We start from the raw sequence: 71609 nt of genomic DNA on the forward strand, positions 1-71609 counted from the left end.
CATGCGTTGTAATTAATGCATCGGTAAACGCAAATTATTGAAATATATCGAGTGCAGTGCTTTGATGTGTCGTGTCAACTCGTACAACAATGAGAAGTTTGATTACTACAACGCCCTCTCCCTCGCGGACTGAGCTCCAGTGCCTTAACTGCACCTGCCTTTGGTTGTATGACAGGTGGGCCACCCACCCGTTGGGCCCACCTGTCATACACGCAAAGGCAGGAGCAGTAAGCCAATGAAGTTGCGTCCCTCCGTCGCCCATAAGCGTGGTGGCTGGCAGGACTAGGAGAAGCTTTCGCTACACGCTCTCCCTCCCGCACGCAGTGGACATGCAGCAGTTCATTCAGTGTCAAATGGCCAGAAGCATACTGTAGTACTCCACTACAGTAAAACTCCATCATTGTTCGACTTCTGGAGAGGCGAAGAGCCAAGCGTAGCCCGGACGCTCGTGTGGCAATTTCATGTGTTGAGTAGTCTAGGATAGTGTGTATCGTGCCTGTAAGATTAAAATCATTGTGGTCGACTCCATGCTATGAGGCCGTCTTGAAGCATTGTTTGATTAAAATAATCTTCTGGCCCAACCTGTCATCCTGGTGATTGTAGCTTGCACGCTCATCTGGTCAAGACAGGAATATATATTTTAATTTGTGGTGGGGTAAATGTTAGAGGTTGCAGCAAATATATTATACATTGTGGGTCTTTCAGCCAAGTTTAGAGGTAAGCATGTCGGGCCAGTGCTATGATGTGTCGCATCAACTCGTACAATGAGGAGAAACTTGATTTTACTACTACACGCCTTCTCCCTTGCCCATGTGCGCGGTGGCTCGTAGACGACGACAAGCTTTTGCTTATACTACAACAAGCTATCCCTCCCGCATGCGGTGGACGGACATGCAGCAGTGAATTCGATACTATAGAAGTAGTAGTAACATCATTGTTCGTCTTCTCGAATAGGCGAAGAGCCAAGCGCAACCCGAACGTGGCAATTGCGAACGCTCGCGTGGCAGTCTTTGTGTAGGGGTGGGGCGTGGTGCGGTGCCTTGGAGCACACATATAGCCAGGCTCTTGCATGAGACAAAATTGCTATTTGAGCCCACTATTATAGTACTTGCTAGTATAGCCCTGTAAACCAGAAAGGAGTATTTGCCTTTCTAGAGATTTCAACAAGTGACTAGACTACACCCTAAATGAGTAGTACATATGGAGCAAAATGAGTGAATCTACACCGTAAATAAGTACGTAGTTCTCTCGTTTTCCTCGCCACCTTGGTCGCGGTGCACAATATTGAGTATACTAGTACTGACTAGTCTCTTTTTGACACGCATTTATGTTTTTTTAACACAGTACAAACGCAAGCGCTCATATACACGCGCATACACTCATCCCTATGAACGCACACACACACCCTAACCCTTTGAGCATGTCCGAAAGACTGAGCCGACATATCATCTTGAAATTTATGAAGTCACCATAGGCACCTCATCATCGACGGGAACGTCTCCTGACACGCATTTATGTTGATACGGCTTGAATGCCAACGACGTAGAGGGTAGCGGTTCCCCAAACATTGAACGGTCAATGATGCCTCCGCATTCAAGTAGCATGCAGAGGCAGGAGTAAGTAATTGGAGAAGCAGAATGGAGCATGTCAATGCAACGCAGTTTGGACTGTCATATAAAGGCGCCACACCACTCCAATCCATCTGCTCCTAGTCTCTACGCAACACTGCCTACTCCAATCCAAGACCAAGACCACGTGACTAGAAGCCACAAGCACCCATGGCGTCAATGGACGCATGCAGCAGTCAGCTGTGCCAGGTCGTCCAAGACGCCGACCTGTGGCCCCGCATCGTGGAGCATTTCCAGACGGTGCTGGCGACCACTGGTGTCATAGCCCTCGTCGACGTCGGCTTCGCCTCTCGCATGCACCAGATGATGGTCGACTCCATCCGCAGGTTCACTGCCGTCAAGAAACGCAGGGACGACCTTGTCGTACTACTCCAGCCCGAGCGCCGAGGCTCCTCATTGCCTGCCACCCTCATCGGCCTCCAACGTCATGAACTATTTGAAGCATTGGTGGCCCTGCAACTGCTGGAGGTCATGACGAAGAATGTGGAATTCGAGGCCGCGCTCGCCGCACAGCGCCTTGCGATGCAAGAAATCGTCGATCTGCACATCCATGTCTACGAGGAAATTGTCTACATAGGCCACTACAAGGCCAGCAAGGACAGAAAGACATTGGCCTTCTTCCACCGGCTGGAATCTTTGGACGCCATTGTTCAGAAGCACGTCGACCTGGCCACGAAAGCCGCTGCTACTTAGCCTCCTTTCGGTGGGCCGGCGCCCTGAGCCGAGGAGGTGGACGTCGTCGATGGATGCATCTTTCTTCTTGCCTCCTTTAACCAGCACTGCATCGCCTTGTGGCCTTAATGTTTCATTAGTGTATGCATTTTTATTCCAGTCGTAAATGACATGTGTGATCCCTTGCTCTTATTTGGCGTTAATTATTTGTAGTATCTATGTCTTCGACCTGGTGTACTACTACCTAGGTCCTGGTTTATTAGTTCCTTTTGTAATTTGTGCTAAATTTTGACCAAAGATTTAACTGATAAAATGTTAGTGCATGTCAACAAAAATTATATCATTTGATTTGTATTTGAACATAGTTTTCAATGATATAATTTTGGTGACATGCATGAACCTTTTGTTAGTCAAATTTTGGCACAAATTACGATGGGGAGCAATAAACCAGGACGGAGGTAGACTGGTTCGTCACCATCGTGTTTTGTGTCTAATTTTGACTTCAGCGACCCAACCTACATGGAGGGAGTGCTGTATATATTGGCGCAACAACCAAACTTATAAAGTATATTCAAAACTGAGCGTTACTACAAGTCACGAGTTCAAAACGAGTAAGTGGAACAAGTACAGCACGCCTGTACCGTTTGCGTCGCACCCCCACACGGTCGCGGTGCACAATGTAGTAACTAGTCTCTTCTTGACCTTCATTTACATTGATACGGCTTGAATGCTAAGGAGGGAGAGGGTAGCGGTTCCCGAGACGTTGAACGGTCAATGATGCATCCTCAATTAGCATGTAGAGGGAATTAATTGTAGAAGCAAAATAGAGCCAACACGATGTGAATGCAATAGAGTTTGGACTCTCATATAAAGGCGCCCCACCACTCCAATCCATCTACTCCTAGTCTCTGCGCAACACTGCTCACTCCAATCCAAGACCAAGTGACCAGAAGCCACAAGCACCTATGGAGGCGATGGACGCGAGCGGCAGTCGGCTGTGCCAAATCATCCAAGAGGCCGGCCTGCGGCCCCGTACCGCACAGCGTTTCCAGACGGTGCTGGCGACTGCCGGCGTCGTAGCCCTCGTCGACGCCGGCTTCGCCTCTCGCATGGACGACATGATGGTCCACTCCATCTGCAAGTTCACCGCCGTAAAGAAGCGCGCAGACGACCTTGCGGTACTGGTCCAGCCTGCGCGCCCAGGCTCCTTATTGCCTGCCACCCTTATCGGCCTCCATGGTGACGAACTCTTTCAAGCCCTGGTGGCCCTGCAGGTGCCGGAGGTCGCGACGAAGAATGTGCACCTCGATGTCGCGCTCGCCACGCAGCGCCTCGCCATGCAAGAAACCGTTGACCTGCACATCCACGTCTACGAGGAAATCGTCTACATAGGCCACTACAAGGCCAGTGAGGACAGAAAGATGTTGGCCTTCTTCCAGCGGCTGGAGTCTTTGGACGCCATTTTTCAGAAGCACGTCGACATGGCCACGAAAGACGCTTCTACTTAGCCGCCGTTCGGTGGGCCGGCGCCCTAAGTCGAGGAGGTGGACGTCGTCGATGGATGCATCTCTTCTTCTTGCCTCCTGTAACCAGCACTGCATCGCCTCGTGGCCTTAATGTTTTATTAGTATAGTACTCCCTCCGTTCCCAAATACAAGTCTTTCTAGAGATTCCAGCAAGTGACTACATACGGAGCAAAATGAGTGAATCTACACTCTAAAATATGTCTACATACATCCGTATGTTGTATTCCATTTGAAATATCCAAAAAGACTTATATTTAGGAACGGAGGGAGTATATGGCATTTTTATTCCAGTCATAACGTTTTCACTGTGAGGTGGGGCCGCAGTTGAGCAAACCGACCATCGGCAAATCCCCACCCCGCCTGACGAAGACATGTACCTAGGGTAGGGTAATGGGCCTGACCTGGACACCCTTCCCAAGGACACTGCCCTAAAGCCAAAGACATTCAAAGCACAGCAGCATCAACCAACTGTAATCACCTCAGAGTGCAACCCACTCGACCAGAAGCATTTCACTCGGAAAACCCAATTCCATTCGACCATGATATACTCATTCGACCATATCAGAAACCACTCGGAGTATAGAAGATCTAAAGTCACTCAGGATGGCAACGGTCAGGCGTTCACTCCGTAGTCTTAATGATCATTTACACGACTTTATTGCTGGCGTTACTAGTAACGCCTTATCTTTATGTACATTGAACCCCTTGTAACGTGGGATGGCTGGGGTCCCGGTGCACTCTATATAAGCCACCCCCCTCCACTGGCACAAGGGTTTCCACCCCCTGTAACTTCACGCATAATCCAGTCGACCGCCTCAGGGCACTGAGACGTAGGGCTTTTACTTCCTCCGAGAAGGGCCTGAACTCGTAAATCTTGCGTGCACAACCTCACTGTAGCTAGGATCTTGCCTCCTCCTACGTACCCCCTATTTTACTGTCAGACTTAGAACCACTACAGTGGGCGCCCACCTTAGGGCGGGTGTTTTAGCGACTTCCGGTGAGCTTGCGATTTTCTTGATCTTCATCATCATGATTTCCGCGGTGGACTGGCTGAGGGCCGCGAGATCCGTCTCGGCGCGCTCGTCTTCGTCGCTGACGACTCCACCTGGCTCCAGGAGGCCCCCCTCGACGTCGAGGCGCTTCCCGTCTACGGGGCGACGCACTTTCGCGCATGCGTCCGTGGCGTCCTTCTGCGGCAGCCGTCAACTCAGTATCGATAGGCTCCCGCGGCAGCTTCGCTCCCCGTTGTTCGTCGTCGCAAGAGATCTGGTCGATCGCGGCTTCTGCAGTGGATGAAGCACGTGGTGGCTCGTCAGACGGCCACCCCCCAAGTCACGGCAATCGAGCCCGACGAATCTCTCTACGGGCTATTCGACCTATCGAGTGGTTCCGTTGAGACCCTGTCCGAGTGCGATAGCAGAAACCCTGCAACGGAAGTTCTGATGGTCGACATGCCGTGCAGCCCGCCTGGTTTCCTTCGCAACAACGGCGGTGATCCATCGCGTGTTCACGGGGAATACCACCCCGAAGCCCTCTCTTCGCAACAGAGGGAGGAACTGCACCACCGCAACGTGGAGGCGCTCCACACCCCCATCGCCGGAGAGACCTCCGAGGCTCGAGCCTTGGAGGCTGCGCACTTGGCCACTTTGGCTGAGCGCACTCGACTGGAGAACCTTCAGCATGCACTTGAAGAACGCGCTCGACGGCAGATCCCTGAGTCCAGTCAACGGCAACGACAACTGTTCCTGCCTGAACCTCAGGTATACCGCACTCCGATTCAGAATCTTACAGTTGCCGCCCGTATAGCAGAATCAATTTAGCCGTCCCAATCGGAGGCTGGCAAAGGTCTGATGAGGATCCGAGCACTGCTCCGGGCGGCAGGTGAACAGAACACATCAGTTTCTCAGTCCCGCAACAGGATCCATAGCAGATCTGTGGTGGCGGATACAGTCCAGTCAGCCCACAGCCTGAGATCGCCTCTGCGGCGTGAGGGACGTGGGCACCACCAGGAGCAGTATCTGGGTCGGAATCATGAGTAATATGATCATCGACTCGGCCGTGATGACCACCATCGAGTGCCTACGCCCCCCCCCCCGAGGGGCGGATCATTCGCGCCCTGGCAGTATGATGAAAGGCGTCCGTACAGTGATGAGCGGAGGGTCCTAGTCGACCCAAGAGAGCCAGGATTTGATGCGAGGTCGATCCTTGTTCAAGGTCTAGTCGACAGGAACAGAGCACACAGAGAAGGACTCGACAGAGATCGTCCGACTGGCAGCAGAGTTCATGTCTCCGGACCTGAGTGTTTCAATAGAGCTATTAGAGCCGCTGAGATTCCGCCCAATTTCAGGTTGGCAACGGGAGTGAGTAAGTTCACCGGTGAGTCGAAGCCTGACACTTGGCTGGAAGATTACCGAGTGGCCGTACAGATCGGTGGTGGTAATGATGAGGTAGCCATGAAGCATCTTCCCTTGATGTTAGAGGGTTCGGCCAGGGCATGGCTGAATCAGTTGACTCTAGGCAGTATATTCAGTTGGGAAGAGTTAGCCCGAGTGTTTGTCAGGACGTTCGAAGGCATGTGCAAACGACCTGCATGGTTGGCAGAATTGCAGCATTGTGTACAAAAACCGAATGAAACTTTGAGGGATTACATCCAGAAGTGGACCACTTTGCATCACACAGTGGAGAATGTGTCTCAGCATCAAGCAGTTTGCGCCTTGAAGGAGGGCTTCCGGTATCGAGAGCTTAACCTAAAGTTCGGTCGGACAGGTGACATGACCCTAACCCGAATGAAGGAAATAGCCACTCAGTACGCAAACGGCGAAGAAGAAGACCAACTCCGCAGCGGCAAGGGCAAACCGGTCGGCCAGGACACCGGAGGAGGAAATTCCAATCTAAAGCAGAAGCGCAAAGCCGAACCCGCGGGTCCTGGAGAGGTTGCAGTTGCGACCAAAGGAAAAATCAGGGGAAAGCCTAAGGGGCCCTGGATCCCCAAGAAATTAAAAGATCAAGCAGGAAATGATGTGTTGGATTTGCCATGTCACATTCACACCAAGAAAGATGAAGAGGGTAATCTGATTTACCGCAAGCATACCACTCGACAATGTCAACTCCTTATCCAGCAGTTCCGAGAGAAGCAACCCAGTGACAAAAAGAAGGAATCCGATAAGGATGAGGACAAGGAAGAGGATGATGGTTACCCCAATATCAATGCCACTTTAGTGATTTTTGCTGATGTTGAGAGCAAAAGTCGACTGAAGGTGATCAACAGAGAAGTAAACATGGTTGCTCTAGCAATAGCAACATATTTGAAGTGGTCAAAGACTCCTATCACATTTGAACAGTCTGACCATCCCGCGCACGTTGCAACCCCAGGGCGGCAAGCGTTGGTGGTCGACCCGGTCGTGGGAGGCACTCGACTGACCAAAGTTCTGATAGATGGCGGCAGTAGTTTGAACATTTTATATGCTAAGACTCTCAGATAGATGGGCGTTCCGATGTCCAAGCTTTGTGAAAACAATATGCGATTTCATGGTGTCAACCTAGGGAAGAAAGCTGATTCACTCGGCCAGATCACTCTTGACGTGGTTTTCGGTGATTCGAAGAATTACCGCAAGGAAAAGTTGACATTTGAAGTTGTGGATTTTCACAATGCTTATCATGCCATTTTGGGAAGACCTACATATGCCCGTTGCATGGCTCGACCGTGTTACGTGTACCTCAAGTTGAAGATGCCTGGTCCCAAGGGCGTGATCATGATCACTGGTAGTCGGCAGAGAGCGGAAGAACGCCTCCAAAAGGGCTCAAAGATTGCCGATGAGCAGATGGCGGCAGTGGAAATGCAAGAATATCAGAAGAATGCAGATCCGAGTGATTTTTTACGTGCCAAGAAGCCTGCTTCAGAGTCTGAATTTCAGTCGTCTGGTGAAACCAAGCAAGTTCACATTCACCCGACCGATCCTAATGCTGCTCCGACTCATATTTCAACATCACTCGATAGCAAATAGGAAGAAGCGCTCATCCAGTTCCTCCGTGAGAACTAGGACATCTTTGCATGGAAGCCTTCTGACATGCCAGGTGTACCCAGGGAACTGGGTGAGCACCGTTTGTGAGTCGACCCAAAAGTAAAACCTGTCAAAGAGCATCTCCGACGGTCCGCCGTGGAGAAGAGAAAGGCAATTTGTGAAGAGGTGGCTCGACTTCTAGCAGCTGAGTTCATCCACGAGATATACCACTCCGAGTGGCTCGCCAATGTTTTCATGGTCCCCAAGAAGGACGATTCACTTCGCATGTGCATTGACTTCAAACATATCAATCGGGCCTGCCTGAAAGATCAGTTTCCTCTGCCCCGCATCGACCAAATTGTCGACTCGGCTGCGGGATGTGAGCGTTTGTCCTTTTTGGACGCTTATTCCGGGTATCATCAGATCCAACTGTATGGACCCGACGAAATAAAACCAGCTTTCATCACCCCATTTGGGTGCTTTTGCTATGTTACTATGCCCTTTGGTCTCAAGAATGATGGTGCCACATTCATGCGCATGATACAGAAATGCCTGCTCACTCAAATCAGTCGGAATGTGGAGGCATACATGGATGACATCGTGGTTAAGTCGCGTAAAGGTTCCAACCTGCTGACTGACCTCGCTAAAACCTTTGCCAACCTAACAAGATATGATATCAAGCTTAATCCGTCGAAGTGTACATTCGGAGTTCCAGGTGGAAAGTTACTCGGTTTCCTTGTTTCCGAATGTGGGATCGATGCAAACCCAGAGAAAGTTGGTGCAATCCTCCGAATGAAATGCCCTGTGCGTGTACACGACGTTCAGAGGCTTACTGGTTTCTTGGCCGCTTTGAGTCGATTCATTTCTCGTCTCAGTGAAAAGGCATTGCCTCTTTACCGACTGATGAAGAAATCTGACAAATTCGAGTGGACTCCTGAAGCTGACACAGCGTTTGAAGAGCTCAAAGCCCTACTTTCCACCCAGCCGGTGCTCGATGCCCCAATCAACAAAGAGCCTTTACTACTTTCTATTGCAGCCACTGGACAAGTTGTCAGCACAGTAGTCACGGTTGAGCGGGAAGAAGAAGGTAAAGCCTACAAGGTTCAGCGCCCAGTGTACTATATTTCTGATGTCTTGACTCCATCCAAGCAGAGATATCCGCATTATCAGAAGCTTTTTTATGGGATTTACTTGACCACAAAGAAGGTTGCACATTATTTCTTAGATCATTCGATTACAGTCATCAGCGATGCTCCATTGTCAGAAATTCTGAACAACAGAGATGCAACTGGTCGAGTGGCAAAATGGGCGATTGAACTCCTTCCATTGAATATCAAGTTTGAGGCAAAGAAAGCAATCAAGTCCCGACAATAGCAGATTTCATCGCCGAGTGGATTGAGCAGCAACAACTGACCCAGATTCACTTGGAGCATTGGACTATGTTCTTTGATGGACCCAAAATATTGAATGGTTCTGGTGTTGGGGTAGTCCTGGTATCCCTGCGAGGTGACAAGCTCAGTTACATTCTCGAGATTCACTTTGATTCTTCCAACAATGAAGCCGAATATGAGGCACTTCAGTATGGGTTGCATATGGCCATTTCACTCGGTGTCCATCGCCTAATTGTTTATGGCGACTCAGATTTAGTAGTCAATCAAGTGATGAAGGAGTGGGACATCAGAAGCCCAGCTATGATGGGCTATTGCAATGCTGTGAGAAAGTTAGAAAAGAAGTTTGAAGGGTTAGAGCTCCACCATATACCCCGACTGAAGAATCAAGCAGCTGATGACCTGGCAAAGATAGGTTCCAAGCGGGAGCCCATTCCTAGTAATGTGTTCTTGGAGCATCTTCACACACCATGAGTTCAAGAGGATCCTTTCACAGAGGAGCCCCCGCAACCAAAAAGTTCTACCGAGCTGACTGAAGTCGGGATTCCGGCCGTGGTCGACCTGATCATGGAGGTTTTGGTCATCACTCCTGACTGGACAGTACCGTATATTGCATATCTGCTCAGGAAGGAACTCCGAGAAGATGCGGATGAGGCCCGTCAGATTGTTCGTCGATCCAAAGCCTTCACCATGATAGGTGGACAGCTTTACACAGAAAGTGTTACTGGAGTTGCTCAGCGGTGCATCACGCCTGAAGAAGGTTGAATGATCCTCATTGATATCCACTCGGGGACCTGTGGTCACCATGCATCCTCCCGGACCATTATGGCCAAGGCATACCGAGCGGGATTCTATTGGCCGTGAGCAAATGAAATGGCAAAAGATATAGTTGACAAGTGTGAAGGCTGTCAGTTCTACTCCAACATGTCTCACAAGCCTGCATCAGCCTTGCAGACCATTCCACTCGTCTGGACCTTTGCTGTTAGGGGATTGGATATGGTTGGACCTCTGAGGACCAGCAGGAGCGGTTTCACTCATCTGCTTGTTGCAGTCGACAAGTTCACTAAATGGATTGAAGGCAAACCCATCAAAAACCTCGACACAAGTACCGCCGTCAGCTTCATCAGGGAGTTAACATTCAAATATGGGGTCCCACACAGTATCATCATGGACAACGGTTCAAACTTTGATTTGGACGAGTTCAAAGCCTTCTGTGCTTCCCAAGGCACTCGGGTCGACTATGCTTCAGTCGCTCATCCGCGGTCGAATGGACAAGCAGAAAGAGCAAATGGTTTGATCCTCCAAGGGTTGAAACCCAGGTTGATGCGTGACCTAAAGCATGCGGCAGGCGCTTGGCTAGACGAGTTGCCATCAGTACTTTGGGGATTGAGAACAACACCAAATCGGTCGATTGGTCGACCTCCCTTCTTCATGGTCCATGGGGCTGAGGCCGTGCTGCCGAGTGATTTACTTCACAACACCCCTCGAGTAGAACTGTTCTCAGAAGCCAAAGCAGAACAAGCTCGACAAGATGTTGTTGATCTGCTAGAAGAGGAAAGAGAGATGGCCTTGATCAGGTCGACCATTTATCAGCAAGACCTCCGTCGATTCCATGCCAGAAACGTAAGGGTTGGAGCATTTCAGGAAGGAGACCTTGTGCTCCGAGTGGATCAGCAATGGCCTCGCAAGCTTGCACCTGCTTGGGAAGGTCCCTTCATCATCACCAAGGTGCTCCACAACGGAGCTTATCACCTCTTCAATGTGGAACACAAGAAAGACGAGCCACGGGCTTGGAATGCAGAGCTGCTCCGCCATTTTTATACTTAAGCATTCAGACTGATTGAGATGTAATAGGAAATACCTTCCATTTTGTTTATCAAAGATGCAGTTTTTCAGTCTCTTAAATGATTTTTATTACATACGCATGTGTTTAAAAAAAACAGCGGGTGGCTTAGCTGCGAACCCGATTCGCCTAAGTTTCAAAAACAAACTCCGAGTGAAGAGCAACCCTCTCACTCGGAGGCTTAGCCGCGAACCTGATTCGCCTAAGTTTCAAAAACAAACTCCCAGTGAAGGGAAACCATCTCATTCAGAGGCTTAGCCGCGAACCTGATTCACCTAAGTTTTAAAAATCTTACCGAGTGAAGAGCAATCCTCTCACTCGGGGGCTTAGCCGCGAACCGGATTCGCCTAAGTTTCAAAAACAAACTCCGAGTGAAGAGCAACCATCTCACTCGAAGGCTTAGCCGCGAACCTGATTCGCCTAAGTTTGAAAAATCCTACCGAGTGAAGAGCAATTCTCTCACTCGGGGGTTTAGCTGTAGTTCCGTACTCGCCTAAGTTTTAAAAATCCTACCGAGTGAAGAGCAATCCTCTCACTCGGGGGGCTTAGCTGCAGTTCTGTACTCGCCTAAGTTTTAAAAATCCTATTGAGTGAAGAGCAATCCTCTCACTCGAGGGCTTAGCCGCGAACCCAATTCGCCTAAGTTTCAAAAACAAACTCCGAGTGAAGAGCAACCATCTCACTCGGAGGCTTAGCCGCGAACCTGATTCGCCTAAGTTTGAAAAATCCTACCAAGTGAAGAGCAATCCTCTCACTCGGGGGCTTAGCTGCAGTTCCGTACTCGCCTAAGTTTTAAAAATCCTACCGAGTGAAGAGCAATCCTCTCACTCGAGGGCTTAGCTGCAGTTTCGTACTTGCCTAAGTTTTAAAAATCCTACCGAGTGAAGAGCAATCCTCTCACTCGGGGGCTTAGTTGCAGTCTCGTACTCGCCTAAGTTTTAAAAATCCTACCAAGTGAAGAGCAATCCTCTCAATCGGGGGCTTAGCTACAAACTCGTACTCGCCTAAGTTTTAAAAATCCTACCGAGTGAAGAGCAATCCTCTCACTCGGAGGCTTAGCCGCAATCTCGTACTCGCCTAAGTTTTAAAAATCCTACCGAATGAAGAGAAATCCTCTCACTCGGAGGCTTAGCTGCAGTCTCGTACTCGCCTAAGTTTAAAAATACTACCGAGTGAAGAGCAACCCTCTCACTCAGGGGCTTAGCTGCAGTTCCGTACTCACCTAAGTTTAGAAATCTCCGAGTAAAGAGCAATCCTCTTCCTGGGGACTTGGCCACACGCTCCATCTAGATCCGCAAGGACGACGAAGTGCAGGTCATCTGCGACCCTCTCCTCGGAGCTGCGCCATAAATACAACGTACGCACCATCTGGATCTGCAAGGACGATGAAGTGCAGGTCGTCTGCGACCCTCTCCTCGGAGCTGCGCCACAAATACAACGTGCGCTCCATCTCGATCTGCAACAACGACGAGGTGCAGGTCGTCTGTGACCTACTCTTCAGAGCTGCATCACAAATACAAGAGTCTGCTCCGAGTGAAGAAACAAGTCCGCTCAGAGACAAAGACAAACATATTCAAGGAAAAACCAAGTCTAGATAAATCCCTCAAGGTTCCAAACCGCAGATAAAAGTACTCGGGCATCAGGCCTGAAGAAGTTTAACGGATACAAAATCACTCGGCATATCGAGGCAAATTTTATTGGGGCTTAGAGTTTGTTCACTCCGCAGGAGGAGGGCTGGCAGGGTCGACGAACTCATCCAGGTCGATTCCGGCTGCAATACGAGTAGCAGCAGCAATAAAGGCCTCCATGAAGGACTGGAAGTCAAGCCTCTTGGTGTTGGCAACCTTGATCGCTGCTAGTTTCTCTTCTTTGGCTTCTTTGCAGTGGACACGAACCAGAGACAGAGCCACGTCAGCACCACACCGAGCATACAACTTCTTCCATTCCTGCACTCGACCGGGGATCTCATTAAGTGGAGTCATCAGAGACTCGAGGTCGTTTTGGAGCATCACCCTTGGACAGAGCATCGTGTCGATCCGTGACACCACAGCCTTCAGTCAAGCAAGGTAGTCCATGACGCTGGTAAGATGAGATTCCAGTCAGAGCACGTTCATGGCAGCTTCATCTTGAACAGGGGAGTTGATGGGGTCCAAGCTTGTTTTAATTCGCCCAGTCTCTTCCTCGAAGTTTTGACAGAATTCTGCACTCATAGAAAAATAATGAGTCAACGGTTTTATGACGAATCGATGATAGCAAATCAATCGGACAAGGAAAGATACCTTCAAGCATAAGGAACAACTTCTTGGCGAGTCCTCCCAGATAAACTTCCAGCTCGTTCCTCTTTCGGGTGAGATCTTCAACCTTGTCGGTCAAAGCTCCCTTGTCCCTTTTCAGCCAACTCACCTCCTTGTTGGCTTCATCAAGAGCAGTCTTCAGCTTGGCATTTTCTTCTTCTAACCCTTCGACTGAAGCTCGGCGAGTGTTGTTTTCTCTTCTGCCGTTTTCTGTGCAGCCGCCAGGTCAAGATCCTTCTTCTCCAAGGCCTACTTCAGTTTTTCTAAAAACAATAAACACCCAGGTCAGAAAAAGGAGAGAAAGGGTGGCAAGAGAATCAGTCAAAAAGTTTAAACCTCCCATACCAGCAGTTTCATCCTTAGCCTTCTGCAAGTTCTCCTTGGCCAACTATAGATCAAGATTGAGCTGGATCAGCTTCTGCTCCAAGTCAGCAAACCGAGCTCCAAGTTCACAAGATCTCTGTGGTCAGAGGGCAGTTAGTCGACAGAAACAAAATCGGGTTGCTTCCGAGCAATAAATTTCAAGTTCAAATAGTTCTAAGACTACTACCGAATCAAACATTCAACAGTAGTCTCGGGGACTACACCCAGTGGGTGCACTAAGCGTGCCCCCACTGGTTTGACTTTCCAATCGACTTGGTCCGTCTAGTCGAGAGAAAAAAAGAGCAACAATTATTCTCATACCACAGCCGACTACCCGCAGTCGACTGCGGTATCGGGGACTACACCCAGTGGGTGCACTCAGCGTGCCCCCACTGGTCCGGATTTCACTCGACCAGACCTGTCTAGACTGAGTGGAAGAACTGAAAAGAGATATTTTTATCAAGACCCCCGCCGAATCACACATTCGATGGTGGCCTCGGGGACTACACCCAGTGGGTGCACTCTGCGTGCCCCCACTAGTTCAAAGATACAATCGACACTACCTAGTCGACTCAAGTGGAAAAATTACTCAGCAAAAATTAAAACACCCAGTGGGTATACAGATGCAAGGTGTAGACTGACAAATAGATGCGCATTAAAGATTTTCAGGTAGCATATCCTAACAGAACAAGCGTTAAGCACAGTCGGTAATCAGCTAACCTGGACATTGGCTTGGAGTGCTAAGCTGGCGTCATAGGCAGCCTGACTGGCCTCATGCACCACTTTCATCTGTTCCATCATAAGGCATGCCTGGCGTATGGCTTCCTTGGCAGCGCTCACTTGGTCCTCTAGGACATGATGGGCGGTGAAAAGTGGAGAAGGTGGATCAACCGTGGAAGCTTGAGGATCTGAGGCATGGAGTCGCAAAGACGAAACAGGGGCTTGTGCAGTCGACGATGAAGGACGTTCACTCGACACAGGAACCACGAAAGTAAGAGAAGCTCGGTTCAGGTCTCCGGACTGCTGGATCACTGGTTCTAACGCTGGCGTCGTCTGGGGCGTCTGGCTAACTGGTACCCTCCTGCCTGAGGTCCTGCCCCTCCTTCCAGTGGGCTTTGGTGGGACATCTTCATCATCGTATGGAAGTTCAATAACATTCTGAAAAGCTACAAAAGAATCGACCGCAAGAGTTCAGTCGATCGTGAAAATAGTTGGCAAAATAAAGTCAAGATGGCAGGAGTCATACCCACTTTGGACGTAGCTGCGTCCTCCATCTCCCCGTCATGACCATCCTTGTAAATGGAAGTCCCAGAAGTAGCAGCACTGCAAATTTCAGAATTCACTCGGTCAAATGGGAGAGTGAATCGACTGAAAGTTAAACTATGCAAAAGCAAAGAGATAAAACACAATGATTACCCAAACGCGACGGGGACGACCACTATGATCTTAGGCAGGGCCTTCCGAGGCTTTGAGGGTGCTACCTTGAGCTGCTTGGAAGCCTTTTCAGTCGGAATGGGGGAAGAAGTCCGAGTGCGCTTTGAAGTATGCGTACTTGGCGCGACCGCTTTACCGCGCCCACCCGCTGGGTCGTGCGTCTGCTTGGAGCGTCATTCAGAACGAGGTGGTGATTCGACTTCCTCACCACTGCTCAAGTCATTGTCGTTGCTTTCATCTTCAGAACTATAGTCAGCACTCTCGCCTCTGCTCGCCTCCCCCTCATGGGCCTGCTCTCCATTCAGCATAGAGTACATCTCAGTATAGATCTGCAAGGAAAAGGAGTACACAAACATCAGTCAAGTCCAAGAATAATTACGAATCGAGACAAGAAGACACTCGACAATAAAGGTCAGACCTTGTCTGGTTCATTGGCGGCGTCGAGTGGTGGAACCCTTCTGGACCCCCTGGGGTTGTCTTTGTTTCCGGTTATGCCCTGCAACCACTGCGCCGCTGTCTCCTCAGTAACTTCCTCCGGGTGGATCCGAGTGGTGTCTTCAATGCCTGAGTACATCCACATAGGATGATCGCGGGCTTGGAGTGGCTGGATGCGTCGACTGAGAAACACCTCAAGCAAATCCATGCCAGTCACACCGTCATGGACTAGTTGGACTACCCGTTCGATTAACATATTCACCTCTACTTTCTTCGTTGGATTCAATTTCAAAGGAGAGGGCGATTGGACTCGGTCCATGGAGAAGTGAGGAAGTCCAGTCGACTGACCAGGAGTCGGTTGGTCTTTATAGTAAAACCAGGTCGACTGCCACCCCCTAACTGAATCGGGAAGCGTCATAGCTGGAAAAGTGCTCCTACCCCTCGTCTGAATTCCTAGGCCTCCGCACATCTGGATCACGTGTGTCCTCTCATCACTTGGATTAGCCATTTTTATGGACTGGGAGCGACAAGTAAAGATGTGTTTGAAGGGACCCCAATGCGGTCGACAACCCAGAAAATTCTCACACATGGAAACAAACGCAGCGAGGTATGTGATGGTGTTGGGGGAAAGTGGTGAAGTTGGGCTCCAAAGAAGTTCAGGAAACCCCGGAAAAAGGGATGAGGAGGTAGAGAAAAACCGCGGTCAACATGAGTCGCAAGGAGGACGCACTCACCCTCTTGTGGCTGCGGCTCGATCTCGTTTCCTGGCAACCGCCAAGACCCGTGGGCAATCAAGCCCCCTTCGACCAGATCCTCCATGTCCTCCTTCTGAATCGTGGATCGGATCTAGTCGCCCTGGATCCAGCCAGGCGGTAGGCCAGACCTCGATGACGATCCGCCCCGACTCGACTTCTTGCCCTTCGCCGCCGCCATCGCCTTCTTCGCGCGCTCTAGAGCCGCCGTCTTGTCTTTCCCCATCGCAGCAGGTTGCGTGCGTACGGGGCGGCGGCGTCGAGGGTGAGGGCGAATGCGGTGGAGAAGCAGAGGAGAAAGAAGGGGAACGAGGCGCACTGTGCAAAACACATCAGCCCGGAGACCTTATATGGGCCTATTTCCGAGTGGCTGACCAGTGGACCCAAGCAATCCTGTCAAATCCCGCAACAGTTGCGCGCTCAATACATGGCGAAAAAGGTGGCGCGAGGATCGACGCATCCCTGCCTAATCCATCTTGTTTACTATGGTGCCTTCCGTCCCGCGGGCTTCCCCAAATTTCGAATCCCGTGAGATCGGGGAACAACAGTGCAGACGATTGCGCTAAAGATTTCAAGCCGCTCCAGCACTCGAAACGTATCTGCATAAAGTTCACTCGACGAAATCTAAATGGATCAAGGCGAGTGAGGATGGAATCAAAAGTTTTAGCATGTTTCATCGACCCAGGTAAAGTGCCCCTGAGAGCGTAAAATTTGGGTCGGAACCATATTCAACCCCTTCTCCACTCAGACCCCGATCCATTCGGGGGCTAATGACGAAGACATGTACCTAGGGTAGGGTAATGGGCCTGACCTGGACACCCTTCCCAAGGACACTGCCCTAAAGCCAAAGACATTCAAAGCACAGCAGCATCAACCGACTATAATCACCTTAGAGTGCAACCCACTCGACCGGAAGCATTTCACTCGGAAAACCCAATTCCATTCGACCAGGATATACTCATTCGACTGTATCAGAAACCACTCGGAGTACAGAAGATCTAAAGTCACCCGGGATGGCAACGGTCAGGCGTTCACTCCATAGTCTTAATGATCATTTATACGACTTTATTGCTGGCGTTACCAGTAATGTCTTATCTTTATGTACATTGAACCCCTTGTAACGTTGGCTGGCTGGGGTCCTGGCGCACTCTATATAAGCCACCCCCTCCACTGGCACATGGGTTCGCACCGCCTGTAACTTCACGCATAATCCAGTCGGCCACCTTAGGGCACCGAGATGTAGGGCTTTTACTTCCTCCGAGAAGGGCCTGAACTCGTAAATCTTGCGTGCACAACCTCACTGTAGCTAGGATCTTGCCTCCTCCTACATACCCCCTATTCTACTATCAAACTTAGAACCACGACACCGCCCACTGGGCGTCGGCTAAGTTTAGAATTAGAAGAGAGAAACGAGGGAGAAGAGCTAGCTATAGCACGGACGCTGTTGTCAGATGGGACTCGTGTTGATAGAATAGGACTACTGAGCACTCGTACCTCTTTTTTTAGGGAAAAAGTAGTCATATGTCCAGTACCACTAGTTGGGTGCGTGCGACCTATACATGTCATCACTTTAGGTCTCCTTTCCGAACCGCAGCTAGGCCTCACTGTACATATTTTTTCATGCATTTATCCTCCTATATGTACTCCTAGGCTATTTCCACGTGCTTCCTTTCGCCGACATGTGGGACATAGAGCATCTGGGTTGTAGTGCATGCACGACTCGGAGCATGTGTCGGGGTACTTTACATGTCAGATCTCATGAATTACATGCAAACCCCCCGCAGAAGAATAAATAAATAAATGAATTACTACATGAAACCGAATTATTTTCAAAGAAACCGGAGCACGTTCATTAAATTTTGGACATAACACGTTTATAAAAAATGACCTGACCTAAACCAGTCTAAGGGCCTCTTTGATTTGCAGGATACTGAAAACACAGGAATGGGGAAAGTATGATGGCGATGAACGGAGATGAGGAGAACTCTAACTCAGTTAGAGGTTAGAGTTAGATTCTAACCCGGAACTAACTCTAACCAAAGAGGTGTATGGATGGGTTACATTGACAATAAATGCTCTTTCTCAATCATTTGACTACTTTGGACCATATTTCCTGCTAGATTTGGTGTGGACGGCTCTTGTGTGGCCACCTCCCGCTCACAATTGACATAAACGAACCATCTTTACAAATCAAGCATGCAAAATATGATAAATTTTACTTTGTCCATACAAATGAGATATCCCACTTAAACATACAAGTTGTCAATCAAGCTTCAAAAATAAATACACTCCACGAAACAAAGCATGAGCCGACTCATCACGGAAGTCATTCACGATAGGGAGGGAGCCCGGAGCCCCTCACGCACCCAGGGAGGAGCTCTTCATCGTCGCTCTGGAGGAAGGCTCTGTAGAGCTCAAGCCCCGGGAACCCTTCCGACGCCGGTGCTTGTGAGTTGAGGTCGACATCGGCATGGGTAGCAGGGCCGCTTGGCGATGACTGCGAACCGAATCTTTGGGCCTCTAGAAATAATGCTAGCCTGAAACTGAAATACCTAGAAAGGTGAACTGAATCTTTGGGCCTCTAGAAATAATGCAAGCCTGAAACTGAAATACCTAGAAAGGTGAACTGAATCTTTGAGCCTCTAGAAAGATTTATTACCCCCTCAAGCAGCATCAAACAATTCCATGCGTGCACCACAAATCTATACCAAGATTAATCAGGATCTACTTTTCCAAATCAGAATTAGCGCTAAAGAGAGCAAGATCAATGATATGGCTGTGAGACAGAGAAGGAACGAACAAACTCACCCCTCTCGCCCTCCCTGGTAGATGCTGTCGGATCACGGGTTCCAGCAAAACCCTTAAGGTCCGAACTCTGGGGTTCACGCGAAGTTCTCTCCCTCCTACGGATCCGCGTCCTAACTAGCTAAGATCTCAAGAACGAGCTCGACGAACTCACAATCACAAAGACACAAGGTTTATACTGGTTCGGGCCACCGTTGTGGTGTAATACCCTACTCCAGTGTGGTGGTGGTGGATTGCCTCTTGGGCTAATGATGAACAGTACAAGGGGAAGAACAGCCTCCTGAGGTTGAGGTGTTCTTGTGCTTGGTGTGTGGCTAAGGATCGGGCGAGATGCCCCTGGATCAGATGCCTCTACTGTGGTGGCTAGTTCTACTTATATAAGCCCTGGTCCTCTTCCCAAATATTGTGCGGGAAGGGAGCCAACAACGGCCAATTTGGAAGGGGACAACTAGTACAGCTTATCCTGACAAAAGCGGTCTTCGCCTGCAAAAGGCTCTGGCGGTGACGCCGCCTTGGGCTCCATGGTGACCTCCGTCTTGTCGTCCTGCTGGTCTTGGTCTCATTGCACCAATATGGAAACCTTTGCTTGATGCCTCGGTAGTCCGCGCCTGCGCCCGCTCCCTTAGCACCAAAGGGGAAACAAGGACACTGCGCGGGCTGGCGCCCGCCTGGTGCCAGCCTGATCTTGATCGTCATGGCTCACGTCACGAGAGCCTCGCGAGGTTTGCCCTGCCTTGATCTCTCCGCCCCTTGCGAGCCTGCCTGGTGAGGCCGCTCTTGAGGAGGTCTTGTGTCGTCCGCCTCGCGAGGCTTGGCCCCTCGCGAGGGTCTTGAATGCCTTGTTGGTGAAGATGGGCCGTACAGGCCTGCTAGCACAGCCACGCCGTGGGCCGCAGGTAGGCAAGTGTGGGGACCCCCATTCCCAGAACGCCGATAGTAGCCCCCGGGCCCAAGGCACGCTCGGGCTTGGCTTCGAGGCGAAGCCAAAGGTCAAGTACGGAGCACCGCAGGCTCCAAAAGCCTGCGGCCTTGGTCGACGCGTGGCGGTTGATTGGACGTGGGCGTCTCCGCTTCCCCACGTTGCCTCGGCAACTGCCTGACTTAACAAAAGGCTAGCGCGGATAGCGCTTGCCTTCATTGCTCCCATTCGCCTCGCTCCAGATCCCCTTTCTCTCTCCTCGCTGCCGAAACCTCCAGATCTGCTCCAACCTTGCTCCGCATCTGCGACCGATGGCGCCGCGCAAGGTTAAGGCCTCCTTGGCGCCGGCTTGGTACGAGCCAGCCTTAAAGCACCCAACGTCACGGAGAAGAGCCTAGCCGCCATGCGCTTGCTGACGGCGGGGGAGAGCAACGCGAGGGAGAAGACAGAGCTCCGGCTTGCCTCTGATGTGCCAGAGCCTGAGAGGAGCACCTTCTTCCCCTTCTTCACGAGCAGCATCGCCGCCGGGTTGGTTCCCCCCTTCTCTGACTTCTTCTATGAGGTCCTCGACCACTACGGGTTGCAGGTGCTGCATCTTCATCCCAAATCCATCCTCCTCCTGTCCATCTTCGCCTACTATTGCGAGGCGTATCTGGGCGTGATGTCGTCCATGGCTCTTCTGCGCCACTTCTTCTTACTTCGCGTCAGCGAGGTCCACGTCTCCGGGTGCGCCAATTTCGTCGCAGCCGGCAAGGCCAACTCGATCTCGAACACCGGGAAGAGAGCCGACAACATCCGGGCCAAATGGGTCATGATGGACGCCAAGGGCGTCCACCCGCACTTGGCATTACCGACGGAGGCGCCCCAGTCCAACAAGGGGTGGCCTCGTGCAAAGCTCACCGACGAGCGGGCATTGTTGTCGTTGGAGCAAATGAAGATTGACTTGAAGCCGGGCAACGCGAAGGCGGCCAAAGTGACTGGGGCTATGCTCCTGAGGGAATTCTTGACGCTATGTGTTGCCCCACTTCAGGCGCGCGTGCGCCCTTTGTGGAAGCTTGGAGATGAAGAAGACGAGATTCGCCTGAGGCCGGAGGCCCTGCCCGACGATGAGCGGGCTGCTGTCCTGCACCTCTTGGTTGGGGACAACCAGGAGTACCCGCCGAGCGCCTTTGTTCCCTTGTTCCACCGCAAGGACTGGGAGCCGATCGTGGCCTCCAGGCCGACCTTTGACGCGTGCGGGCTGGTGCCGCCCACGCCCCATGGAGGCCCTGCAGCGTCGAAGCCGGTGGAGCTGTCTTCTGACGAGTCCCGTGCGGAGGAAAAAGAGGAGGTGGACTCGGAGGCGACCCCCGAGGAAATGGGGGAAACTTCTCCCTTGAGCAAGGCCGACCTCCTCCGCACCCTGCCAGACGACGCCGAGATCAACGCCCGCCAGGAGGACGGGGGGCTGCCCCTCATCCCGACAAGGGGCAGATCATCACTGGTCTCTCGAGATGCCGCCCCCGTCTTGACGCCGCCTGGAGCTGCCTCCGGCCCTTCTGCTGCGCCGTCTTCTGTTCCCGGAGCCCGTGTGCCCACTTCTCAGGCTCCGAAGCTTTCGGGTTTCAGGCTCCCCAGGCGGAAGGTGGACTATGTCACGGTGGACCAGTAAGTGCTTCGAGCTTCATCTTGTTCCCGCCTGTGCTTGCTATTTTCTAACGTTCACCTTTGGTTGATCAGGCCGATGTCTTCAGCGAAGAAAAGGAAGGAGGATGCAGCGGCCGTGCCCCCTTCTGCGGAGAAAGGAGGCGATGACACTTGCACTTCCCCGGCCCGGTCGCCCTCACGAGGCCAAGAGGAGCATCGTCGGGAGGAGTCAGCCCCCGCGGCCCCGCTGGTTTCGGAAGCGCCGATGCCTGGCTCGGCTGGTGAGGTCCCAAAGGCCCTGGAGCCCTTGATCTCCCAGGCCCTGGTAACGACGTCGCCTCCTCCTCCTGCTGTGCCTCTGGCCCCAGGCTCTTCTACTTCCTCTGCCGCCTTGGAGCGCGTCCTTTCGGAGATGGCCCAGCTGCGGGAAGATCTCCTGGGCGCGGACCCGCGCTTGGTGGCCGGCGCCTGGAGCTGGCCTCCGACAGGCTTCATTCTGACGCGGCGGTCCGAGCGACACTGAACCAGGCCGTGACGTCCTCCGAGGAGGAGAAGTGGGCCACCGCACAAGCTGCATCCGATCGTGAGACGGCGCTGAAGGACGCCAAGGCCGCTCGTGACCGCTGCCGAGTGCTGGAGGACGAGTTGAAGAGTCTGTGTGACCAGCACGCCGAAGAAACCCGTGGCCGCCAGGCGAAGGAGGAGGAGATGAAGGCCCGGGAGGACGCCGTCAGGGACCGCGACGCCGAGCTGAGGGAGTTGGCGAGGGCGCAGGCCGCGGAGCGTGACCGGCTGGAAGAGCTGGAGCGGAAGGCGAAGGCGAGGGAGGCCGATCTCGACGCCAAGGCGAAGGTCCTGGCCGAAGACCGCGTGGCCTTCTTGCTTCTTGAGAAGAGGTCCAGCATGGCGCTGAAATCACTGTACGAGAAGGGCTTGGAGAAGCCGCTGACCACCGACGAGGATGGCCCTGCTTAGCTGCTTCCCCACTTGGTGAAGGCGCTTGCGGAAGTCATGGAGGGCATCGGTCCCATGGCTGAAGCAGAGGCTCGTGTCCTTTCTTCAGCTGCGCTGACGCGTGTCTTCAGCCATCTGTACCTTCGCGACCCCCACACTCGTCTCGACGAGCTGCTGGAGCCTGTAGCTGAGGAACACTGCACGGCTGCCGCCGCAGCCGTGAAAGGCCAAGTGGAGGCCCTGCTGAAAAAGTTCCGCGGTTTCGTCCTCGCGCCCTCGACCAGCGATGCCACCGATCCTGCAGCTGGCGGTCCAGGTGAAGGCGACGCTACCAAGGTAGGAGCACCTTCTGCGGGCGATGGCGGTGTCCGGGAGTGACCTGCGGCTGCTTTCCTATTTCGTTCCTGCCGCATGCATCAGGCCTTGTGGAGGCGTTAAACTTTCGTTTGATATTGTGAGAACAATATGCCTTGTAATGTTTGCTTTTGGGATTTTGCGATTTTCTTCCTATTTGCTTTGTGTTCTGCGTCGGCAGAGCCCGGCCCCGCGCATACCTTAACCGCCGTTGGACCGGCCGGAGACCAGGACAGACCAAGGAGTGAGGGGCTACGTGACCAGTTGGGCTCCTGAGTCGCGATGCTCAGGAGTCCCCCTTGACGCGCAAACAGCTAATAGGAAGAATAGGCGGGGATAGGTTAATGTTCTACATCGGCGGAGCCCGGCCCCGCGCATACCTCAACCGCCGTTGGGCCGGCCGGAGACCAGGACGGACCAAGGAGTGAGGGGCTACGTGACCATTTAGGCTCCTGAGTCGCGATGCTCAGGAGTCCCCCTTGACGTGCAAACAATCTCCATACCTTTGCCCTCGCCGAGGCCCGGCTCGGGAGGGGCACGCGATGACCAGGTCCGGGAGACCTGGTTGGGTGGCGTACGCTTGGGCGTGACCCGAGCGCAGCTCCCGTGCCTAGCCCCCTCGCGCCGCTCTCCCGAGGGGAGGCGTTGCAGTGAGGCCGGACACTAAGCTCTGAGTCTCCCTGAGGTTGGTACGACCGTGAGGCTGCCCTCAGTTGTTTATCACCAGCGCGGAGCATAGTGCTTCCGCTTGTGCATGGGCATAGCCGCTCCTCGGCAGTATCGACGGCCAGCGCGAAGCATGGTGCTTCCACTTGTGCGTGGGAGGGGGGCTCCCTCTGCGGAGAGCCCCCGAGGCGTGTACAGCCCCGCCCTGACACGTGGCTTGCATGGCAGGGCTAGATGAGGTGTATCTGGGCACTCGTGAGCCAGTGCGGGACTCACGAGGCCCTACCTCAAGGCGGGTTGTGCCTGATCTTGGCTCTTGTTTGCTGTGTTAGTCCTGCGAGGTGGTCAGACAACCTGCGCCGAACGAATCTCCTAAGGTTATCGCGTGAGAAAGCCAAGCACCAACGGCCCCAGGAGGGACGTGAACGGGGCCGGCCTGCCAGACAGAGCTCAGCTGCTGGATTTATCGACGCTGCAGGGATGGGCCCGAGCACAGACGTCGTGCTTAACTTACCCACGCGACGGGTCCTGAAGAAAGACGGTCGGCGCGTGGCTCCCATGGCGGGCGGTGATCAAGCAGGTAATAGTCATAGGTAGATTAAGCATGGAAAGCATACTGGCTTAGGTAAATGCAGGGAAGATACAGGCCAGTGAGTCAGGCCCGAGCGGCTTGGGGATGATGCAGCCCGAAGGGCGCCCCCAGCAAGGTAAGCTAAAGACATAAAAAAGGATACATGCCACAGGGACGGACCCACGTGGCCTGGGAATGATGCAGCCCGAGGGGCGCTCCCAGCTAAATGAACTTGGAAAATGCCACCTGGTTCTGTTGATGAAGGAGAGTTGGGGCAGCTGAAGGTACGCGGCGAAGCGGTCGCTCCTCATGAGCCACCGGGGTCCTGAGCCTCGGGAGGCTCTGGGGGTCCAGGTGGTTCCTTGAGGACCGTCTCCATCTCCTTCAGGACGGCCCGGTGCCTGGCCTCCTGAGCCGCCAGGGTGCGCTGCAAGTTGCGCTGGTAGACAAACGACACGCTCGGCAGGCCGAAAGGCATGCGAACGCAGCTGTGCGGTGGACCCTCGTAGCGTCCCACGCGTGAAGGCCAGAAGAGCTCCTGAGATGTGGCCCTTTGAGCCCTGGGACGTCGATGCAGACCCGCAGCCCGGCATCCTCGCCTGGATGGGGGCTGCGCCTCGTGAGAGGCGATCGCCGCGCATGGCCCTTGCGTCTTGCAGTTCCTGAGCGGTCTTGGTGATGAACTCCAGAGCGGTGGGCACTCCTCGCCCTGTGTTCCCCTGAGGGAAACGTGCCGTGAAGCATGCCTCCAAGTGGTGCCCAAGCGCCTCCCTCGTGATGTTGGCAAAGTTTGAGGCCCTCCAGAAGAGAGCCCCCGAGCCCTGCCCGAGGAGGGCGCCGGGCGCGCCTTCCTATGCGATGAAGGGAGGCGCCCCTGGCGCGCGTGCTGACCCTGACGAGGCACCGCTTTCCTGAGTCCCCACGCGGTGTTGCTGCTTCTTCTTCTTGGGGATGGCCTCAGGAGGGCCCTCGCCCTTGCTGTCGGGGTTGTCGATTGCTGCGGCTTGGAAGGCACGCTCGAGGGAGCACACCGCATCTCTTTCCTCGCACGGGACCGTGATGATTCCCCCGCGTCCTGGCATCTTGAGGACATTGTAGCTGTGATGAGTCACTGCCATGAACTTGGCCAGGGCTGGATACCCGAGGATGGCATTGTACGGCAGGTGGATGTGCACGACGTCGAAGTCGATGAGCTCGGTGCGGTAGTTCTTGCATTCTCCGAAGGTGACAGGGAGGCGGACCTGCCCTATCGGTGTGGTGGAGCCGTCGGTCACTCCTGAGAAAGGCTTGGTAGGCTGAAGCTGGTCATATGGCACCTGGAGGTTGTCGAACGTGTCGACGGATAGGACGTTGAGCCCTGCGCCACCGTCGATGAGAATCTTGGTAACTTGCACGTTGCTGATGACTGGTGAACAAAGCATGGGAGGGCGCAAGCGGTAGCTGCGCACTTGAGCTAATCTGCCGAATTGAACGTGATGGGGCATTGGGACCATCTGAGCGGGCGCGTGGCCTCGAGCTTGGGGAGGACTGCATTCACTTCACGAGAAAATTGTTTGAAGATACGCTGTGAGGCTGGGGCTTGAGCTCCACCCAAGTTGCAGGCGATAGCACGCGGCTCCTAGAAGCCCCCAGCCCCCTCGTCTTGATGGTGGTCGTCATTCCTTCTTGGCGGTGGCGGTAGTGGGGGAAGACCGGCGTTGCCCTGGGGGCGATCCTCACGAGGCTGGTCCCTCCAGGCGCCCTCGCGAGGCTGATCCTGCCAGCGGTCCTCACGAGGTCGGTCGCGCCACTCCTGGCACGGGCCACGGTCGTCCCAGCGTCCGCCACCACGTCCTCCTCCCCGGCCGTAGCCCCGGTCGTTGCGCTCGGGGCGTCGACCGAAGCGTCCTTCTCGAATGGCTCTGAGCTCTTGACAGTCGTTGGTGTTGTGGGTGTGCAGCTTGTGGAAGGCGCAGAACGGTCGGCTGCTCTTGGATGACTCGGGTTGGTCTCTGCCGCGCTTGGTGTCTGGTTCCACTACGAGCACGGCTGCTCCCTTGTGCTTCACGTCCTTGGCCTTGGCTTTCTTCTCCTTTGTGTCCGCAGCCGGGAGCTCAAGGAGGGAGATGCGCCCTTCCTCAGCTCTTGCGCACTTGGTCGCCAGGTTGAACAGCTCCTGAGATGTGCACAGCTCCTCGTGGATAGCGAGCTCCTCCTTCATCTTGACGTCACGGACGCCATCAGAGAACGCAGAGACGATGGCCTCGTCCGTCACCTTGGGGATCTTGAGCCGGACGTTGTTGAAGCGCTGGATGTACTTCTGGAGGGTCTCTCCTGGTTGTTGCCTGACACGACGCAGGTCTCCCGCGGCCAGTGGGCGATCACGAGTGCCCTGGAAGTTGGCAACGAAGCGGTCGCGCATCTCGTCCCAGCAGGAGATCGAGCCTGGTGGCAGGTTGAGGATCCTGGAGTGGGCACCATCCTTGAGAGCCATGGAAAACCAATTTGCCATGACCTTCTCGTCGCCGTTGGCCGCCTCGATGCTCAGCTCGTAGAGCTGCAGGAACTCCGCGGGGTCGGGGGTGCCGTCGTAGCAAGGAGGCAGATCCAGCTTGAACTTGCCCGACCAAGCGACGCTACGCAGCTCAGGGGTGACGGCGCGGCAGCCGGCTGTGGTCGCCGGGGCCCGCCTTGGAGGCGGAGCTTGGTCTTGACGCTCACGTGCCGCCACAGCAAGCGGCGTGGGGCCCTGCCATGGCAGACGATCCTGGCGTGGCGGGGCGAGGAGTGACGGAGCGTTCTCTTGCAACCGAGGAATTTCTTGGCAGCTTCTTTCTTCACGCGCGGGCGCCAGACGTGGTGTGTCGCGCCGTGGAGGTGCATGCCTTGGCGCCAGGGCGCCGTCTTGGGGCAGATGTGGCGGAGGTGCTCCGTGAGCTACGTCACCTGTAGTTGGCAGAGGGCGAGGTGGAGAGAGGGACGGCGCAGGGGAGCCCCCTGCAGCGTGGACAAGCTCGGCGATGCGGTCGAGCCAGTCCTCGTAGAGGTCGTCCACCGGGCGGTAGCGCAGGAGCTCGTGCGCCATGAGGAGCGCGGCCCGCGCGTCCATGGGAGCACGACGTGCATGGGACGACGAACCGACTGGGGTCAGCGATGGAGTGGCGGTGCGGTCGTCCCGCCGCACCGAGGGGTGCAGCGGGGATTCTTGCTGCTCGTTCCCCGCCGGGCCGGTGGCGGCGTTGGCGGCAGGCGATGGAGAATGGAGAGGTGGGCCGCTGATGGGAGCCGTCTGAGCGACGCGGGTGGCAAGGGCAGCCCGGCGCTCAGCACGAGCACGGCAAGCGTCCGCCATGGAGACGACCGAGCGATGGGGCGCAGATCGACGGAAGGGAGGCTACGGCGCAACCCAACCCGGCACGCCAAATGTCGGATCACGGGTTCCGGCAAAACCCTTAAGGTTCGAACTCTGGGGTGCGCGCGAAGTTCTCTCCCGCCTACCGATCCGCGTCCTAACTAGCTAAGATCTCAAGAACGAGCTCGACGAACTCACAATCACAAAGACACGAGGTATATACTTGTTCGGGCCACCGTTGTGGTGTAATACCCTACTCCAGTGTGGTGCTGGTGGATTGCCTCTTGGGCTAATGATGAACAGTACAAGGGGAAGAACAGCCTCCTGAGGTTGAGGTGTTCTTGTGCTTGGTGTGTGGCTAAGGATCAGGCGAGATGCCCCTGGATCAGATGCCTCTACTGTGGTGGCTAGTTCTACTTATATAGGCCCTGGTCCTCTTCCCAAATATTGAGCGGGAAGGGAGCCAACAACGGCCAATTTGGAAGGGGACAACTAGTACAACTTATCCTGACAAAAGCGGTCTTCGCCTGCAAAAGGCTTTGGCGGTGACGCCGCCTTGGGCTCCATGGTGACCTCCGTCTTGCCCTGCTGGTCTTGGTATCGTTGCACCGATATGAAAACCTTTGCTTGATGCCTCGGTACTCCGCGCCTGCACCCGCTCCCTTAGCACCAAAGGCGAAACCAGGACACTGCGTGGGCTGGGGCCCGCCTAGCACCAGCCTGATCTTGATCGTCATGGCTCACGTCACGAGAGCCTCGCGAGGTTTGCCCTGCCTTGATCTCTCTGCCCCTCGCGAGCCTGCGTGGTGAGGCCGCTCCTGTAACACCCCGCATGTAACTTGCCATATTTGTAACTCCGACTCTTGCCATTTTCGGCTATGTGTTATGATTTTCCCTCCGTTGTCGGGTTTTTGTTTTTCGTTTTGTTTTTTGTTCATGTCATGCATTTCATATCATGTCATCATGCGCATTGCATTTGCATACGTGTTCTTCTCATGCATCCGAGCATTTTCCCCGTTGTCCGTTTTGCAATCCGGCGCTCCTATCTCCTCCGGCGCATCCCTCTTGTTTTCTTTCGTGAGCGGGTGTCAAACTTTCTCGGACTGCACCGAGGCTTGTCAAGTGGCCTTATTATACCACCCGGAGATCACCGGTCAAGTTTCGTTCCATTTGGAAGTCATTTGGTACTCCATCGGTTAACCGGGCATCCGCAAAGTCCATTTGAGTGTCCAGCAAAAACCCCCTCAAAAACCAGCCCAAAACCCACCAAACTCTCTTCCATGCTCTAGGTCGTTCGATCACGATCGTGTGGGCGAAAACCGCACCTCATTTGGAGCCTCCTAGCTCCCTCTACCTATAAATATGTGAGCATCCCGAAATAACATTCGCAGTCCCCGAAACCCTAAAAATCTCCTCTCCGCGGGCGGACACGTCCAGCGCCGCCGGACGAAATCGCCACCGCGCCCGCAGCCAATCCGGGGCCGCCACGTGTCCCGCCGCCGCCCGTACCGCGCCGGCCCGTCGGGGCCCGACCGCGGCCCTCCCGGCCCGCAGCTCCGCCGCCCGATGCCCGCGCCCTCCCGCAGCTCGCCCCGCCGCCCGCCGGCTCCCTCGCCGCCGTGCTCGCCGGCCGGCCCCGCCGTCCTCGCCCCGCCGCCGGACCTCGCCGCCGTCGCCGCACCGCACCGCCGCCGCCGCGTCCTCCTCCTCCCGCCGGCCCGCCGTCTCCTTCCTCCGGCGAGTTCAGGAGTATTGCCATAACTTGTATAACGGATGCTTTTCGAAGGTTGAGGTAAACGATTTCCGCAGTTTTCTGGGTTATGTGTTGACGGATGGATACAGCTGGATCTAGGGATTGCTAGTTTGGGTGATATATTTTGTGTCCCCTGTATCCCCAACACCAGATTGCATAACCAGAAAGTTTCGGGAGTTTATAAGTGGGAATTCAAGTAGCCTTAGGATATCTTTCCGACAGACGCATGATATGAGATTGGGGTTCGACGTCTAGTGGTCCGCCTGTACACGGTTGGTTTTACAGTGGTCTCGTAGTGTCTTAAAGAGTCCATGGCTATGCCGACTCGGGGACGCTTTGTATGTCATGTGCACAGCCTTGTACATGATGGTGTTGTACGATTGAGCCCGTGTGGGCCCCACCACGAAAACTTCGGACGAAACCTCTATCATATGTTTGTTCCGGTTTATTCTGCAAGCTAATACTTTGTTTTGTATTGTATTGTGATATTCGAGTTGCTTCGAAGTCATATGTTGATTCCATATCTTTTTCTAAGTGGCTTCTCAACTTATGGAAGTGTGATGATTTACTACGGAATTCATTCGTTCATCTTCGTTCGAATGTTTATTGTGAAGACTATATGTTGCAATTTCTATCCGTTGATTCTACTTATCTAATTGTCTATCAAGATGCTAACGGATGTCACCCTCTTCAGGATGGCTCCGCCAACGCGTCAGAATCCGGATCGCAATGAAGGGAGTCAAGCGAACCCTCCGCCACCACCTCCACCTCCGGAGGCATGGCAAGCTATCATGGCAGCCACCAACGCCAATGCTCAGATGATTCTGCAACTCTTGCAAGAACGTACTCAAGGGCAAGGCAATCAAGGCAATCAAGGTCAAGGCAACAATCAGTTTCACTTCGCTACACTCAACCAGTTTCTCGCAAATCAGCCCAAGTCTTTCAGCTACTGTGCCGAGGCCACGGATGCCGATGATTGGCTTGTGGACATCAACAAGCATTTTGAATGTAGCAATGTCAGGCCTGAGGACTATGTCAAGTTCGCTTCTTTCCAGCTCAAGGACCAAGCTATTGATTGGTATCAACAATACAAAGATTCATGAGGAGGTCGTGTGATCACTTGGACTGACTTCTGTCGGGACTTCAAAGCGCACCACATTCCACAAAGTGTTGTCGAGAGCAAGCGTGAGGAGTTCCGCAATCTCAAGCAAGGCAACATGTCTGTGTATCAATACAACATCCAGTTTCAGAAACTTGCTTGCTTCGCTAAACAAGACGTTCCTGATGAAAAGAGCATGATCTATCACTTCAGAGGTGGCCTTAAAGAGGATCTGCAGTTAGCTCTCGTTCTTGTTGAGCCTACTCAGTTTGATCAATTCTACAATATGGCACTGAAGCAAGAGGCTGCTCAGCTCAAGTGTGAGGCTTCTAAGAAGAGAGTCAGAGACGCAGTTCAGTCTTCTTCTTCCTCACTTGTGACAGCTAAGCAACAGAAGTTCTGGTTGCCTCCTCCTCCTCCGTTTCGTCAGCCTTACCAGCAGAAGAACAAAGGTGGCCATGGTTCTTTCAACTCTTCCAACTCTGGCTATCAGAACAAGTCTCAGAATCAAGCTCCAAAGTCCAATGCTCCTTATCACCGTCCACTCTCAGAGGTGACTTGCAACAAATGTCAGCAGAAAGGTCACTATGCTAACAAGTGCTTCAACCAGAGGCGCCTTCCTCCTCCTCCTCCTGTCAGATCTTCCAGCAATGTAGTGGTCAAGCATAATCCAAAGTCTGCAAAGGTGAACATGATGAATGCAGCTCAAGCGGAGGAATCTACTGATGTGATAATGGGTAATCTTCCTGTTAATGATATTCCTGCAAAAGTTCTTTTTGATACTGGTGCATCTCTTTCTTTCATTTCAAGACCTTTTGTTGCCAAGCATGAATTTGTGACGGAAAAGATCCCTATCCCATTGAAGGTTGTGTCTCCGGGCAAGCAAATGACATCTAATAATTGTGTCCCGGATGTTTCCATCAAGATGGGCGACTATAAATTTCTGTCTAAACCAGTTGTTCTTGGTGACTCGGATATTGATCTAATTCTCGGGATGGACTGGCTTTCTAAGCACAAGGCTCAACTCGATTGTGCTGCCAGGGAAATTCAATTGACACACTCGTCTGAGGATGTGATTGTTTATGCCGCTCGTGATGAAACCATTCGGTTTTTCTCTCTCAATGAGAAGGGCGAATTGAATGCCATCTCTCAAATTCCAGTCGTTTGTGAGTATCAAGATGTCTTTCCAGAAGAGCTTCCGGGTATGCCTCCTCACCGGCCAGTCGAGTTCGTTATCGAACTAGAGCCTGGCACTGAACCCGTTTGCAAGCGTCCATACAAGCTTGGACCCAACAAGCTGAAGGAATTGAAGAAACAGCTTGATGAACAAGAGCGTCTGGGTTTGATCAGACCGAGTTCCTCTCCATGGGGTTGTGGTGTTCTTTTTGTCAAGAAGAAGGATGGCACGGACCGACTTTGTGTCGACTACCGTCCATTGAACAAGAAGACAATCAAGAACAAGTACCCACTTCCCAACATCAATGAGCTATTTGAGCAACTCAAAGGTGCTAAAGTATTCTCCAAGCTTGACCTTCGTATGGGTTATCATCAGATTCGCATTCGTGAAGAAGATATTCCTAAGACAGCATTCAGAACAAGCTTTGGTTCTTATGAATATACTGTCGTGTCTTTCGGCCTTGTCAATGCTCCTCCAGTTTTCTCTCGGATGATGAATTTCATCTTCAACCCCTATACCAATGAATTCGTTCTGGTGTATCTCGATGATATCTTGGTCTTCTCCAAGAATAAGCAGGATCATGCCAAACATTTGCGATTGGTGCTCGACAAGCTCAGAGAGTATCAATTCTATGCGAAGTTCTCTAAATGTGAGTTTTGGCTCGATGAAGTTCTTTTCCTTGGTCACATCATCTCTGCCAAGGGCATCGCTGTTAACCCCGAGAAGGTGTCCGCAATTGTGAATTGGGAACCTCCTCAGAATGTCAAGCAGCTCCACAGTTTTCTTGGTCTTGCAAGCTATTGCCGAAGATTCGTTGAGAATTTCTCCAAGATTGCAAAGCCTCTTTCCAACCTCCTATAGAAGCATGTGAAGTATGTCTGGTCTCCTGAGTGTGACGTTGCTTTCAACACTCTCAAAGAGAAACTAGTCACAGCTCCTGTCTTGACTCCTTCTGGTGAATCCAAGCCGTTTGAAGTTTTCTGTGATGCTTCTCTCCAAGGTCTCGGTGCTGTGTTAATGCAAGAGAAGAAAGTTGTGGCCTATACCTCTCGCCAGTTGAAGCCCAACAAGAAGAACTACCCCACTCACGATCTTGAGTTGGCGGCAGTTGTCCATGCATTAATAACGTGGAGACATCTCTTGTTGGGAAGACAAGTGGACATTTTCACCGATCACAAGAGTCTCAAGTACATCTTCACTCAGCCCAAACTCAACCTCAGGCAGACTCGATGGGTCGAAATGATTCAAGAGTACAATACGAGTATCGAATATACTCCAGGCAAAGCAAATGTCATTGCAGATGCTTTAAGCAGGAAGACTTATTGCAACAGCTTAATCCTCAAGCCATTCCAACTGGATATTTGTGAAGCTTTCCGCAAGCTGAATCTCCAAGTTGTTCCTCAAGGCTTTCTTGCCAACCTGATAGTCTCTCCTACTTTGGAAGATCAAATTCGTGAGGCACAACTCCTTGATGCCATGGTGAAGAAGGTGAAACGTGGTATCAACAAGGGTCTTTCCAAATACAAGTGCTATCTCATTGATGACAGAGACACTTTATTCTTCGAGGACCGGATTGTGGTTCCTAAAGGTGATCTAAGGAAAGTCATAATGAACGAGGTGCACAATTCTCTCCTGTCCATTCATCCTGGAAGTACGAAGATGTACCATGACCTCAAGCAGTCGTATTGGTGGACTCGAATGAAGCGAGAGATCGCTCAATTCGTGAATGAATGTGATGTGTGTCGAAGAGTGAAAGCAGAACACCAACGACCAGCTGGTCTCCTCCAACCTCTTGCTATCCTAGAATGGAAGTTTGATCATATCGAAATGGACTTCGTGACTGGTTTTCCAAAGTCCAAGCGCGGAAATGATGCTATCTTCGTTGTCATTGACAAGCTTTCTAAAGTGGCTCATTTCCTTCCAATCAAAGAATCCATCACAGCAGCTCAGTTGGCAGAGCTTTACACCTCTAGAATTGTCTCCTTGCACGGCATTCCACAATTGATTTCTTCAGATCGTGGAAGCATCTTCACCTCTAAGTTCTGGGACTCTTTCCAGAAGGCCATGGGCACAAACATTCGCTTCAGCACAGCTTTCCATCCTCAAACTAGTAGCCAAGTCGAGCGAGTCAATCAAATTCTTGAAGATATGCTCAGGGCTTGTGTCATTTCCTTTGGCATGAAATGGGAAGATTGTCTTCCATATGCTGAATTCTCCTACAACAACAGCTTCCAAGCAAGTTCGGGCAAGGCCCCATTCGAGATTCTCTATGGCAGAAAGTGTCGTACTCCTCTCAATTGGTCAGAGACTGGTGAACGCCAACTTCTTGGCAATGACTTAATCACTGAAGCTGAAGAAATGTGTAATGTCATCCGGGATAATCTCAAAGCCGCGCAATCGCGCCAGAAGAGTTACTATGATAGTAAGCACCGTGATGTGGCTTTCGAGATCGAAGACCATGTCTACCTCCGCGTCTCTCCAATGAAAGGCACTCGTCGCTTCAGTATCAAAGGGAAGCTTGCCACTAGATACGTGGGTCCTTTCAAGATCGTTGGCAAAAGAGGCGACCTCGCCTATCAACTTGAGCTTCCTTCCAACTTCGCGAACGTGCACGATGTGTTCCACGTGTCACAGCTCCGCAAGTGCTTCAAGACGCCTGAGCGCACTATCAACTTCGAAGAGATTGACCTCCAAGAAGATTTGTCATATCATGAGCACCCCGTTGCTATTCTTGAAGAAACTGAGCGCAAGACTCGCAACAAGTCAATCAAATTCCTGAAAGTGAAGTGGTCGCACCATTCCGACCGGGAAGCCACCTGGGAACGTGAGGACCATCTCCGTTCCGAATATCCGGAGTTCTTTCAGTCCTAGATCTCGGGACGAGATCCTCTCGTAGTGGTGGAGTGTTGTAACACCCCGCATGTAACTTGCCATATTTGTAACTCCGACTCTTGCCATTTATGGCTATGTGTTATGATTTTCCCTCCGTTGTCGGGTTTTTGTTTTTCGTTTTGTTTTTTGTTCATGTCATGCATTTCATATCATGTCATCATGTGCATTGCATTTGCATACGTGTTCGTCTCATGCATCCGAGCATTTTCCCCGTTATCCGTTTTGCAATCCGGCGCTCCTATCTCCTCCGGCGCATCCCTCTTGTTTTCTTTCGTGAGCGGGTGTCAAACTTTCTCGGACTACACCGAGGCTTGTCAAGTGGCCTTATTATACCACCCGGAGACCACCGCTCAAGTTTCGTTCCATTTGGAGGTCATTTGGTACTCCATCGGTTAACCGGGCATCCGCAAAGTCCATTTGAGTGTCCAGCAAAAACCCCCTCAAAAACCAGCCCAAAACCCACCAAACTCTCTTCCATGCTCTAGGTCGTTCGATCACGATCGTGTGGGCGAAAACCGCACCTCATTTGGAGCCTCCTAGCTCCCTCTACCTATAAATATGTGAGCATCCCGAAATAACATTCGCAGTCCCCGAAACCCTAAAAATCTCCTCTCCGCGGGCGGACGCGTCCAGTGCCGCCGGACGAAATGGCCACCGCGCCCGCAGCCAATCCGGGGCCGCCACGTGTCCCGCCGCCGCCCGTACCGCGCCGGCCCGTCGGGGCCCGACCGCGGCCCTCCCGGCCCGCAGCTCCGCCGCCCGACGCCCGCGCCCTCCCGCAGCTCGCCCCGCCGCCCGCCGGTCGCGCCGCCCGCCGGCTCCCTCACCGCCGCCGGCGCCGCCGTGCTCGCCGGCCGGCCCCGCCGTCCTCGCCCCGCCGCCGGACCTCGCCGCCGCCGCCGCCGCCGCGTCCTCCTCCTCCCGCCGGCCCGCCGTCTCCTTCCTCCGGCGAGGGCTCCGGCCACCGTGCGCCCGAACCCTAGCCTGCCTCGATCTGGATCTGTTCGGTACTGTAGCAGGTTGACCCGAGACCCTCCCCGTTTTTCTGCTAAGTCTTGGATTTTTGATGATATTTGCCCATGTTCCTCGTTGCATAACTCCTTGCATGTAGCTCCGATTCGCGCGTGTAATATGTCAAATTGTTCATCTCGTGATGCTCTACATTTTGTTCAATGGCACCATGTTCATTAGAGGTCATCTTGATGCCCAAATCTCTGTTCGAAGAGGCCTAGTTGCTGTTATCTGCTGGTTCTTATCAGAACTTGGAGATTTGTCATTTTTGTATCTTTAAATCTGTGCATCTTATGGGCATGAGCTTTACATGTGTTTTGAAGTATGCCATGGCATCTTTCCAAGGGTGTATGCCATGTATTTTTGTGATCTCTGTGGTGACTAGCACAAGCATGCAAAGTAGGCTCCGTAATGTTTCTGATTTCAGGGACAGTGATTTCTCTAAGTCCTTGCCTGCTGTTATTTTGTTGCCATGTATACTTGATGCTACAGAGAGATCCATGCATATTTTGGAGATTTTAAGTAAGGATGTTTTGTAGCTATAGTTGTCATTGATCCATTACGGCCCTTGTTTGCAATTATGGAGTGCCATAGCATTACTCAATCTTGCTCTACTTTTGCTATAAAATATTTCTGGCAGGTTCTTAACATGATATTCATTTTTGCCAAGCTTGTTGTAGTTGATCCATACATGCTATGTATTTTTTCTTGCCATGGTTAGCTTCATAAGCATGCCATCTTGCTGTAGGTATGCTTGGGTTGTCCTGAATTGCTCTGTAGTGAGTGCATCAAGCTCACAAAGAGGACTACATATTATTATTTCTGCCATGCTCTGTTTTCTGCCAAGTCTGAAACCTGATAACGGAATTTGCTATGTTTACATGCTTTCCATCATATCTTCTGGTCCTTTTTGGCTTATGGTCAGTAAGGGACTTTTGTCATATGCATTTAGTAGAACACTTCCATGTCAAGTTTTTCCATGTTAAGTTCCTGTAGCATGTTGATTTCGTGCTCTGAACATGGCTACCTGATGCTGTTTTCTGCCATGTCCAGTTTTTCACCAAGTCTGTGATCCTGTTGTCTTTTGCACTTTTGCCATGCTTGTTTGAGCTTGATATGTTGTGATCTAGCCATAGTTCAGTGTTCATCTTTTATCAAGCATCTCCTGTAGATTACTGTCATATGCTTTGTTGCTACGTTGGAGTGCCGTAGCATTGTTACTTGTTACATTTTAAGTGCTATCATGCTGTTAATCGCAGATTCGCGTCATTCTTGTTTTGCTTGCCATTTGCAAACCGTGCATCCGTTTCCGGTGATCTTTATATCGATTTCGACCGAAATCATCTCATCTTTCCAGTGGCTTGCTTGGTTTGCCAAGTTGCTGCCTTGTTCATCAATTTCCTTCCGGAGCACGCATATGCACCGCATATCAGATCTTGCATATCATACATGTTTTGCATCATGTTGCTTGTGCATTCCTCGTGATTGATTGTGGTTCCGTTGCTTGTGTTCTTGTCTTGGGTAGAGCCGGGAGACGAGTTCGTGAACGAGGAACCTGTTGAGTACGCTTACGAGGATCAAGCGTTCGACAACTCTGAGAACCTTGCAGGCAAGATGACCACCCCTCGAAATCACTTCTATCTTTGCTTTGCTAGTTGTTCGCTCTATTGCCATGCTGCGCTACCTATTACTTGCTATATCATGTCTCCCATTTTCCATGTCAGCCCCTAACCATCCTTTCCTAGCAAACCATTGTTTGGCTATGTTACCGCTTTTGCTCAGCCCCTCTTATAGCGTTGCTAGTTGCAGGTGAAGTTGAAGTTGGTTCCATGTTGGAACATGGATATGTTGGGACATCACAATATCTCTTATTTAATTAATGCATCTATATATTTGGTAAAGGGTGGAAGGCTCGGCCTTATGCCTGGTGTTTTGTTCCACTCTTGCCGCCCTAGTTACTGATATACCGGGATTATGTTCCTTGAGTTTGCGTTCCTTACGCGGTCGGGTGATTTATGGGACCCCCTTGACAGTTCGCCTTGAATAAAACTCCTCCAGCAAGGCCCAACTTTGGTTTTACCATTTGCCGCCTAAGCTTTTTTCCCCCGGGTTTTCGCGAGCCCGAGGGTCATCTTTATTTAAACCCCCGGGCCAGTGTTCCTCTGAGTGCTGGTCCAAACTAGAGCCACTTGCAGCGCCACCTTGGGGAAACTCGAGGATTGGTTTTAGCTGTACGTAGTGTTCATCCGGTGTGCCCTGAGAACGAGATATGTGCAGCTCCTATCGGGATTTGTCGGCACATTCGGGCGGCTTTGCTGGTCTTGTTTTACCATTCTCGAAATGTCTTGTAAACCGGGATTCCGAGACTGATCGGGTCTTTCCGGGAGAAGGTTAATCCTTCGTTGACCGTGAGAGCTTATGATGGGCTAAGTTGGGACACCCCTGCAGGGTATTATCTTTCGAAAGCCGTGCCCGCGGTTATGAGGCAGATGGGAATTTGTTAATGTCCGGTTGTAGAGAACTTGTCACTTGACCCAATTAAAATACATCAACTGCGTGTGTAGCCGTGATGGTCTCTTCTCGGTGGAGTCCGGGAAGTGAACACGGTCTGAGTTATGTATGACGTAAGTAGGTGTTCAGGATCACTTCTTGGTCATTGCTAGAAGACGACCGTTTCATTGCTTCTCTTCTCGCTCTCTTTTGCGTATGTTAGCCACCATATATGCTTATTGCCGCTGCAGCTCCACCTCATTACACCATCCTTTCCTATAAGCTTAAATAGTCTTGATCTCGCGGGTGTGAGATTGCTGAGTCCCCGTGACTCACAGATTCTACCAAAACAGTTGCAGGTGCCGACGATGCCAGTGCAGACGATGGGGTCGATCTCAAGTGGGAGCTCGACGAGGAACGTGGTCGTTACTATGTGTCTTTTCCTGATGATCAGTAGTGGTGCCCAGTTGGGACGATCGGGGATCTAGCATTTGGGGTTGTCTTATTTTCATCTGGATTTTGACCGTAGTCGGTCTATATGTTTGTATTTTGGATGATGTTTGAATAATATTTATGTATTGTGTGAAGTGGCGATTGTAAGCCAACTCTTTATCCCATTCTTGTTCATTACATGGGATTGTGTGAAGATGACCCTTCTTGCGACAAAACCACTATGCGGTTATGCCTCTAAGTCGTGCCTCGACACGTGGGAGATATAGCCGCATCGTGGGCGTTACAGCTCCTGAGGAGGTCTTGTGTCGTCCGCCTCGCGAGGCGTGGCCCCTCGCGAGGGTCTTGAATGCCTTGTTGGTGAAGATGGGCCATACAGGCCTGCTAGCACAGCCACCCCGTGGGCCACAGGCAGGCAAATCTGGGGACCCCCGTTCCTAGAACACCGACAGATGCGCCGCCGCCGCGCACGACACAGGGAGAAAAACGACCGGTGAAGGGGAGCGGGGCGAGCTTCGGAGGCCGGAAGGAGAGGGCAGCCAGAGGAGGGCGGCGGAGGCCGGAGCGAGAGGGCGGCCGAAGGAGAGAGAGGGCAAGCGGCGGAGCGGCGCTTGGGCGGGCGGCCCGATGGGGAACAGAGTGGAGTCGTGCAGGGGGGGAGGAAGCGATCTGGTGCGGGTAGGGAAGATTTTTTTAGTTCTCTTTTAGTGGGCCCGAGGAGAACTAACCCAATTAGAACCTCTCCACCGGGCTAGTTTTTTTAGCTGGGTTAGAGCAAACTAGCTCAAACTAACCCCTCCCATTTGGATACTTTGAGGCTATTTCAACCCAAACTAGCTCTAACTCAGGGATCCAAACAGTCTGGACCGTAGCACATTGTTTTTTATGGCCATATCACCACATTGTTTTCTACTGCTGGTTCACTGGGCTGCCGTGGTTCGCACTGCTAGTTCATTGGGTTGCCGTGGTTCGCACTCCTCCGACGTGAGTAGTAGTACTAGTACTTCGCCGACATGTGAGAGAGCCAGCATCCGGGTCGACGTGTCATGCACCAGATTAGAGTGCGGAACGGAAGGGGGGCATCACCCCGGTCGTAGCGCCAGTAATTCATGACTATAGTGAGTAGTCATATCACAAGTCTTTCCAGCAGTAACGCATCGTCAAATCACACAGCTCGACCTTTCTAGCAGTAAGTAAGTTGAATTCGCTACTCCCTCATCCTCCTCGCCTCTCTGTCAAACCGCCTACGTGAAAACTGCCGCGCGTACTGCCCGGGAAAAGCCCCACCCTCAACTTTTAACTACGCGAAAATAGTTCGAGCTTGTTCGTTCTATATAAATACTACTCCCTCCGTTCCTAAATATAAGTCTTCCTAGAGATCTCACTAAGGACTACATATGGAGCAAAATGAGTGAATCTACACTCTATAATGTGTCTATATACATCTGAATGTAGTCCGCAATGAAATCTCTAAAAAGACTTACATTTAGGAATGGAGGGAGTAGTACTGTATGTTTATTCACCTGTATGAATGCAGGGCCGGGGAGCACAAGTGAACAATACTACTACTAGTAAGTAGGAGTCATACAGTTAGTCACCTTAAATAGAGAGTTTCTTTTCGTTAATGCCACATACACAAATTGAAACGCTTGTTGTGGAGAGAAAAAGATAATCACACCACTATATATGTACGCAGGGGCCTGAGCGCTTGCTTTAGTAGGATTGCTCTCTTCATTCCCTCATCCTCTTCAGATCTAAACAAGACAACGGTAGCGACATTTTCTCTCTGCTCACCGCTGGTCACAGACCCAGCCGGATCCCTTCGGCCGGTGTGTGTACAGGACTAAGGTGCATCGTTCACGCTGTCAACGCCGGCAAGGGAGGAAACCCACAGCTGCCGGCGGGGACTGATCCTCTGCCCGTGCCGTTCTCTCCGACACAGCGCTGGCTCGGGAGGTCCTCTGACCCTTCTTCCTCCCTGCCGTATTGTGCACAGATCCGACCTGCCACCGCCGACATCCCGACGACCCTCAGGTATAAGTTCTTCGAAAGTGGCCTTGCTCTACAGCCCTAGCTCCCCGCGTGTCTGCATGTGCATCTTTTTCTACTTCCATCGGCTCTTCCAAATCCACCTAAATTTTTAGTATTATTAGAGGTAAAGCTACTTCATGCATTCGAATCTAGGACTTGGTTCAAACAACGAAGAAAGGCGGGAAAGTCGTAGCATGAATCTAGGACTTGATTCAAAGAGGGAATAAGGGGGGAAGTAGTAGAGACCGGATACCCAACTGGTCTCTTGGTTGAGAAGGGAAATAATGGGAAAACGTAGTACAAACTGGATAAGGAACAAATCAATTATTGGTTGAAAAAAGGATAGAAAGTGGCGGCTAGTGGACAAGTCAACAGAGTATGTCCAGGATTAGATTTGCTGCCCTCACATAGTAAAAGGTCTCCAGTATTATATTTGCTACCCTCGCATAGTAAAAGGTCTCCAGGATTAGATTTGCTACCCTCACATAGTAAAAGGTCTCCAGGATTAGATTTGCTGCCCTCACAGAGCATGAACAAACTTGGCATCACCACTTTATGCCTCCTTGTAGGTACATTGTGCTGATGCGTCCACTTTCGCATGTCCTTATACCAACTTTTTGCTATTGTTAATGTAAGGGCACATGTAAAATGAAGCGGTCACACTATTACCTTAAGGACATGTTGATGAGGACACCACAACCATCGACAAGTCTCCAACAATTATAGGTCCAATCACAAGAAGTCGCGCCAAATAAATAAGTGACCAGGTGAACGCTAACTTAAGTTTACCTTGTAACCTTGATGACACAACTATGCTTTCATCCCCATTGTTGTTGGTTGAAACTTAGGTATCACATGGAAGAAATCCAACAACCTATGAGCTCTTGAAGCAACCGGTCTGAAGGAACAAGTTTGGAGAAAACAAGTTTCAAGTGAAGCTGATGCTGTCAGTTTTTACCTCTGATGTTTCGTTGTGCCACACCCATGTGGTGGAGATAAGGGGCCATAGGGGTACATCAACATAAGCTAAATCAAGTTATCTTTCCAATGCAAAAAACCTCACATCATTTGGAGTTGTGAGTCAGAAGTACTAGTCATTCTCGTGGAAGGTGTCCAGGTTGTCAAGGCTTCGTGAATTTCCGAGGAGCTCTGCAACAACTCCCAAAGTTGACTGCTTATTCACCCAACGAGGCCATGCAAACCTGCTTACTTTTGAAACCATTTTCACACCTAGCCAAGGGGGGTTGTCCCTGCTATAAAACCCCATCTCCCCCATCCTCTAGAAAACCTTTGTCAAACCATTCAGCTACAAGCTTATGCAGCAAGACTGCTAGAGAGATCCGAGAGATCTTGCTACCTTTGCTCTTGTGAGTTCATTCGGATTCGTGAGAAGGAGCCTCTGGTTCCCCCTAGTTCATGCTCTACGATTCCGGCCGTTTTATGTGGATTAGTCCCGGTTTGTGGTTCCGTGATTGTTCGGACAGCGGGTTGGAGTTCTTGTAGGTTCGGTCAGCCATCCCCAACGTACGGGTTGCATCCAACCTTGGAAGGTACAAAGCTAGTTATCCTGGCTGCTTGCAGCTAGTTATCCCTTCCGATTCGATCCTACGACGTGAAGATCGGGCCACCCTCGGGTGTGAACTCCATCGGGTTCCCACCTATCATCTGGCATCAGAGCTTTCGTTGACATCTGTTATCTGAGTTTATCTTGCTATCATCCCTTTATATCAAGTGTTTTTCATGCTATATTTTCTGTCCCAAAAGTCCAAAGCCCCACCAAAAATAAATCCAAGCCTTGTTGGTGATGTGATCTTGTTGTTGCATACCTTGCATGTTCTTCATCTTTGAGATATGCACCAAGTTCATCTTGATAGTTGCTTCCAGAATTGGTTGTTGTGCTTTGGAAAAGGAGAGAAAAGATTGGCAAAAAAAAGAATCAAAGAGAGAAAAAAGTGGCAAAATAATTAAAGAGAGAAAGAAAAGAGTGGCAGAAAAAAAAGTCAAGAGACAAAAGGAAAGTGTTGTGTAAGATCCAAAAGTTTCAGCTTGATAGAAAAATTTCAGAAGCTTGTGTGTTGTGTTTTTCAATCTTGGTGCAAAGGTGCAGCAGATCCATCCACATATTTTTCTTGGTTTGCATCAACTTGATTTCAGCACAAGCCCCCTTTTTGTTTACCCCACCGAGCTCCACCAAAACCGAAGCTAGTTCTTTGATCCATGTCTTTCAATCGCTTTAACACATCTGGGAGAAGCACAATCTGATGTGAACTCATAAGAACTTTGGTGAGTAAGAGGTGAGGTTGTGTGATTCCACAAAATTATCCTATTCCACTTTTGGCCTTACTAACATGGCAGGATTTAGATCGAGTGTTCATGGAGAAAACCATGGGGAAGAAGATGCCCCGGTCACACGTGCTGACTTTCAGGAATTACGGGGCATTGTTCGAGATCTTGGAAGGATGTTTCACGAGCGACCTCCAGCAGGTGGCGATAGGATTCGACACCGACAACACCCTATTGACCCACTTGAGGAAGTTGGGGATGAGAATTCCGTGCATGCTGCTGTTGACGGTGCCTTGGAGGATGATAACAACAGCTATGGTGGACATGTGGCTGCTGCTCGTGGGCGTGGTGCTACTGCTCATGGAGGGCAGCGAGGAGGACAACTCCGAGGGCGAGGCCATGGTCCTCGTGGGCACTACTATGACCCTCATGAGCGTGTTGCTCGTGGTCATGGAGATGATTATGATGGTGTCCCATACTATCGTGCTACTGAAGATGGGCGTCATGCAGAACATCGTGACTGAGTTGGTCGAGATGACATAGCAAGAATCAAGTTGCACGTCCCCAAGTTCACAGGAAGGGAAGACCCCGATGCATATTTCGATAGGGAAGAGCAGTGTGATCAAATTTTTTGTATCCATAACCTTGCTGATCCAAAGAGAGTAAACCTTGCTTGTGTTGAGTTTTCTGGTTATGCACTCTCTTGGTGGAATCAACTACAAGAAAATCAGCTGCTGCTAGGCCGTGACCACATTGACACTTGGGAAGAGATGAAACAAGCCATGAGGCAAAGGTTTGTTCCTTCACAATATCAAAGAGATCTCCGAAACAGATTGCAATGCCTCAGCCAAGGTACGCGCATGGTGGATGAGTACTATAAAGAGATGGAACTACTGCTCATTCATGCTCATATTCATGAAGACGAGGAGTCAAAGATGGTAGGATTTCTGCATGGTCTCAACACTGAAATTTCTGATTTTGTGGAGATGCTTCCCTATAACATTCTACAAGATATTCTAGAGCAAGCAAAGCGCACAGAGAGGAAGGTGCAGCAGAGTGGTCATGGACGGATATCTCATAGCTGCACCACCACACCATGGCAAAGGTCGCAGCCAAGTGCCTCTCATGGTGGTTCTCAGTTTCAGCATACTTCACACCCTACCGCCACCCGGCGAACAGCGGCTTCATCGGCATCATCACCGGCTCCTAGGAATGTTGACAAGCGTGCTCCTTCTGCTACTGGAAGTACTTCTAACCCCATGGATGTACCATCATCTCGAAGCCGAGATATTGAGTGTTGGAAGTGCAAAGGGCATGGTCACATTTCTTCTGAATATCAAAACAAAAGAGTTACCTTTGTGAATGAACAAGGTGAATGGGAATCTGAGAGTGAGCATGAAGATAATGGAGCATCGGATGATCATGAGGATGAAGAGGGCGAGAAGAGTGGTTGTGATATTCAGGCCGACATGGGAGATTGCTTTGTTTCCCATCGTGTTCTTAGTGTTAATGCAGCTAGAGAAGAGAAAGGGCAGCGACATAATATATTTCACACCCGTGGCACCATCAAGGACAAGGTTTGCAGAATTATTGTTGACAATGGCAGCTACAACAACATTGCAAGTTCAGATTTGATAGAGAAATTGGGACTGAAACAAAGAAGGCACCCAAGTCCATATAAGATGCAATGGCTCAATGATTGTGGTACACTTCAAGTAAGCAACATAGTCACCGTTCAGTTTTCCATTGGGAAGTATCGAGATCAAGTGGAATGTGATGTGGTGTGCAAGCATGCCAATTGTTGTTGGGAAGACCTTGGTTGTATGATCGTGATGTGCAAATCAGTGGCCGTACTAATCGTCTCTCGTTCCAATACGAGGGAGAGCACATATCTTTACTCCCTTTGACACCCGAAGAAATATTGATGGATTATCTGAAAAGGAAAGAGAGAGTGAGTGAGAAACACTTGAGTGTCATCCACCAACATAGTGAGCGAGAGAATCCAAAGCCAAACAAAACCCCACAGCTTAAATTGACCAAGACATGGGAAAACGGGGATTAGTTATGATGGCTGGGAAAAGGGATATGAGAGAGTTGAGAGAACCCAATTCTGTGTTCTTTGTACTTTTGTACAAGGACAACTTCCTTTCTACTAACGAATTATCCTCTACCACTCCTATTGTTGTTGCTGAAATTTTGCAGGGGTATGAAGATGTGTTCCCCGAGGAGATACCACCAAGGCTGCCACCACAAAGAGGCACTGAACACCAAAATGATTTGGTTCCAGGAGCCTCATTGCCGAACCGACCACCATACCGCACAAATCCGGAGGAAACCAAGGAGATTTAGCGACAAGTTGAAGGTCTACTAAACAAAGGTTATGTAAGGGAAAGTCTCTCTCCTTGTTCTGTACCCGTTCTTTTAGTACCCAAAAAACATGGATCTTCTCGAATGTGTTGTGATTGTAGGCCTATTAACAACATCACCGTGAGGTATAAGCACCCCATACCTGTGCTTGATGAACTTAGTGGCGCCACCATCTTTTCTAAAATTGACTTGCGAAGTGGCTACCACCAAATTAGAATGGGAGAGGGTGATGAATGGAAAACTGCTTTCAAAAGAAAATTTGGTTTGTATGAGTGGTTAGTTATGCCGTTTGGATTGACAAATGCACCTAATACCTTCATGAGATTAATGAATCATGTGCTTAGAATGTTCATTGGCAAGTTTGTGGTTGTTTACTTTGATGACATCCTGATTTATAGCAAAACTTTGGATGAACATGTTGAACACATCTGGTGTGTGCTTGCTGTCCTAAGAGAGGAGAAATTATATGCTAACAAGGAAAAGTGCACATTTTGCATAGAAAAAGTTGTGTTTCTCTACTTTGTTGTTTCAGGTCAAGGTGTGGAGGTAGATGAGGAGAAGGCCAAGGCCATCCGTGAGTGGATGCCTCCACAAAATGTAAGCCAAGTACGAAGCTTTCTGGGCCTTGCTGGTTTCTACCGTCAGTTTGTGAAGGACTTCAGCACCATTGCTGCCTCAATGAATGAGCTAACCAAGAAAGATGTTCCCTTCAAGTGGGCAAACGCACAAGAGAAGGCCTTCCGGGAGCTGAAAGAAAAATTGACATCTGCACCATTGCTTGCGCTACCCAACTTTGGTAAGACTTTTGAAATTGAATGTGATACAAGTGGTGTTGGTATTGGAGGCGTACTAATGCAAGAAGGTAGGCCTATTGCATATTTTAGTGAGAAGCTAAGTGGTCCAACTCTAAATTACCCAGTTTATGACAAAGAATTATATGCACTTGTGAGATCTTTGGAAACATGGCAACATTATTTGTGGCCTAAAGAATTTGTGATACATTTCGACCATGAATCTTTAAAGCACCTTAGGGGTCAACAGAACTGAATCATAGACATGCAAAATGGAGTGAATTCATAGAATCTTTTCCCTATATTGTCAAGTACAAGAAAGGAAAAGATAATGTTGTTGCCGATGCTTTGTCTAGACGCCATATTTTACTCTCACAACTTGATACTAAAATTCTTGGGTTACAAAGCATCAATGAATTGTATGCCAATGACCCATATTTTGTTGATCCACACTCAAAGTGTAGTGAGGGGAAAGGTTGGGAAAAGTTTCACTTGCATGATGGATTCTTGTTTTGAGCTAACAAATTGTGCATCCCAGATTGCTCTGTTCGTCTATTGCTTTTGCAGGAGGCTTATGCTAGTAGTCTCATGGGACATTTTGGAGCAAAGAAAACTGAGAGTGTGTTGATCGACCATTTCTTTTGGCCAAGGATGAGGCGTGATGTTGAGCGCTACGTGCTACATTGTGAGATCTGCCGCAAAGCTAAGTCACGTTTAAACCCTCATGGACTTTATACGCCTTTATCAATTCCTAGTACACCTTGGCAAGATATTTCCATGGATTTTGTTCTTGGATTACCACGCACTAAGAGGGGGAGTGATTCAGTGTTTGTGGTGGTTGATAGCTTTAGCAAAATGGCTCATTTTATCTCGTGTCATAAGAGCGATGATGCTTCACACATTGTTGATTTGTTTTTCAGGGAAGTCCTGCGGCTACATGGAGTACCACGCACTATTGTTTCAGATCATGACACCAAGTTTTAGAACTATTTTTGGAAAACATTGTGGGCAAAGCTAGGAACAAAGCTTCTCTTTTCCACTACATGCCACCCACAAACGGATGGACAAACAGAAGTTGTCAACCGCACACTATCCATGATGCTGAGAGTAGTTTTAAAGAAAAATTTGAAGATGTGGGAAGAGTGTCTCCCCCGTGTGGAGTTTGCATACAACAGGGCAGTACATTCGACCACTAAATGTTGTCCTTTTGAAATTGTTTATGGTTTCAAACCTGATACTCGCATAGATCTTTTGCCTTTACCATTGCAGGAGCAAACCAATCTTGATGCAAGTAAGCGTGCTGACTTCGTGAAGAAAATTCATGAGAAGACCAAGGAAAATATTGAGAAGATGACTGAACAATATGCAAAACGAGCAAACAAGGGAAGAAAGAAGGTGTTGTTTGAAGAAGGTGATCTTGTGTGGGTACACCTGCGGAAGGATCATTTCCCGGATTAACGCAAATGCAAGTTGCAGCCACATGGAGATGGTCTATACAAAGTGCTTGCGAAGATCAATGACAATGCCTACAAGATTGACCTTCCGATGGATTATGGTGTTAGTCCAACTTTCAATGTGTCCGACCTCTCTCCATACTTTGGACCATCAGAGTCGAGGACGACTCCTTTTCAAGAGGGGGAGGATGATGAGTACACCACAACCATAGACAAGTCTCCAACAATTATAGGTCCAATCACAAGAAGTCGCACCAAACAAATAAGTGACCAGGTGAACGCTAACTTAAGTTTACCTTGTAACCTTGATGACACAACTATGCTTTCATCCCCATAGTTGTTGGTTGAACTTAGGTATCACATGGAAGAAATCCAACAACCTATGAGCTCTTGAAGCAACCGGTCTGGAGGAACAAGTTTGGAGAAAACAAGTTTCAAGTGAAGCTGATGCTGTCAGTTTTTACCTCTGATGTCTCGTTGTGCCACACCCGTGTGGTGGAGAGACGGGGCCATAGGGGTACATCAACATAAGCTAAATCAAATTATCTTTCCAATGCAAAAAGACCTCACATCATTTGTAGTTGTGAATCAAAAGTACTAGTCATTCTCGTGGAAGGTGTCCAGGCTATCAAGGCTTCGCGAATTTCCAAGGAGCTCTGCAACAACTCCCAAAGCTTATTCACCCAACGAAGCCATGCAAACCTACTTACTTTTGAAACCATTTTCACACCTAGCCAAGGGGGGTTGTCCCTGCTATAAAACCCCATCTCCCCCATCCTCTAGAAAACCTTTGTCAAACCATTCAGCTACAAGCTTATGCAGCAAGACTGCTAGAGAGATCCGAGAGATCTTGCTACCTTTGCTCTTGTGAGTTCATTTGGATTCGCGAGAAGGAGCCACTGGTTCCCCCTAGTTAGTGCTTGTCGGCGTTCTGGGAACGGGGGTCCCCAGACTTGCCTGCCTGCGGCCCACGGCGTGGCTCCACTCATGGCCCAGTACGGCCCGTCTTCACCAACAAACGCTCAAGACCCTCGCGAGGGGCCAAGCCTCGCGAGGCGGCCGACACAAGACCTCCTCGGGAGCGGCCTCACCAGGCTGGCTCGCGAGGGGCAGAGAGATCAAGGCAAGGCCAACCTCGCGAGGTTCCAATGACGTAAGCCATGAAGACCAAGACCAGGCAGGCGCCAGGCGGGCGCCAGCGCGCACAGTGTCCTCGTTTCCTCTTTGGTGCTAAGGAGGCAAGCGCGGGAGAGGAGTACTGAGGCGTCGGGCAAAGGTTTCCATATCGGTGCAACGACATAAAGACCAGCAGGATGGAGGTCACCGTGGAGCCCAAGACGGCGTCATCACCAGAGCGTTTGGCAGGCGAAAACCACCTTTAGTCAGGATAGCTTGTACTAGATGTCCCCCTTCAAATTGGCCGTTGTGGCATCCCTTCCCGCTCAATATTTGGGAAGAGGACCAGGCCTCTATAAATAGGACTAGCCACCACAGTAGGAGGCAACTCATCTTGGACTGGATCCACTCCATCCTCACACCCACCAAGCACAAGAACACCTCTCCTCAGGATGCTGCTCTTCCCCTTGTATTGTTCATCCTCAGCCCAAGAGGCAATCCACCAAACCACGCTGGAGTAGGGTATTACACCACAACGGTGGCCCGAACCAGTATAAATCTCGTGTCTCTTGTGTTGCAGGTTCGTCGGGCTAAGCTTTGAGATTGGGGTGAGCCTGAGGGCGTGATTAGGTAGGGGGAAATCTTCATGCACACCCCAGTGTTCGAACCTCAAGGGTTTTGCCGGAACCCGAAATCCGACATTTGGCGGCCAGGTAGGGGTGCGCCGGAGCTTTCCTTCCGCCAGTTGATCCGCCGTGTCACATCCTAGTTAGTTCATGCATTAGAGTGTTGCATCATGTCTACATTTCACAGAAACCTGAAATGGGGATGCCAGAAACCCCCAGCACCCCCCTGGAACAACTAGGGTTTACTAAAATTCTTTTCAATGAACCTGAAATGCCCTCCATAAATGTTCACCACCTTTGGTCTTGGCTAAAACCTCTGCCAAAAATGGTTTCATATTTTTGGAGGCCATCTTGGATTTTTGCACAAGCCATAAGTATTTGCATTTGGGCATTTTAAATGCTATAAATATTTTCAAATGCCCAAATAATCTTGAAGGTATTTTTAGGCTGTTGGGAATAATCTCAAAGGTGCCCCAGAATATTTTCAGGATTTTTCCAAATGAAATAGTATTTTTACTATTTCAAAACACAGTACAGAAATAAATAAAAAGAGAAAAGAATAGAAGGCAGAGAAACTTACCTGGCAGCCCACCTGGCGGCCCAGCACTGTGCTGGCCCGCGCCAGTCAGCTGCCTGCTCTCGCCAGAGCAGGCAGAGAGGTGACGCCGGCGAGCGTGAGCTCGCCACGGCGCCAGCTGCTTGCCGCCCTCGCCGCGGATGCGCTGGCCGACCTCCCTCGACGCGCCCCGAGCCTCTGGACACCGTCATTCTCCCCCGTTGCCTCTCCCTCGCCTTCTCCCCACCATGGCCGACGCCGCCGCAGACACCTCACCGGAGTAACCGCGCCCACCGTCGACCTCGCGCCACTCCACCGTGTCCTACAGCACCGCCGTCGCCCACTCCTTCGAGCAAGCCGAGCCCCGAGCGCCCGGTTGCCCTGAAGCTCCGTCACCGACCTCGCCTTCGCCGCTCACCGTCGGAGATCCCCTCCGCCGTCGCCACTGCAACAGCTCGCCTCCGACCTCGCCGCCTGCTCCGTCGCAACCGCCGTGAGCATGGCCACCTTCCCATCCTCTCCTCTCTCTCTCTCGAGCTCTGTAGCTACCGCACGAAGCTCACCCGTACGCGCCGCCGCACGAGCTCGTCGCCGACGAGGCTCCGGCCATCCAACGGCCGCACCACCGTAGCCATTAGCTTCACCGCAACGCCAGGAACCCGTAGCACCCTCACACGTTCCTCGCCGTGCTCTCTAGCTACGGTTTCAACCACGCCCGTACCCCGGCAGCCGCCCGGCTCGTCGCCGGCGTCGATTCCGGCGACCCCGAGCTCCACTACCACCACCAGTCGACGCGGTTCGCCCCCAGCTACACGTAGGTACTCTCCGCCGTCCTTTTGGTCGCCGGAGGAGCAATCCCGCACACCACCGCCGCGTCTGGACGTCGCCGGCGGCTAAACGCCGGCGAGTCAACGTGGTTAGACCACGGTTTGACCCCCCAGGGTCACTGACAAGTGGGGCCCGCCTGCTGATTAACCTAAGTTAGAGATTAAAACTAATCCTAAATAACTAATTATCTAACAGTGACACTGACACAGGGGACCCACACGTCAGGTTTGACCTGGACGACCCCGTTGACCTGCTGACGTCACACTGACGTCAGGCTGACGCAGTAAAGCATTTACTGGAATTATTCTTATATTGGAAATTCCAGAAATTATCACAAACTTCAAAAAATCATAGAAAATAATCTATAGCTCAGAATGAAAAGATTTATATATGAAAAATGATCAGAAAAATCCATTCTATCCATCTGTACTGGTTTCATGCATGATTAAGCAAGTTAACCTACTGTTTTATACAGAACAAGATAAAGCATTAATATGGGCCATTTATGAACTTGGAATTTGAATCTTTGATTCAAATTAGTCCAAACCCATCTGGTCTTAGTTGCATTAGCCCAACACATCCATCTTGCCATGTCTCATGCATGCATCATATTGTTGCACTTGCTTGGTGTTGATTGTGCTTCGGTATGCTCATCGTGGTAGGTCCTGCCTCCGAGGATATTCACGAGTATCCAACTGAAGGGCAGTATCCCACCACCACTCCGTCAGGCAAGCAACCCATTGATCATTTCGATACAAACCCATCTTCTCGCTTCTGCTCTCGTTTACTGCATTAAGACAACGCGATTCAAACTGCTGTGTGTTGCGGTAGTTGAACCCACTTCCTTTGCATGACCTGTCATTGCCACAGTAACTAGATGAAACCCACTAGCATGTGTAGGAGTTGATTGAGCCATGTTGTGTTCCTACAATGCTATGCTTGCTATGCTTAGAGTTGTGTCAGGTCTGGCTCATCAGGGTGATGAACTAGAGTGAAAGTGTGTGTGTCGGTAAAGAGAGTGAAGTGTTGAACACGATTTGGTAAAGGTATCGATGGGAGGCCATGTAGGAGTACATGGTGGGTTGTTTCATTGAGACCGTCCCTAAGAACTGAGATCTGTATGCGTGATTTAAGATTCAGCTACTACCACACATTAGGCCCGAAACCAATGGACCCCCTCGGCTTCTTATTCACCCTTGTCCTCTGTCCAGGAGTTGCACGTAGTTTCTGGTGTTTGTAGTAAGCTGGAGGCCGTGGACAGCGCTGACCAAGGGGTGGGTTGTGATGCGGTAGGCTCGTGGCCCGGTGTACCGAGTCGCCCGTTTGGTGACCGGGAACCCTGCACACATCGTTCGGGGCCGTATGTGGAAACCTCGGCCGGACTCCCTGCGGATGGAACCTGAATAGGCGATAAACCTGGACTAGAGACTCGAGTGTTTAGGTAGGCTGTGGCCGACACCCACGTTGGGCTTCCGCTTGAAGGTTGCCGAGTACACGTCGTGTAGCGACGATAAGTGGTGAGAGCGTGTGTGACGAAGTACACCCCTGCAGGGTATGAAACTATTCGAATAGCCGCGTCCGCGGTAAAGGACTACTTGGTCGCTTATGCAGTTCATAGACAAGTAAAAGGATACTACTAAAAGCCTCAAGATAAGTGTGAGTACCGCGGATGGCCCTCTCGTGGATGACGAGGGAGGATCCACGGTGGAGTATTGAATTGGTGATTAGTGGACTCGTGTGCGAAAACTATTTCACAAGTGGTGTATCGTAGGATAGCTTAGCCAAGAGTCAAAGCTGGCTTGCTGCAATAACCCCACTACCTTCTTGAGAATGAACATGTATAGTAGGATCTGTTGTAAGACTTGCTGAGTACCTTTGTACTCATGTTGCTTTAATTACTGTTTTCAGACGACAACACCGCCCCTTCTGACGGGTTCTACGTAGAACTCGATGACGACGAGTGACTTGCCACCCAGGTGGTAATCTAGGCTTGTGAAGGGCCTATGTAGATAGACAGGCTTCGTCAAGCCTTCTTTCTTTCTAGAGTCTGTACCCAGACAGTTTGCTTCCGCATGTGCTTGTATGATTGTATGACTTGAGTGTCGGGTCATGTGACCCCTATCTGTATGAACAAGTTATGTAAGGCTCTCCGGAGCCCTTTAAATAAAGTACTTGAGTTGTAGAGTTTTGTTGTGATGCCATGTTGTATTTGCACATATCAAGCATATTGTGTGTATGTTTGAAATGCTTGGTATGTGTGGGATCCGACAATCTAGTTGTTTATCTTTAGCAGCCTCTCTTATGGGGAAATGTAGTATGGTGCCTCCTTGAGCCATAGTAGTCCGCTACAGCCCGGTTCCCGGAGTCCTGTTAGCCCAGTGCTACAGGCCGGATTCACACGCTGCTGACCGACACGTTCGATGTGGACTCATGTATGCCTGTCCCCATACGTTAGTGCCGCTTTGGGTTCACGACTAGCCATGTCGGCCCGGGTTCTCTGTGATATGGATGCTAGCGACATTGTCATATACGTGAGCCAAAAGGCGCAAACGGTCCCGGGCCATGGTAAGGCGACACCCGTGGGAGTACCGTGCGTGAGGCCGCAATGTGATATGAGGTGTTACAGGCTAGATCGGTGTGACTTGGAATCAGGGTCCTGACAGCGTTGGCATCAGAGCCGGACTGCCTGTAGGTGCGATAAGCCAAACTGGTCGATGTCGAGTCTAGAAATGCTTTAGTTATATGTAGGGGAATTGATTGTGGGAGGGAACGTAAGGTGCTTTTACTCCTTTACCTCATGCCCTCTGATCTGAGTCGTACTCTTCTCATTCTACGCGGGTTAAGGACTAGGCTCTCTCCTCTCTATCAGGTTCACGTGTTACTAATCCGTAGTAACTTATAGGATTGTTGGTTCCATGCTTCGGTTCAGTTTCTACTACCCTAGTATGTTGTCGGTTGAACCAGAACCCTGACATGATGTTGTTGAGTGGTACTGCAAACTGTTGCGAATGTCTCAATTCCTTTTTCGAGCATTTACAGCCGTTATGTTGTCCAAATTCTCCTAGAAATACTAATGCCTTGCATTATTTCGTGCTTTCAGATGGCCACCCGTTCCCAGAACCAAGTGGTTCGTCTGACCCGGTGCATCGGCGTACCTGGTCACACGGCCATGTTGGTCCGAGTGATGGTTGAGACAGGCTATCGTTGGTATCCCGAGTATACCGTCGAGGAGCAGTTCCGAGACTTTAATCAAAGTCAATATCTTTGCACCGTCAGGATTTACCCATCCTACCCTGGAGCCACTGAACCCCTCCATTGCTCTTATGGACTTGGGGTTACTATCGAGATGTCCGTGCAGGACGCAGCTTACTCAATGATGACTATCATGCGAGCCAGGACTGCCTTGCTTCAGAACACCGACTTCTGCTATATGCCAGCAGCACTCCCTGGGGCACAGGGGTACTATCAGGCCACTTACTGTGATTCTACCCATGAGGGATCACTACTCCGTACCACCACCGAGATGCTTGAGGACAAGGACCGTGAGAATCGTGCCTTGCGAATGGAGCTCTTTAATGCTCGTGCTGATCACTGGGCCACCCTGACACGGTTTGCACCTGCCGTGCAAGCTGGGTTTATGGACATGAGGGACATATACCCCGTGCGATCTGGTCTGCCAGAATGTATGGAATGGCGTGATGTAGGAGGCATCACCCCTCCTCGTGGACCCCGTCTGCCACCGTTTGTTGGACCAAGGCCACACCCGAGTCCCTATGGACCGCAAGCTCCACAGGACCGACTGTTTCCGGATGATCATGTTCAGCTCCCAGGACATGGTGGTGACTTCTATGAGGATTACTACGGAGACGTCTGAGTTGGTAGTAGTTCTACTAGTATTGTAACAGTTGTAATCTCCACAGCCCTGCGTGTCTTGTGGGATACGACTTGGTGTGTATCACGTTCCGGAGGTGTAGAAAAATAATGTATAGGAGCTTGGAATGCCTCTGATGAGATGTATCGTCCTTCATCGTAGTTGTACCTTGGCCTGGGCTTGTACTAAACTATGTATGGCGTGTATGACCGTTGGTATATGTATGTTGCCATGTTACCATGTCATACTGATGGTCATCTCTGCATTCCGTGTTATCCATTACATTCCGCATTTCCCTATCAAGATTTAGCCATCCCCGTCTAAACCGTTGCTTTGTTTCTCCTAGGATGGTTAACACCCGCAACAACCCTGCTGTCCAGGCGCAGGGTGAAGCCAATGCAGCCAGGGCGGAGGATCTGCCCCAACCGCCTTCACTGGCCGAAGTTATGCTGGAGGCAGAAAGAAACAAGCATGAGACTAACCGCTTGCTAGAGCGAATTGAGCAGAATACTGCACGTCACCAGAGGAACGACCTGGTGTCCATCAATGACTTTATCAAGCTGTACCCACCGAAGTTCAACCACTCCGTCGAGCCCCTTGATGCGGATGATTGGCTTCGCAGCATCACCCATAAGCTGCGTTCTGCCAACGTAGCCGAAGCTGATAAGGTTACCTACGCTGCCTATCACCTCGAAGGCCCTGCTAGCCTTTGGTGGGAGAACTTTGAGGCTATGCGCCCAGCTGGCCAAATCACTACTTGGGCTGAATTCAGTGAGGCTTTCCGTGAGCATCACATTCCGGAGGGTCTCATGGATCGTAAGCGGGAAGAATTCTGCAACTTCACCCAAGGCAGACTGACCGTGGATGCTTACAGCCGTGAGTTTGGAAATCTAGCACGCTATGCTCCTGAAGAGGTATCCACCGACGCCAAGAAGCAGGCAAGGTTCCGCAAGGGACTTAGCCCCGAGCTTCGCCGTGATCTCCGTCTGCATGAGTGCACCTCTTTCCAGAAGTTGGTCAATAAGGCCATCAGTGCCGAGACAGGACAAACTGACTATGACGCTACACGCAAGCACTCTCGTGACTTTGGCTCCTCATCTGGCTCCGGATCCCAGAAGCGCCGGGTCTGGATTCCAAATACTGCTCTGCCACCCAGGTTCACTCCGAGGCCATCCTTCGAGGCGCCTCGCCCCAACCAGCAGCATGCACCGCCCAAGGTTTATGGTGGCCCCGCTGCTAATGCTGCTCCACGCCCCAATATTGTGACATGCTTCAAGTGTGGAGAAACGGGTCACTATTTGCGCGAGTGCCCCCGAAACAACCTCAATCAACCTGGACAGTCCGTTGGCCGTGGTAAGCCAGCAGGAAAGACCTACTACGCCAAGCCAGCCACCACAGCACGTGGCCATGTCAACTATGTCTCAGCTGAAGGAACTCATGAGGATCCCAACGTCGTCCTTGGTACGCTCCTTGTTAATTTCCATCCGGCAACTGTTCTTTTCGATACTAGAGCATCTCATTCATTTATCTCTGAGAGCTATGCTCGATTACACAACACCACATTTAGTGACATGCCTACTTCCATGGAAATTCAAACTCCTGGTTCTAGATGGCAAACCTCTAAGATAAGCCATGGAAATGAAATTCTTGTTGACAGACTAGTCTTCCTTGCATCACTAATAGCTCTCAAGTCCTCGGACATAAACATCATCTTGGGTATGGACTGGATGTCAGCCCATTATGCTAAGATTGATTGCTCTACTAGAACTGTTCAAATCACCCATCCGTCGGGCAAGACAGTCAATGTTTTGACCCGAGTGTCTAAATGTCAGCTTTACTCATTAAATGCCAACCCCCTTCCAGACCTCGAAGATGTGCCGGTAGTCCGTGACTTCCCGGATGTCTTCCCTGAAGAACTGCCAGGTATTCCACCTGACAGGGATGTTGAGTTCGTGATAGACCTTGTTCCAGGAACCGTCCCAATCTCTAGAAGACCCTATAAGATGGCAAACCCTAGAGCTAGCCGAGCTTAAGAAACAACTGATGAGTCCTTGAAAAAAGGTTTCATCCGTCCTAGTTCTTCTCCGTGGGCTTGCCCCGTCCTCTTCGTCAAGAAGAAGGATGGTACGGATCGGATGGTTGTAGATTACCGACCCGTCAACCTAGTCACAATCAAGAACAAGTATCCGCTTCCCAGGATCAACGATCTGTGTGATCAGCTCGCTGGATCCTCAGTCTTCTCTAAAATGGATTTGAGGTTGGGCTACCATCAAATCAAAATCAAGAACGGGGACATTCCTAAAACGGCCTTTGTTACTCGTTATGGCCAATACGAGTATACAGTCATGTCCTTCGGGTTAACCAATGCTCCAGCCACCTTTTCTCGCTTGATGAACTCGATCTTCATGGAGTACTTAGACAAGTTCGTCGTGGTTTACCTCGATGATATCCTTATCTACTCGAAAGACGAGGAAGAGCATGCCGAACATCTTAGACTTGTGTTAGAAAAACTCAGAGAGCATCGCCTTTATGCCAAATTCTCCAAGTGCGAATTTTGGTTGCCAGAAGTGACCTACCTAGGCCACGTGATCTCTGGTAAGGGTATTGCTGTTAATCCCGAGCGAGTTCAAGCCATCCTTGACTGGACTCCCCCTGAAACGGTTAAGCAAGTCCGGAGTTTCCTTGGCTTAGCGAGCTACTGCCGCCGCTTCGTCGAGAATTTCTCCAAGGTTGCTAAACCTCTAACCGAACTCCTCAAGAAAGATAAAAGGTTCAAGTGGACCCCACAGTGCGAGTTCAGCTTTCAGGAACTGAAAAGACGCCTGACATCTGCTCCCGTACTCGTACCACTAGATTTTTCTAAGGACTTTGTTATCTATTGCGATGCCTCACGACAAGGACTAGGTTGCATACTCATGCAAGACCGTCATGTGATTGCCTACGCTTCCCGGCAGTTGCGTCCACATGAGGATAATTATCCCACACATGATCTAGAGCTTGCAGCCGTAGTCCATGCACTCAAAACATGGCGACATTACCTTCTCGGTAATCGTTGCGAGATTTTCACCGACCACCAGAGTCTGAAATACATCTTCACCCAACCGGATTTGAATCTCAGGCAAAGACGTTGGGTCGAGTTGATCTCAGACTACGACTCAGGAATTACTTACACCCCGGGCAAAGCCAACGTCATGGCTGATGCGCTAAGCCGTAAATCCTATTGTAACAACTTGATGTTACAACAAAGTCAACCACTTCTCCACGAGGAATTCTGCAAGCTTAACCTTCACATTGTTCCTCAAGGATTTCTATCCACCCTGGTGGCGAAACCTACCCTTACGGATCAGATCATCAAAGCTCAGAAGGTAGATCCGGGAATCTCCCGTATTAAGAGAAACATCAAGAAAGGAGTTGCGGATTGTTTCTCCGTTGATGACCAAGGTGTCGTGTTCTTTGGAGACCGTCTAGTGGTTCCCAAGGTACGCAACCTGAGACGATTGATCCTTAAGGAAGCTCATGAATCTCCTCTCACCATTCATCCCGGTAGTACTAAAATGTATCAAGACCTACGCCAGAGGTTTTGGTGGACTAGGATGAAGAGAGAAATTGCTCAATACATTGCTAACTGCGACGTCTGCCGACGTGTTAAAGCAGAGCATCAATGACCTGCTGGCACCCTTCAGCCTCTGGCTATTCCTGAATGGAAATGGGATAAAATCGGTATGGATTTCATTACCGGGTTTCCCAGGACCAAGAGAGGGAATAATGCTATCTTCGTTGTTCTCGACCGTCTTTCCAAAGTAGCCCACTTCCTACCTGTTCGTGAGAGTATAACCGCTAGCCAGCTAGCAGACTTATACATCTCTCGAATTAAGTCTCTTCATGGTGTTCCATTGGAAATTAACTCAGACCGTGGAAGTCTCTTCACCTCTCGATTTTGGGAAAGTTTCCAAAATGCCATGGGAACTCGTCTCTCTTTTAGCACCGCCTTTCACCCTCAATCAAGTGGTCAGGTAGAACGAGTTAATCAAATTCTAGAGGATATGCTCCGAGCTTCTGTCATCTCTTTCGGCATGGATTGGGAGAAATGCCTCCCATTCGCCGAGTTCGCTTATAACAATAGTTACCAAGCTAGCTTGGGCAAAGCCCCTTTCGAGGTTCTCTATGGACGGAAATGTCGAACGCCTCTTAACTGGTCAGAAACCGGGGAAAGACAACTCTTTGGCCCGGATATGATTCAAGAAGCAGAAGAGCAGGTTCGCATTATTCGTGAGAAATTGAAAACAGCCCAATCTCGCCAAAAGAGCCATTATGATCGCAAACATAAGGCTATGACTTTTGAGGTTGACGAGAAGGCTTACCTTCGGGTGACTCCTTTAAAGGGAACCCATCGATTCGGTATCAAAGGCAAATTGGCCCCTCGCTACATTGGACCCTTTCGCATTCTTGCCAAGCGAGGAGAAGTTGCCTACCAATTGGAACTACCTCCGCATCTTTCCAAGGTTCATGATGTGTTCCACGTATCTCAACTCAGGCGTTGCTTCTCGGATCCTATCCGTGGAGTGGACCACGAAACGCTTGATCTCCAAGATAATCTCACATATCGGGAATATCCCGTTCGCATCCTTGATCAAGCCGAGCATACCACTCGACGCCAAAACATCAAGTTTCTCAAAGTTCAATGGTCACACCATTCCGAGAAAGCAGCTACCTGGGAAAGGGAGGATCGTCTTCGACTTGAGTACCCCACCTTCTTTCAAACGGATCCTAAATCTCGGGACGAGATTCTTTTGAGTGGGGGTGAGTTGTCACATCCTAGTTAGTTCATGCATTAGAGTGTTGCATCATGTCTACATTTCACAGAAACCTGAAATGGGGATGCCAGAAACCCCCAGCACCCCCCTGGAACAACTAGGGTTTACTAAAATTCTTTTCAATGAACCTGAAATGCCCTCCATAAATGTTCACCACCTTTGGTCTTGGCTAAAACCTCTGCCAAAAATGGTTTCATATTTTTGGAGGCCATCTTGGATTTTTGCACAAGCCATAAGTATTTGCATTTGGGCATTTTAAATGCTATAAATATTTTCAAATGCCCAAATAATCTTGAAGGTATTTTTAGGCTGTTGAGAATAATCTCAAAGGTGCCCCAGAATATTTTCAGGATTTTTCCAAATGAAATAGTATTTTTACTATTTCAAAACACAGTACAGAAATAAATAAAAAGAGAAAAGAATAGAAGGCAGAGAAACTTACCTGGCAGCCCACCTGGCGGCCCAGCACTGTGCTGGCCCGCCCAGTCAGCTGCCTGCTCTCGCCAGAGCAGGCAGAGAGGTGACGCCGGCGAGCGTGAGCTCGTCACGGCGCCAGCTGCTTGCCGCCCTCGCCGCGGATGCGCTGGCCGACCTCCCTCGACGCGCCCCGAGCCTCTGGACACCGTCATTCTCCCCCGTTGCCTCTCCCTCGCCTTCTCCCCACCATGGCCGACGCCGCCGCCGACACCTCACCGGAGTAACCGCGCCCACCGTCGACCTCGCGCCACTCCACCGTGTCCTACAGCACCGCCGTCGCCCACTCCTTCGAGCAAGCCGAGCCCCGAGCGCCCGGTTGCCCTGAAGCTCCGTCACCGACCTCGCCTTCGCCGCTCACCGTCGGAGATCCCCTCCGCCGTCGCCACTGCAATAGCTCGCCTCCGACCTTGCCGCCTGCTCCGTCGCAACCGCCGTGAGCATGGCCACCTTCCCATCCTCTCCTCTCTCTCTCTCGAGCTTTGTAGCTACCGCACGAAGCTCACCCGTACGCGCCGCCGCACGAGCTCGTCGCCGACGAGGCTCCGGCCATCCAACGGCCGCACCACCGTAGCCATTAGCTTCACCGCAACGCCAGGAACCCGTAGCACCCTCACACGTTCCTCGCCATGCTCTCTAGCTACGGTTTCAACCACGCCCGTACCCCGGCAGCCACCCGGCTCGCCGCCGGCGTCGATTCCGGCGACCCCGAGCTCCACTACCACCACCAGTCGACGCGGTTCGCCCCCAGCTACACGTAGGTACTCTCCGCCGTCCTTTTGGTCGCCGGAGGAGCAATCCCGCACACCACCTCCGTGTCTGGACGTCGCCGGCGGCTAAACACCAGCGAGTCAACGTGGTTAGACCACGGTTTGACCCCCCAGGGTCACTAACAAGTGGGGCCCGCCTGCTGATTAACCTAAGTTAGAGATTAAAACTAATCCTAAATAACTAATTATCTAACAGTGACACTGACACAGGGGACCCACACGTCAGGTTTGACCTGGACGACCCCGTTGACCTGCTGACGTCACACTGACGTCAGGCTGACGCAGTAAAGCATTTACTGGAATTATTCTTATATTGGAAATTCCAGAAATTATCACAAACTTCAAAAAATCATAGAAATTAATCTATAGCTCAGAATGAAAAGATTTATATATGAAAAATGATCAGAAAAATCCATTCTATCCATTTGTACTGGTTTCATGCATGATTAAGCAAGTTAACCTACTGTTTTATACAGAACAAGATAAAGCATTAATATGGGCCATTTATGAACTTGGAATTTGAATCTTTGATTCAAATTAGTCCAAACCCATCTGGTCTTAGTTGCATTAGCCCAACACATCCATCTTGCCATGTCTCATGCATGCATCATATTGTTGCACTTGCTTGGTGTTGATTGTGCTTCGGTATGCTCATCGTGGTAGGTCCTGCCTCCGAGGATATTCACGAGTATCCAACTAAAGGGCAGTATCCCACCACCACTCCGTCAGGCAAGCAACCCATTGATCATTTCGATACAAACCCATCTTCTCGCTTCTGCTCTCGTTTACTGCATTAAGACAACGCGATTCAAACTGCTGTGTGTTGCGGTAGTTGAACCCACTTCCTTTGCATGACCTGTCATTGCCAAAGTAACTAGATGAAACCCACTAGCATGTGTAGGAGTTGATTGAGCCATGTTGTGTTCCTACAATGCTATGCTTGCTATGCTTAGAGTTGTGTCAGGTCTGGCTCATCAGGGTGATGAACTAGAGTGAAAGTGCGTGTGTCGGTAAAGAGAGTGAAGTGTTGAACACGATTTGGTAAAGGTATCGATGGGAGGCCATGTAGGAGTACATGGTGGGTTGTTTCATTGAGACCGTCCCTAAGAACTGAGATCTGTATGCGTGATTTAAGATTCAGCTACTACCACACATTGGGCCCGAAACCAATGGACCCCCTTGGCTTCTTATTCACCCTTGTCCTCTGTCCAGGAGTTGCACGTAGTTTCTGGTGTTTGTAGTAAGCTGGAGGCCGTGGACAGCGCTGACCAAGGGGTGGGTTGTGATGCGGTAGGCTAGTGGCCCGGTGTACCGAGTCGCCCGTTTGGTGACCGGGAACCCTGCACACATCGTTCGGGGCCGTATGTGGAAACCTCGGCCGGACTCCCTGCGGATGGAACCTGAATAGGCGATAAACCTGGACTAGAGACTCGAGTGTTTAGGTAGGCTGTGGCCGACACCCACGTTGGGCTTCCGCTTGAAGGTTTCCGAGTACACGTCGTGTAGCGACGGTAAGTGGTGAGAGCGTGTGTGACGAAGTACACCCCTGCAGGGTATGAAACTATTCGAATAGCCGCGTCCGCGGTAAAGGACTACTTGGTCGCTTATGCAGTTCATAGACAAGTAAAAGGATACTACTAAAAGCCTCAAGATAAGTGTGAGTACCACGGATGGCCCTCTCGTGGATGACGAGGGAGGATCCACGGTGGAGTATTGAATTGGTGATTAGTGGACTCGTGTGCGAAAACTATTTCACAAGTGGTGTATCGTAGGATAGCTTAGCCAAGAGTCAAAGCTGGCTTGCTGCAATAACCCCACTACCTTCTTGAGAATGAACATGTATAGTAGGATCTGTTGTAAGACTTGCTGAGTACCTTTGTACTCATGTTGCTTTAATTACTGTTTTCAGACGACAACACCGCCCCTTCTGACGGGTTCTACGTAGAACTCGACGACGACGAGTGACTTGCCACCCAGGTGGTGATCTAGGCTTGTGAAGGGCCTATGTAGATAGACAGGTTTCGTCAAGCCTTCTTTCTTTCTAGAGTCTGTACCCAGACAGTTTGCTTCCGCATGTGCTTGTATGATTGTATGACTTGAGTGTCGGGTCATGTGACCCCTATCTGTATGAACAAGTTATGTAAGGCTCTCCGGAGCCCTTTAAATAAAGTACTTGAGTTGTAGAGTTTTGTTGTGATGCCATGTTGTATTTGCACATATCGAGCATATTGTGTGTATGTTTGAAATGCTTGGTATGTGTGGGATCCGACAATCTAGTTGTTTATCTTTAGCAGCCTCTCTTATGGGGAAATGTAGTCTGGTGCCTCCTTGAGCCATAGTAGTCCGCTACAGCCCGGTTCACCGGAGTCCTGCTAGCCCAGCACTACTGCTCTGGACACTTGACCGGCCGGCATGTGAGTCATATCGTTCCTGTGTCTGTCCCTTCGGGGAAATGTCACGCGGTGACATCCGGAGTCCTGCCTAGCCTGCTACAGCCCGGGTTCCCGGAGTCCTGTTAGCCCAGTGCTACAGGCCGGATTCACACGCTGCTGACCGACACGTTCGATGTGGACTCATGTATGCCTGTCCCCATACGTTAGTGCCGCTTTGGGTTCACGACTAGCCATGTCGGCCCGGGTTCTCTGTCATATGGATGCTAGCGACATTGTCATATACATGAGCCAAAAGGCGCAAACGGTCCCGGGCCATGGTAAGGCGACACCCGTGGGAGTACCGTGCGTGAGGCCGCAATGTGATATGAGGTGTTACAGGCTAGATCGGTGTGACTTGGAATCGGGGTCCTGACACGCCGACACTCTGCGGTTCCGATGTCCGGTGACCCGAGGACCAACGCCAACCGCTGGGCAGCTTGGCCAGCCCGGGCGGCGCCGTCTGCCCAAGAAGACCTCAACCCCGCGCCCCAGGCTGCGCGCGCACCGCCAAATGCTGCGGGGCGCGGGCGGCGCGGTCACACACCGTCCTCCCTTACTCCACGACAAGCGCGGGCAGCCGCAAGGGCTTCAAGCCACGCCGCGACCGCGGCGTCGCACACCCGACAGGAACAAGCAAACATGAGGGTCGCGCTCACGGTGGCTCGGGAGCTGCTGCGATGCCGGTTAATGGAGAGCGGCCGGGATGCGTTGCTGGAGCGTGTTGCCGAGCTCCTAGACGCCGCGGTCTCGGGAGCACCGCCCTTCTTCTCCCTGCTTACACCTCAGGCCACGGCCAGATCGCATGGCGGGCCTCGTCGCGCCCGCGCGCCCCCGGGCGCACCCCTGGGCTTCATCGACACCGGCGTGACCAGCGGCACCGGACGCCCAATCGCACCCGTGCCACCTCCGATGAGCGCGGGTACGAGCGTGGCCACCTACGGCCCCAGCGGGATCCACCCTATCATCTGCAGGGCGGTGCGCTGGGCCGGGCAACATGGAGCGTGGGGCACTACGGTGAGGTCTTCGAGGCGACGACCTCGGAAGCCTACGTGCCCCGCATGGTGGACCAGGAGTACGCGCTGGAAGACGACCCTAGCTCGTTCCTCGAGCTGGGCTGGGAGGAGGAGGCGCTAGAAGCTAAGACCTTTCAGGAGCCTCCCGGGAGCCTCACCAACCGCGCCGGCGACAACATCTACAGGGTACCACTAGACTCTCAGGAGCAAGCTTACGCTAACCATGGGTCGTAGAAGGGTCAGGTCACAGGAGCGGATGGCGGCCCCAGCTCGACAGCCTCCCTTCCGCCAGGAGGAGCGCACTGGGGGCTGCAGGAGAGGGGCCGGGAGCAAGGCCCCTCCCCGCACCGCACGGAGCAAGGCGTCCCCCGGAGATAGGCCCTCTATCGGGGAGGCGCTGGAGAGCCTTCCCCCGGCAGAGGACCCGTGGTCGCCAAGGGCTCCGCTGGTGTCCCCTTTGCCCCTTGGCAACGTCCTGGTTTCAGGACGCCCCCAATGGTGGTCGAGGCCGGCGCAAGGCGGGGCCCTCGTCTGGCGATATGAAGTAAGGCTCGCGCCTGTGAAGGTCTCCGCTCTTGACTCTCTCACGTAATAATGAGTGGCGCTGTACACGCCCCGGAGTCTCAGGAGTGCCGCCCTCGGGCCTCGGGGGCTCCCTCCCACGTCCTAGTGGCAGCACTTAGCTCCACGCTGGTGAGAAGACAAGAAGACTAGACTAGGCGCCGGACGCGGCCATTTGCTTTTAACCTCTTTTCTGTAGCCCTGTTTTCTGGCTTTGGATTTAAGTTGAAGTTGAATTTTCATTGATGTGCGCGGGGGGTGCCTTTTCTCGTTCGTGCGATTTCTTGCAATCTGGTTCCTGCCTTAATTCAGAGTTTGCGCCTGCTGCCTCCTCCTCGCGGGCCCCTCACGAGCGGGGGCTGGGCATAGCACGCGAGCGCTGCACGCATGCCCTGCCATGACTGGCGCTTGCTTCTCGCGAGGCCCCGCGGATGGATCGGCAGGCTCCTCAGAAACTCGCGACCTCACGAGCCAGTTCGGGACCTGTTCTGGCTAAGGTAAATTACAACAGCGAACTCGTCGCAGGACTCGCGGGTTCATGAAGACGTATATTCAGCTTGGCCTAAGGAATAGAGACAGTAATCTGTTTACATGAGGGGCTCCCCCTCCCAAAATGCTCTTACAACCTCTAGGGCCGCGCCCGAGCTTTTGCATGCAGGATAAACAGCAGGGAAACACGGGGTCAATCGGACAGGTCGCTCGCTGCGTCCCCCGGGTCGCCTTCAGACGCATCGCTGTCGCTGTCGCTGGCATCACCATCGCTGTCGCCGGCGCCGCCATCACCGTCGTCGACCACGTTGCCTTCGTCCGCCTTGACCACCACCGCGTCGTCTTCGGAAGCAAAGGCCTTGACCAGCGCGTCCACATTGTCTTCCACCCACCGCTCCAGGTCGCCCCGGATGGCCTCGGGTACTGGGGCAATGGCTGCGTCAAAATCAAAGTTGGGGTAGGTGTTTTGGAGATGGCTGAAGATGCAGGAGAACGCGCGCCCGAGCAGGCCGCGGCTCCTCTCTTCAACAAGCTGGTGAGCTCTCTCGGAATGATTCTCCAGGCGCGTCACCACGTCAGTAAAGAAGCAAAGGTGGCTGGCGTAGTCGTTTGCGTGGGGATGAGGGGCATTTTCAATGCAGATGTGGCCCAGCACCGCGTTGGCCCTGTTCCTGAGGCCCTGAAGCATGGGGGCATGCACGTGCTCCAGCGTCCGCCATTGAAGCACTTCCTCCCTGTTCTGCTGCGTGATGGACTCGGCGTTGGCGACCCGCTGCTGAAGAGGAAGCAGCTCAGCGCGGGCGGAGGCCAGCTCAGCCTGCGCCGAGACCAGGGCGGCTGCGGCGGCCTCCTTGCGCCGTTCCGCCTCAGTTAGCCTAGACTTGAGGGCAGCAGTCCTGCCCACAGCCTCGGCCTCTACGAGCTTCAGCTTCAGGTCGTACCTGCCCACAAGATCCGCGTGAGTCTCGGAAACGTGGCGGTCGACATCCTCCTGGGCCCAGGCCTCGCGCGCGCCGACGACATCCTCCGCTAGAGCAACTTGGCGCTCCCTCGTCTCTAACTGCTCAAGCTCGAGGCTGCGCTCCATGGCTTCCAGTGCCAGTGCTTCCTCACGCTTTAGGATCTCTTCCTCCTCGGCAGGCGTCCCCCTCATCAACGTAAGGGTGGCTTGGTGCGCCTCCACCTGCTGCTCCAAGGAGGCGCTCTAGGCCTGGAGCTCCCATGCGCGTTTCTCTGCGATCTCACGGCGGCGGTCGGCTTCCCGGGCTTCTTCCAAGGCTCGTGAGCAGGCCTCGCGCGAGGTCGCAAGAGATGCCTCGGCCTTCGCATTGTCAAGCTCGTGCTGGTGGCGCTCGAGGTTGATGGCCACCTTCAGCTTATGCCGCTCCTCCATCAGCCGAAGACCCTCGGCCTCGAGGCGCGCATCTACGTCCGCGAGTTCCCCACCGAGCCGGTTCATCGCGCCCATCGCCTCTTGGAAAAGCTCATGGCGGACGACGCTTCGTTCGTACAAAAACTTAAGCGCGCGGCCGATTTCGTCCTCTGCCACGGGAGTTGCCGACGGGGTCCAAAGTGGCTCGCCCCCTCTCAGTAGAGGGCTGGGGGCTGGCGCCCCCTCGGTCGCTGGCCAGGCCCCGCGAGGGGCCCGGGTAGGCGTAGGCCCGCCGCTTGAAGAGGAGCCCAGGATCGAAGCCATCCAGCCGCCGTCCATGACCAGAGGAGGAGCCCTTGGCACGCCGGCCGCACTCCAAGCAAGGCCGCTAAGGAGGGATGGCAAAGACACGGGCTCGAGGCACATTGCAGGCAGGCTTGCTTCTCTAGCTGACCGCGCGCCGGAGGCGGCGCGCAGGCTTGCGTCGCTTAAGGCTAGCGGAGGAGTTGAGGCAAGAGGAGGTTGCTCCTCAGGAGACTCCACGGCCTTGGCGGAAGGGATCCTGAAGAGCCACCGTCAGGAAGGCAAGCGGCACTCGAGGAATTACAAAGATAAGGAACTTACTTGTCTATGGCGATGTACTTCCTATGTTTCAACGGCCGGACGGTGCCACTGCTGCAGCTTGGAGACCCCTTCCTCTTACGGAGCACCAAGAAGTCCACGTGGAACCGGCCCAAGCGTTGTACGTGGCGACCAGCGCGGTGCATGACTGGTGAAGCACCCAAGGAGACGACCTTAGGAGTGCTAGGCTGAAGAGAGCTATTGGGCTCCGCCTCGCGACGACCTGCCGAGGCCTCAGGAGCTTCGGCCTCAGGAGCAGCGGACTGCGTCGCCCCCTCAGCTACCGCCCCAGGGCGAGAATCATGGGTTCCCGAGGATGATGCCTCGGGAGCCACAGGCAGCATTGACACCTCGGCACCCGTGCCTCCGGCCTCCAGCGGTGCTTGCCTCCCTGCGTCCACTCTTGGGGCAAGCTCGGCGCCGGTGACAAGGAGAGGAACCACGATGACGGGGTTCTCACGGGGCCCCACAAGGCCGACTGGACGCAGCCCCCATTCATCGAAGGGGGGGCATCTGCCCCGTGAACTCCACCCCGTTCGAGCAGCAGTACAGGAGGCAACCCTCCTGTGGCATATCGCCTGGCGAGGGGTCGCCTGTCAAGACTTTGAGCACCGTTCTTCGCGCCTCAGCTGGGAGCCCCGACTTCTGAAGCCTCATGCGGTCCTGATCGCCGGACAGGACCCACATCGGCTGGGAATGGCGCTGGACTGGGGCAATTCGGCATCGGAGGAACTCCTTCATCACCTGGGGCACAGTCACGCCGAGGTTCTTCAACCTCCTCAACCGGAGCCAGACGAAGGAAAGGCGAGAGCTCGCGAGCTTCTCATGGCCCCAGCCGGAGTTGGGGACGGCGGGCGACGACGGAGGCGAGAGCAGGGGGCTGAGCACTCCTACATCCACATACACCCACCGCGCCCGAAACCCGCTCTCGGACGGTGGGAGCTCAAAATCAACCCTCGAGCCAGCGGTCTCCGCCACAGCCTGGAAGCTCAGGCACCCCGAGCACTGCAAGGGGTCGGTCAAGTGCAGCAAGAAGAAATGGCACATGAGGGCCACGGAGGGGGCAATGCCCACCATGGCCTCGCAAACGAAGGCGAAGACGGCGGGAAGGGCCATGGATTGGGGATCAAGGTGCAGCATATGGATCTGATAATGGGAAAGCACGGCGTTGAAGAAGGCGGAGAAAGGAGGAACTAGGCCAGCCCACAGGGCGTCAATGAAGAACTGAACCTCAGTGGTTGTCCTATCGATGGTAGCTCGGGACATAGGCCAGGCCATCGTCCCTCCCCATTCGTTGAAGCTGGGGGCAAGCGCAGGGCGGACCTTATCCATGGCCTCCTGATTGAGCATCCACGATCGACCGACGGCGGGCTCGATTGCCGAGGGTGGGCTAGTTAAGGACATGGGCTTCTTCCCTTTCTCCGTTCGGTTCGGCGCCATGGCGATGGAGAGGACTGAGCTCGAATCAAATCGGAAGAGGAAGTTCGGGTTCGAGGAAGCGGAGGAGTTGGGGAGTGCGTTGCATGCGAGGGCGAAATAACTGTGTAGGGCGTCGTGGCCGCCTAGCCAGGCGGATATCAAGGCTGCGTGGGGAAGCGGGGCCGCCCACGTCGAATCAATCGCCACGCATCGACCAAGGCCGCAGGCTGTCGGGGCCCGCGGCGCTCCATACTTGCCCTTTGGCTTTGCCTCGAAGCCAAGTCCGAGCGCGCCTTGGGCCCAGGGGCTACTGTTGGCGTTCTGGGAACGGGGGTCCCAGACTTGCCATCCTGCGGCCCACGGCGTGGCTCCACTCGCGGCCTAGTATGGCCCGTCTTCACCAACAAACTCTCAAGACCCTCGCTAGGGGCCAAGCCTCACGAGGCGGACGACACAAGACCTCCTCGGGAGCGGCCTCACCAGGCTGGCTCGCGAGGGGCGGAGAGATCAAGGCAAGGCGAACCTCGCGAGGTTCCAATGACATAAGCCATGACGACCAAGACCAGGCAGGCGCCAGGCGGGCGCCAACGCGCACAGTGTCCTCGTTTCCTCTTTCGTGCTAAGGAGGCAAGCATAGGCGAGGAGTACCGAGGTGTCGGAAAAAGGTTTCCATATCGGTGCAACGAGACCAAGACCAGCAGGACGGAGGTCACCGTGGAGCCCAAGACGGCGTCATCACCAGAGCCTTTGGCAGGCGAAGACCACCTTTAGTCAGGATAGCTTGTACTAGCTGTCCCCCTTCAAATTGGCCGTTGTGGCATCCCTTCCCGCTCAATATTTGGGAAGAGGACCAGGCCTCTATAAATAGGACTAGCCACCACAGTAGGAGGCAACTCATCTTGGACTAGATCCACTCCATCCTCACACCCACCAAGCACAAGAACACCTCTCCTCAGGAGGTTGTTCTTCCCCTTGTACTGTTCATCATCAGCCCAAGAGGCAATCCACCACACCACACTGGAGTAGGGTATTACACCACAACGGTGGCCCGAACCAGTATAAATCTCGTGTCTCTTGTGTTGCGGGTTCGTTGGGCTAAGCTTTGAGATCGCGGTGAGGCTGAGGGCGTGATTAGGTAGGGGGAAATCTTCGTGCATACCCCAGTGTTCGAACCTCAAGGGCTTTGCCGGAACCCGAAATCCGACAGTGATCTACGGTTCCGGCCGTTTTGTGTGGATTAGTCCCGGTTTGTGGTTCTGCGATTGTTCGGACAGCGGGTTGGAGTTCTTGTAGCTTCGGTCAGCCATCCCCAACGTACGGGTTGCATCCAACCTTGGCAGGTATAAAGCTAGTTATGCCGGCTGCTTGCAGCTAGTTATCCCTTCCGATTCGATCCTATGATGTGAAGATCGGGCCACCCTCAGGCGTGAACTCCTTCTTCGGGTTCCCACCTATCACATGTCTGACCAGTGTTATTGTTAATCTAATTCCTCTAGTGATATGATGCAATTAAACTGTGTTACAAATGGTACTCCTGCTGTTTTGCCCAGTATGATAAGTAAGTTGCTTCTTTACGCTGCTGAGTGACCTGGTATCCCCATGGTCCCATGCCCTTAAACCAACTCTTTAGCTGCTGTTGATTTACTATATCTGGTAAACAAGGAATGCCACCATTAAAGTAATCCCATATTTGACGAATGTCATAGTTCATCGTAATGCTTCCATTAACATGAAGCATTGCTTACGTTTTAAAATTTCTACTGTCCTTGCGTGATTTCCATGAACATAATTAAGATGCTTCTTTTCATTTCGTGTATGTTTTGTATATTCTTATTGACCAGCAACTGTTTACTTTCTATCATTTTGTGCAGATAGGGATATCCATTTCACCTTGTTGCTATTGTGACCTTTTGGTGAACTGCACAAAACACTTTTTTTAGGAGTATCTTGTGCAGTTCAACTAAAATGTCACGTGGGCAACATCTCTCAATTTTGGAGGAACTGCACAAAATGGTGATTGGAGTTTCCAAAATCTCCATCAAATTCTGCTGGTAATCTCGTGCAATATTTTATTAGCTTTTGTGTCGGGGGTTGGGTGCGACATATGCCAAGGGATGGCTTATCATGGTGGGAGCGAGTAGAACGTCGTCGGTGCCCGGAAGCGGGATGAGGCGTAGACACGAACGCCGGCGTACTTTACCCAGGTTCGGGGCTCTCCTAGGAGATAACACCCCTAGTCCTGCTCTGCGGGGTCTCCGCATGATCACTAAGGCACTAGTGAGTACAATGGTGCTCCTCGAGCTGTATGCTAGAGGTAGAAGAAAGCAGGGCTAGCTCTCTCCTGTCTCTATGTGTGTGTGTCTAGGTCTAACAAGTTGGGAAACCTTTGCATGGGTGCCCTGGGGGGTTTATATAGGCCTACCCCCAGGAGTACAATGGTAATCTGGCCGGGTGCAGGGCCTGGCTATCAGCGTCTCTGGTCGCCGGCTTCTCCGTCGGCCGCTGGGGCCCGCTGCCTGGTGGGCCACGCTGACTGGTCTGGGACGGGGCCGACAGGCCGCTCCTGCCGCTCGCGGGTCTTGCCGGCTGCTTGTTACTGTAGCTGCATTGCTAATGACGCATGCTTGGTCGGGGAGGCGTGGCTATAGTCCCGCCGCATGGTGGGAGATCACTGTAGCCACTCCTTGTCTCATCCGGTTAATGGTAAACGGACTCCGAGGGAGGAATGGGCCGCCTGCTGGAGGCCGGCCTCCCTTGGGTCCGACTGGTCAGGCTCTGTCGCCTTCCGAGCTCTCGTGGTCTGGTAGGCCCGCCGCCTGCAAGCCGTACCGACATGCCATCATGGGAACAGGGCTCCACCTGACAGGGGTGACGTCAATGGCGGAGTGGCAACAGCGCTGCGCCGCGCGGAGATCTTCGCTTGTACGGGGCACTGTGGCCACGCCTGGCCCTGGATACGGGAAGGATGGGCTACACTATAGCCACATCCTGTCTTATCTTCTCAATGGGGGCGCAGACTTTGAGGGCATCTTGGGCCACCTGCTAGGAGCCGGCCTCTCTGCAGGCCGCCTGCGAGGAGTCAGCCCGTCTTGGGTCCGTCTTCTGGCACATGGCCGCCTTCTGGCAGCCGGCCGCTTGGCCCAGCCAGCCACCAGAAGGCGGCGCTTCGTCCTTGATGCTTGAGGGGCGCAGCTGGCCCCGGTGTCTTGAAACGTTCAGCGACTCGGGTTAGGCTACCCGTGGCCCATTACTCCGACAGTAGTCCCCGAAGCTGGTGAGGTGTCGCG

General features: G+C 52.0%; 1 protein-coding gene across 1 annotated transcript; it reads left to right on the top strand.

The window, feature by feature from the left end:
* Positions 1-43608: 43608 nt before the first annotated feature.
* LOC141021777 (uncharacterized) lies at positions 43609-47364 on the top strand. The gene is made up of 5 exons (XM_073497628.1): positions 43609-44463; positions 44951-45005; positions 45648-45977; positions 46445-46591; positions 47153-47364. Exons 1-5 carry the CDS (start codon positions 43609-43611, stop codon positions 47362-47364), a joined length of 1599 nt encoding a protein of 532 aa, XP_073353729.1.
* The last annotated feature ends 24245 nt before the right edge of the window (positions 47365-71609 follow it).

This window comes from Aegilops tauschii, chromosome 4, assembly GCF_002575655.3.
Source record: "Aegilops tauschii subsp. strangulata cultivar AL8/78 chromosome 4, Aet v6.0, whole genome shotgun sequence".
Lineage (NCBI taxonomy): Eukaryota > Viridiplantae > Streptophyta > Magnoliopsida > Poales > Poaceae > Aegilops > Aegilops tauschii.

Bases quoted from the DNA above. Each gene is read 5' to 3' on its own strand.
- LOC141021777 (XM_073497628.1), top strand. From the start codon at position 43,609: ATGGTGGATGAGTACTATAAAGAGATGGAACTACTGCTCATTCATGCT. The intron at 44,464-44,950 runs GTAAGCAACATA...GAAATTTTGCAG, and splicing joins ATGATTGTGGTACACTTCAA to GGGTATGAAGATGTGTTCCC. The intron at 46,592-47,152 runs GTGAGATCTGCC...ATACTCGCATAG, and splicing joins TGAGCGCTACGTGCTACATT to ATCTTTTGCCTTTACCATTG.